The 72,089-nt window shown below is 35.7% G+C and overlaps 2 protein-coding genes across 2 annotated transcripts; both read left to right on the plus strand.

Annotated features, from left to right (window-relative positions):
- The first annotated feature begins 19,476 nt into the window (after positions 1-19,476).
- LOC127111333 (uncharacterized) lies at positions 19,477-20,625 on the plus strand. Its single transcript, XM_051046183.1, has one exon. The coding sequence runs from the start codon at positions 19,477-19,479 to the stop codon at positions 20,623-20,625; it is 1,149 nt and encodes a 382-aa protein (XP_050902140.1).
- A 7,208-nt stretch (positions 20,626-27,833) lies between these two features.
- Positions 27,834-33,131, plus strand: LOC127075446 (homeobox-leucine zipper protein HOX32). The gene is made up of 18 exons (XM_051016909.1): positions 27,834-28,325; positions 28,946-29,105; positions 29,251-29,363; positions 29,458-29,548; positions 29,636-29,731; positions 29,843-29,956; positions 30,051-30,134; positions 30,232-30,387; positions 30,478-30,552; positions 30,635-30,741; positions 30,859-31,048; positions 31,174-31,362; positions 31,446-31,526; positions 31,636-31,770; positions 31,887-32,209; positions 32,295-32,406; positions 32,543-32,692; positions 32,790-33,131. Exons 1-18 carry the CDS (start codon positions 28,114-28,116, stop codon positions 32,934-32,936), a joined length of 2,535 nt encoding a protein of 844 aa, XP_050872866.1. The 5' UTR covers positions 27,834-28,113; the 3' UTR covers positions 32,937-33,131.
- Positions 33,132-72,089: the final 38,958 nt, after the last annotated feature.

Raw genomic sequence — 72,089 nt, forward strand, 5'->3', positions numbered from 1 at the left:
CATCTGAATCGGCCCGGGGAATCCTGAAATAAACGGATCCCCACTGATAAATAACTCGGACAGCACTCCGGCGTCTCGACAATAAATGGCCATAAATCCGACTTATAAATATGACTCTGATCCATGGAACAAAAAAGTCACCATCTGATTATGCATCTGAAAGAATCACCCTCCCCTCACAGGTAAATTCTAAACAGGTCATCCTAAGACGGATAATAGTCTCGACAATCGGGCAGAGATACTCAATGGGTTTGCCCTTTCGGGTGTGCCACTGTAGCTCCCTTAAGATCGTCTAAACCAAAGATCCGGGAAATGATCGGTTACCAGAGTCAACAGCTCAAATGAAGTAACTCAACCAAAGTGGAATATTCCACAATGGAAAGCACTATCAGATGAACCTCGTCCGGCTTGTGGTATGTCACATCGCAACATCATGCCCAACCGACATGTGAGCGACGCGAGACCATGCTAATCCTAGGTGTATACTCGGGCCTGGGTTTTAGCCCCGCTCAGAACACCCACCCCAAACAGAGGGAACCACCTGCACAGAGGACGGCAACAACATGATAGTATGATGCATGCAGACATTAATGCAAATATATACACAGTGGTTAGAATAATAAATGCAATAAATAATACAAAACAAGCAACCTAAACTATCCTAGAACGCTAGGAAGGACTCGCTTAGGGAAGATGGACCAGCACAGGTCTACATCCGTTTTCCCCAGCAGAGTCGCCAGCTGTCGCATCCGCGAAAATCAACCGGCGAAGCTCAAATAAAAACACAACACAGAGTCGCCACTGCGCGTTATTTATCCCAAGATAGGGAAAGGAAACGCTCAGAGAAACCTGGAAAGGAAATGGTCTTGCGACCAAAGAGAAAGGGTAAGGGAGTCGGTTACGCAAGGGGAAGGTATTAGCACCCCTCACGTCCGTCGTACTCGACGGGATCCACGTTCTAAAATAAAGAAAAGGTTGCTAAACATCACACACACACACACAGGGAACGCAGGTGGGGTTAAGAGAAGGGAGCTCGATAGGACATCGCATCCTATGCCTACATATCTCATTTGGACATGAGAATCAGAGCCACTGTAGTTCGGCTTACGCACGCCAAACAACACAAAACACACAAACAGATGGCAAACATGGAGCCTGACAACCACTCGATGGAATTACGTCAGCATCCGAACCAAAACACAAACAAAACGGCAAACGTGGAGCCCGACAGCCAATCACTGGACTTACGTCGGCATCCGAACCAAAACACAAACAAAACGGCAAACGTGGAGCCCGACTGCCAATCACTGGACTTACGTCAGCATCCGAGCCAAACACACAATCAGATAACAAGCAAACACACACAAAAAAGAAAAAAAAAGGTTGCCCGGAGTGGTCTCGCACGACCACCTGCCTACATACCTCGTCTGGAACAAGGATCAGGGCGATGTAGTTCCCCTGAAAGGGACTGAATTACTAGCCAGAAACCAGGGGAAGACACACTACCAGGGAGCTGGACTCGAGCCTAGTGTTGTCATGCATCGTTACCCTAAGTTCAGTTTTCTATCCTACTTGCATAAGCAAGCCTATCCTAACCAGGAAAGAAGCAAGCATACAAGCATACAAAATAATTCAAGCATACATCAAATGAGAACAAGCATCTCAAACAGATATCCACATAGCACGCACTATAACCAAACAAGTGGGCTCACACAATAGGTTTGACTGCCTCAGCAAGTCATCTGTACGGGCTGTGTTTGCTCTTAACCTTGCCATTACGAGGCTAAGGTGAAGCAGATGAAAGGTGAAGTGAGGATCAGACCTCACAGCTCTTATCCCTGACCAGGGAGAGCTTCTGACAAATGAGCATGGGTCCAGAATGGGGGAACCCTTCTATACTCAGAGACTCTGACACAATGTGCACTGCACAAGATCTTGGGCTTGTGATCTCAATGCTACAACCATGTAATGGGAGCAAGGAGAAGACTCAACTGAATAGTGGGGGATAGATTGCATATCCCTACCTTCCACCAATTGCCTTGATTAAGGACTTTACCTGCTTAGGCACAATATTAAACAATCACAAACATTGCCTCTTAAGGAGGACTTCAGACAGTTTGCCCGGTCAAATAACAGACCGGGTCTCCAGACTACATGAAGTTAGGAAGTTATACCTCAATGCAAGTTACTTAAGCAAAGCAAAGCAAAAGTTCACAAGGAACTGAGCAACTAAAAGTACCTGGAAACAGTCAAACACAGTTAGTACTCAGACAGACAAAAATAAACAGCAAATATTAATCAGTCAGACTATACAAACTAATGCACAACAAAGGCAAGCTATGAGCTCAAGCCCAAACTTCACAACCTACAAAACAAAGTTATGTTAGTGTACAAACATCAAACAACATCAATTGAATTGACTTGGATCATTCTCCATAAGCATTGCACCTTTTCATCCTGAAAAATCAATCAAATGTTAGAAACTAGACCACTAGGCCAAGCCTAGGGTCCAAAGGCAAGAAAAATTCCTAAACAGCAAGCAATCTCTAACCAAAGTCAAATTAATGTCAAACAAAAGCCAACACAATTAATCCCATCTCCATATCATTCATCATGTTCATTTTATGCACAAAACAAATCAAACTAGTTCAAATGGAACACCAAACATCCAAACAGAACTATTGCATTCAAATCCATATCAAAACAATTCCAAAAATCCTCAAATAATTTACACCTAAACAGGACATAATCAAGGTCCAGCATATCAAATTTTAGCTTAATTGGACAAAGGAAACCATGTCAATGAAAATCAACAAAAACAGACACAATTACATGCTCCAAATCACAACATCAACACATGCATTCACTTCAAAAATTCATAAGTCCATGAAAACAGTAAAGAAATGAGTGGGACCAAAACAGGGATGTCATACCATGTGTCTACAACAACCATACCAAATTTCATGATTATCCAATACCATATGAGCATTTCACATCCAAATTACAAACATGTACCACATGGACTTGCATATTTGACCAACAGAGATGAAAAATAGCAATCAAATTGAAAATGCCACATAAAATTCCACAAAAATTCACATAGCTTCTTAACATGTTAATGAACATCCATGCAAAATTTCATATCAATTCAACAAGCCTAGGTCATTCAAATAAATCCAGCAAGTTGACATAATGAGGTGTGACACAAATTGTCACACCTAGGTTCCAAAATTCATAACTCAAACACCAGGAATCCAAAATTCATGAAATTTACATGTAAATCACCATTAGCCAGTCCACAATCATCACAAAAATTTTCAAGCATTTCTTTGTAAACATGAGGATTTCACAATCAAAATGGCACAATGTATCAAAATTGCACACATGTTAATCAACCCTAGGTCAAACCTAAATTCCTCCAAGCACAACTTCCAAAAATAGGTCAACAAAATTCTAGAGAGAATCAGGAAGTCAACAAAAAAATCCACATATTTTTTGGATCAGCCAATTATTTTTTATGAATTTTTTTAAACTTGAAATGATTTTTAACAATTTTTTTTGAATTAATATTAATTAAATGAATTCACTAATGGCATATCCGTAAATAAGGGAACAGTACCGCGGGAAACTCCTAGTTTAAATTTTCAAACAGAATTATGGATCAAACAGCTTAAATGTCCAGAAACTTCATCTTCCAAGTCCAGAAACGTAAGAACACGATGAACATCGAATCATCACCAAAATGAGCAAATGCATACTCGTTGGAACCGTCTTAACATGTAGAATCCAAATATCAACCTAATTTAACCTACAAGTTCATGTATCTTCTAAATCGATGGAGTTAGGGTTTGGTATCGTAACTTCCAATCCAGATTTCTTAACCTACGTTGCATCATAATCAAAGCTACGCATATCACTGGTTTCTACATGGCACGAGCTTTCAGACGCACATAATAATTAAGCAATTAGTGAAACTCGAAATTCACACACCTGGAGATGACAGCGCTGGAATTGGTGTTCTTGAGCTTCGATTTCCACAAACAGATGTAGCAATATCCTCAAGAAGGTGAATGATGTGATCAGGTTCGAGTGAATCAACTTCTAATGCAATGAATCTTGATTTGCCATGAATGATGCCATCTTGTACAGTCACGATTCAGAGCTCTTCTTGATTCAAACTTCAAAAACAGTTGATGATGACGATGAGAGGAATTGGCAGCAAAAGGAATTTCGAAGATTGATCAAGAAATGAGAGAGTTCTTGTCAATTGAAGTTCTATGTGTTCTTGAGAATTTGAGAGAATGTGATGAATTTGAGATCTGATTTTGGGAATGGTGCCATTCTGTTATGATTAGATGATGATTAGGATTATATATGCTTGCTTAATCACCACTTAACCACACTAATTAACCAATTGGAATGTGTTAGTGGAATGTGTTAATTTCAAGCAAGGGCAAAATTGTAACTTCATATGCCAGCTCATTGCCACCTCATGGACAGCTCACACACTCTCAAAATGACATGTGTGAGCTGTTGCAACTTGGCTTATGCTCATTGGATGAGTATTTTGGAAATTCCACTATGTGATGGCTTATGTGTTCCTTTTCAAGTCCATTTCAAAAGCCATTTTCCAAACCATGAAGCCTTGGCATGTTATGAATATTCCAACAAGTTTCAAATGCCATTTGTGAGGTGTTGCAAAAATCCCCACTCAAAAATTCCAATTATTTCACAAGTTGGACAATTTTGCCCCTGGTCCATTTAACTGTCCAGTTGAAATTTGACTTTTTGCATTGACCAATTTTGAGAAAATCCAATTATGCACCATGAAAGTACATGTCAAATGGAGTTTGTGCATATAAAGAACTTCCAATTTGGACACTCCATGTGGAAGTTATGGCCTCCTGATTATGGGTCATTTTTGAAATTCACTGGACCATAACTTGACAACCATACATGGGATTTTTAAGTTCTTGGACTTTTTGGAAAGGTGAGAACAAGATCTACAACTTTCATGTTTAACAAATTTCCATTTGAAGCTTCCTTGGACATGTAATTTTGAGGTCAAAAAGTTTCCATTTTTGGAAACTTCCATTACAAGTCACTTTCTATTTTTGGCAGTTTTTGTCCTGACTTGATTTTCTCCATTCTTAAGCTTTGAGATGTCAAATAACACTTGTTCCAACATGAATGAAGTATATCCAACTCATTTCCACCTCCAAATCCATCAGATCACGTACGGTTGACCACAGTTGACTTTTTCAACTGATAGATGAAATTGGCAATGCATTGATCCAACTGAGCACCAATCTTCAACTGATGTCATAGCCCAAGGATGAAACCCTATCCTCAATAATCTCAAAATAACCATATTATGAACCCCATAACCATCATAGACCCCATCTCCTGATTATGCCCTGACTGGCCCAATGCAACCGATTAGGGTTGATCAGTGGTCAAAACCCTAATCTCAAGGAATCAGCTTCAACACTTGATGATGACAAACCATGATGATGATGATGTATCACTTCAATCAAGATGAAGACCAATATCCTTTGAGAACCATGAAACCCTAATTTGGACCTCCACATCCTCAGATGATTACTGACCAGTTAATAAAACCCTAGGCTGCACTTTGACTTCCTCATCTTCTGACCAAGACTTGAGATAATGGCTTGCACAATGTAACCACATGATATGCAATATGAAATGCCTAATGACCTAAAATGATATGTACAATGATAATGCTAGTCCCAAGAGAGGAGGGCAAATTTTGAGGTGTTACAATAAGGAACATAAGAGAATTGTTAACCCATATCAGTGCACCATCACATACATCTAAGGGGCGTCCAACCGAAGAAAGGAAATTCACTTTTAATTATATAAGTAAAATTAGTCTTAGATGAACAAACCATGTCCAATGCTTACTTTCTAATACTACTCGTGTCTTTCTATTTAGGGCTCCCCCTAAATATGAGACCCCTCTCACTTTCTCTTAATTAATACCTTAATGATTTATGCTTTCAATAGATTAAAGATATTGAATTACAACTCAACTAATAATTGAATATTCAATTTAGGTTTCTTTAGAGGTTTACAATGAATAACAAGAATACAAAGACTCAAAGAATAAATCCCATCACACTAGATCTTCAACACTAGCGTGCCAATTTTCAATAAGAATGAGTCTACTTATATAGAAAACAATGTGTTGGGCCTGAGTAATTCCATTAAATGAAAATAAATTTAATTTGGTGTAGATTTGATTTAGCTTATTCATTATTGTCCACCGATATATTTGATCTTATTAAATTTGATTTGATCTCTTTGGCTTCACTACATGTGTTGATCAATCTAAATATGTTTTTGTATACACCATTGAAAGTAACATTTAGAGTTTTGGAGTTTCCAATAGCTTCTTCATCTTCAAAATTAGACCACTTAGCTTCTAGCTTTAAGATAGATGTTCCATCTTGAGAGGTAGTCACAGGGTACTTCCAACCTTTTATTATAGTCTTCCATGTTTTGTTATCCATGGACTTAAGAAAAGTAATCATTCTAGCTTTCCAATAATCATAGTTGGTACCATCCAAGACAATTGGTCTATTGACCGACCCATCTTCCTTAGTATTGTCCATTTGAACATAAAACAATTTCTCTAGATCTCACCCAAATAGAATAGGGTTTTTGCTCTAATGCCAATTGAAATTCTGTTCTTCGCAGGATAAATGTTGGACACAATGCCAATTGAAATTCTGTTCTTCAAAGGGCATGGTAGTTACATGGTGTTTCTGACTTTTTATTATAGCCTTCCATGTTTTGTTGTTCGTGGACTTAAGAAAATTAATCAGCAGAATTTAAAAAGCAGCGGAATTTAGTCGCAAGTTCAAATCAGTCGCAAGTTCCTTTCCGAGGGGAAAACCCAACCTCTTAAGGTTCCCCACATACCCAATCATCTTGAGCACGTGGGGACCTACAGGGGCTCCATCAGCTAACTTGCCTTGAAAAAAGGCTTTTGAAACTTCAAACCTTTCATGCCTTGCCTGCTCTTGATAGAGCAACTTCAGGTGTTCGATCATATCGAACGCTGCCATGTTCTCATGTTGCTTTTGCAACTATGAGTTCATGGTAGCTAGCATGAGGAAAGAAGTTTCATTTGCATCATCAACATGCTTCTTATAAGCATCTCTTTCTGCCTTAGGTTCAGAACTAGGAGGTTCCTCTTCAGGCACAGGTTTCTCCAAGACATACAGCTTCCTATCATGTTTGAGGATAATCCTCAGATTTCGATGTCAATCCAGAAAATTTGTCCCAGACAATTTTTCCTTATCAAGGATTGATCGTAAAATATTATTAGAGGTGTTTGCTGTCATGGTAATCTACATGAAAATAATAAAAATATAAGTATCAATAACATATTTAATTAAGCCTTTAATTAAATATGCTCCCACTATTTTACTCAAAACAAATGACCCTCACCATTTGATTCGAAAAATCCCATTGGAAGATTTTCTAGTGGATCGAGATCCACATTTCACTTTGTTTTAAGTCCGCATAGGCGGATTACCAAAACTAGGTTATTTAGGTAGGAACTCCTTCCAATTGTATCTAATATAACTCTCGAATATTTTAGTTGGGTGAATAACTCCTTATTCCAATCCATCATATGGATCATTTCCAACTCTTGCTTCTAAACGTATATAATCTTATTATAATTTGTTTAGTTAAGTTTGACCCATTGTTTTAGCAGTTGGATATTACAATTACCCCATCACACCTTACTAATATAGAATATGCACCTCGTATAGACGAAACCTACATTATTCGATACTAATCTTGATGAGTGCTAAAACTTGGAAAGCATAAACCTAATATTTAATTTGAGGGAATTTGTAATTATTCTAATCTCACTGGCTTATTTATCATATAAATCGTCTCTCACATGCATCAACATACATTCGCAATCAAACAGTTATGACCCCTAGCGCAATTGTTCTCCCAAGCCAATGAGAGAACCTAAGCTAACCTAATAACGATCTAAGCTTCTCCAAGCAAGATCTTCAAGGTTATCCTCATTTGATATTGTATTATTCTCTTTCTTCATAATATTACATTACATAAAAGAAACTCGTTTTACATACGAGGGAGTGAGATGAGAAAAGAAGTTACATTAAGAGATTAAAAGAGAAGCACAACACGCAGGTCGTATTTTAAAATCCCAAAACAAAATAAAGGAAAACTAAGGCCATAACCAATCACCACAAGACAATAACAATAAACACATTATTATTATTAATTTGAATTCTGTTAATTAAATAAACCGAATTAAATTTCGGCGACCGATCACACTATGCAAAGTTAGCCGGGGGTTTCGCTAACTCTTACGCAATCACAACCCTAATCTCATAAATCTTTGACAGCACAACCCTTGTACCGTCATGAACCCTAATGCACCAATTTCAGACCGTCAAACACACCTCGATTGTTAATTTAGTATGATTGATTAACACATCATTGCTTCGCCATACTAATGTCGGATCAAGAAGCAAATGACCATTGATCACTTAAAGGAAAACAACCATTACGTGTTTGAATGAACGAAACAGAAACAGTATATCATATATACCATATTTCGCATAAGGATTACTTATATCATATATATAACTTGATCGATCTCAATTGCGTAACCTATGGACGATCGATGTATCGCTGCTTCACCATACTAACATCGGATTCCAAAGCATAGTCAACACCAATCATCCAAATCGTACACACATGATGCCAAATTTAATTACCCGTTTATTCTTTGATTCATTCTGTCTTTTAATCGTATTAATACAGAAAATACAGAAAATAAACAGCTATTAGATGCATGGTTTCGTAAGTGGCTCTGATACCACTGAAGGAGAATAGCGATCCAAAACGCAGCGGAATTTAAAAATTTCTCCTTTAGTGATTCTTACGAATGAGCATGATCAATGATAGAATCGTTACCTCTTGTGGCGATTGAAACCTTTGATGAAGATCTACGGAGCGATCACAAACGTTGAATGGTGACAACGCCTCTACTCAGTCCACACGAACAGATTCCATAAACCTCAGTGTTAACTGCTACGAAGAAATGCTTTGAGTTAGAGAGAGAGAGAGAGAGAGAGAGAGAGAGAGAGAGAGAGAGAGAGAGAGAGAGAGAGAGAGAGAGAGGGAGAGAGAGACGAAATTACAACTGCACAAATTCTTATGCACAAGGGTTATATTTATAGAACCACTTATGTGGGTTGCAAGCTAAAAAGCCCACTTAAGTGTATGCGGCCCATATCTTATGATATGCCAAAATCACTTAAGCGCATGGTACCTTACCATATTTCATATTCTACTTAAGTACACCGTACCTTACGATGTTCTACAATTCACTTAAGTGCACTGTACCTTATGACGTTCCTTATTTACTCTATCTTTCATCATTCAGTCCTTTTGTGTGTGACCGTGTAGGTTTTCGCGACATTAGCAATTATATTAAATCACATATTTAACATAATAAATAGTGAGCGGTATCTAGCAACACATCACTGCTACCCAAGACACGAAAATGTCATGTGATCTGACAAATCCTTTTGTGATAATACTTATGTGTATAATTACCCTTTTGCCCTTATGTCTATATTGAGCACAAGGCATAGACCGTGTCATCCTTGTCCACTTCAATATTGGGCCCGTATGGTCATCCAGTTACGGACAACGTTTGATCAACAATAAGGCACTCGACTCTACATCTAGGGTCCATAGTAGTTTCAGGTCGAAGAGTGGTATACACCACTATCACCATGAGAATAACTTATGACACTTTGCATAATATTCAATATAGTATTCTCATAGCGGGTCAATCCAGTATAAATATTACTCTTAATATTCATATCTATGTTTAAGACTTGATAACTTCTTATCCGTGATCCATGAGATGTGATCATCAGTTTATATACATAATAGTCTTAATGCTTTAATGTTATCCCACTTTACAATAAAGCTCGACTACGAATACTTTAAAAATAGTGTCCTTATGTTTAATGGGGTCTCATGATTAAGTCACACTTGATACATTAAACGGACTAGCTATTCTAGGGGCTTTATTAAATAAACATAATAAAGAAAAAGCATTTTATTATTAATAAATAATTCGATACAAGTACCAAAAGTATTGGCCTCTAGGGCTTACACCAACATTTATTATAGCCTTCCATGTTTTGTTGTCCGTGGACTTGAGAAAATAAATCATTTTGTCTTTCCAATAATCATAGTTGGTACCATCCAAGACATGTGTCTTATTAACTTCCTTCCTTCCTTAGTATTACCCATTTGAACATAAAACACTTTCCCTGGAGCTCACCCAAACAAAACAGGGTGTTTGCTCTGATGCTAATTGAAGTTTTCTTCTTCGCTATATAGATGATGGACACAATGTCTTAGGCAATGTGTACCACATAAAATAGTTTATAATAAACTAAGGAATTTAAATCAGAAAGTAACAAACAACACAAGAGAATTGCCAACCAAGTTCAATGCAACATCATCTAAGTCTAGGGGGCTTCCAACCCAAGAAAGGAAATTAACTCTCAATAGTATTAGTACAATTAGTCTTAGATGAATAAACCTTATTTAATGCTTACTTCCTAATATTATTTGTGTCTTTCTATTTAGATCTACCCCTAAATCTGAGACCACTTTCAGTTTCTCTTAATCATCATCCCAATGATCAATGCTTTCAACATATTAAAGATTTTGAATTACAATTCAACTGACAATCATCCCACATGCCTTGAATATTCAATTTAGGCTTCTTTAGAGGTTTACAGTAAACAACAAGAATATAAAGAATCAAATAACAAACCCTAGCATACTAGATATTCAATACTTGCATGTCATTTTTCATTAAGAATGAGTCTTCTTATATAGCAAACAATGTGTTTGGCCTTAACAATTGAAGTAAATGCAAACATATTTGATTTGATGCAGATTTGATCTGCTTATTAATTAATGTCCACTTGATCTCATCAATTTGATTTGGTCTTGTATAATATTTTTAGCCAATCTTCTTTAATAACACATTGCTAAATTATAGAAAACATAATTGACAAATCTTCTTGGAATCAATAAAAAACACACTCAGATTTACTCACTGAATCTGTATACCAGGCTGAGAACAAATGATACACACATGCTAGAACATCATGTCCCACATATTGCCGCTTCACAAGATCATCTTGTTTTGTCCATGTTGTTTTACCTAAAGCAGTCAACCAAAGAAATAACAACTTGTTTTAAAAAGCATGAAAAGACACACATTCGTTATTAAGATGTTTTCCTAATTGTTTAGGCCATATTTTTGAACTATCCCAATCAATTGGAAGAAGTTACAATCGATTGGAAGGAACAAAAAAGTGCTCATAACTTTTTTGATAGTTTCCAAATCATCAGGTAGAACTTCAAGACATTTTTAGAAATATTTTATTGAGAAAATAGGTTTAACATGTTGTTTTCCCTTATGTGTGCGATTAGCCATATAATATTATGACAAAGCCATTATGCTTTTACAATGTTATTCACTCAAACGTGTCAGGGTGAGCTTTCATACACTTCATGTCTTACCAGATACTTCATTCTTGTATACACTTGCTTGAGCTTTACTTTGATATGAGGCTTGAGTTGTATTCCATTTAGGTGCGATCATTAGAGAGTCAAGTTTATCAAACCTTAATGACCTAGTTGCATATTTAACCACTTTATACTTGAATTTAGTTGTTGTCATTAAGAACTAGTTGTCATCATCAAAATCATATTCATCTTCAACAGATCTTCCTAAATCCATAACCTGCAAAGCAAGGTTCCATATTCTCCTTTTTTTTTATGATGACAACGCATCTCTCAGGGGTGTGGTAAAAGAAATTGATAAATGTATTTGGAGTAATCAACCCCCCTTAAATTATGTAGAGAGTATACTTCTCCCTATTTTTCAAAATAAAAAAAGGTGGGTAAAGATGCATTGAAGTAATTTAAATATGCAAACATGTTGGAAAATAAACATTTAGCAAAAGAAAACCATCACTCTTTTTATAATTTAAAATTGCTAGAAATTTAAATTACAAACGGGAAATTACGGAATTGAAATATTATGGATAACAGGAAATAAAACAAAAGATTAAATATTATAAAACACATATATAAGATCATTCTTTGCCATAAGCGTCATTATCCGTTGTGGTATTTTTCTTGATCCTCTCCATATCCTTTGCTAAATTTTGACATATTTTCAACATTTTGTTGATCTTGGTGTCTCTACCTCTTTTGGCTATTCTTTTTTTATTGAGTCATCCTGTATTTCTCTATGTTTGAAGAGAAATTTTATTTCTCTAAGAGTGATATAGGTGATCCCATGGTTGGTTGAGTCTTCATCTTCATCCATGGTATCAATATTTAAGGTTGCTAAGAGCCTGGTGATTATTGGTCTATAAGGGAATCATGTTTACTAGTTTTTTTTGGAGCGAATCATGTGGTTAAAGATTCCTTTTACCCAATTTCTTGGAATCTCATGGGTTAACAACCACAAGGGTACAACTTATTCTCTAATGACATAGTTATGGTTAACATTCCTTGGAAAGAGAATCCTAGTTATAAGGTAATGAAGGACCCTAACCTTTGATTTTAAATGGATGAATTTGAAAGGGGATTTACTTTTCTCCATGGGATTGATAACAAGGTTATTTAGGGTTGTGGAGTGTTTGAAATTTCTAAGTCCTATGGTTTTATCATGGGTGTAGGATTTTCCTACAAAAGGCAACTCAAAGATTCTTCCAAAATTATCCTTGTGGAGATCTATTTCTACTCCTCTTACCGATGTTCTTAGTGAGATTCCTACAAGTGTTAGGTTTAGATAGAATTATCTTACAATATTTGGGAAGGATCTATATGATATGTGTGTGAAAAAATCTTCTAGGGAAGCTTAACAAATTTGATGATATGGTTTGTAACTTTTTAAGATGCTTAGCTTTATGTACCAAGGCTAAATCACTTTTTTCCCTAGGATCATCATCTTCTCTTCTTGCTTTCTATTTATCAACCCAGTGGTGAACACATACCTTCTTGGTGCTTCTCTAGGTTTATTTCTTGTGGAGGTCATGATGATGCTTACGACAAGAGAACTCACACAAGAAATATGCTAGAAGAGATGAATTTTGAGATGCAAGAAATAGTGAGAGAGCATACCTATTTTTAGTGCGTCTTATGATATTTTGATCGTGTATTTCTAGAAATCAATCAATGGATATTGTGTTGATTGAAAATCAAGACGGAATGATTCCAGATTGGGTGCGCCAATCGACGGACCAATGGGCCTAATCAATTGGTTACTCAAATCTTTATGAATTTTGAGCGCTCATCATCAATGGTGGGATTTGTTTGTCTTAGAGTACACAATTAGCTTGGATTTGATCTTAAAATATACATGCTAAGCTTCACTAATTGATTGTCTCATGTGCCAATTGATTGGGTTTTCGTTGATCAGCCTCCTTGGTGCATTTTGGGCTCTGTGTTGGATTTTATTGCTTTTCTGCACCCTTGTTCAATCTTATTGCACCTCTTTTCTCTAAAAACACTTAGAAACTCGTCTTTTTGGTTAGTAAACATAATTTATCGAGATGAGTAAAATTAAATCCACTATTTTAAATGATTAATCGGAGTTTTTTTACCATTTCAATCTTAAAATTATGTACTACCTCTTCTATAGAGTGGCCTTGATAAAACTTCCCTTTAAAGGGAACACCAATCATATTTTGGCATGTCCTTCTCTATGTATCGTTGTATAAGAGAATTGGTATAAAAAACGAGATGGATAAGTCTATCATAGACATATCCACTCAACCTACTATGAGGTTAGCTAACCACTAAAGATCACAAAAAAACATTGAGATATTCTTAAAAACTACTGCTTTGATCATTGTCGTTGATGTTCACCGTCATCATATATTCTTGGATCAGAGACTTCATAAATACTGTATACTCGGAAGTATACTCCTTGCTTTATACAACTCCGTTAATAATCATTAAAATTTCGAGCTACAAAGCATACCTGCAAAACACTAAGGTTTCCCCTTTGGTACCCAAATTTCTTGGGTCTAGGTGCATTAGTTTTTCCATAAGGTTTAAGGCTATTTCCTTTAGACCTTGTCAATTTGTCAAAACAAAAGGGCTCTAAATGACCAATTTTTTTGCAATGTGTGATTTATGAATTGGACGATTCTTTATTTATTTATTTATATTTTGAACCTTTACTAGGTGTTCTACCCTTATTAAATGCTAGTCCATTCTTATTCAAGGAAGGTCTTTGACTTGATAGGATCGAGTCAAGTTTTTATTTCCCTTGGGTAAACTTACCTAGGGTTTCATGCAAATTAATTACCTAGAGTAAACTTACAAGTCTCACAAGTTTCTCTTGAGATTTTAGTTTTAGTTATTTATAACTTAAACAATTTATTGCTTTCTTTAAGAGATCCTAAATACTCCTTAAGGTATAAGTTGTATTTTTTAAGTTTATCATTCTCTTCAACTAACTTAACACTATTTCTAAACAACTATTTATAGGATGGTTTAGTTACCTAAACATCATCTTCCTCATCAAATGCCTTTAAGCAAACTTTATCTTCTTTGTCAGAAGAAGGTTCTTCTATGTTTCTCCGCAAGGTTGATGCCTTTTCTCATTTTATTATTTCGAAGATTCCAATGGAAGATAATTTTTATTCACAATTTCTTACACACGAGGTTCGTTCATTTGATATTGATTCTTCTGAAGACCGTTCAACTATTGAGTATGTTCTTTTGAATGAAACTATTGAAGTTGTTTGATAGGAGTTTGATGAAGTTTATGATTCTTCAGTTTCTGGGATTTCTCCTTCATTTTTATGTAATTGAACTAGTTCGTCCAATTTCTTTATGATTTCCTTCTTTATTGATTTTTCTCGAAATTTATGAAGGCTCCCATCTTTTGATTTAAGGATTGGATTAAGCTTTAAATTATTAATTCTTAGACATTTGTTAGCGACAAACATTCCAATATAATTTATAATTTTTCCAAACTTTGAAAAACATTTAAAGGTGATATCTTCATATTCTTCGCCTCATGTGTTCATCTTCTCTTGCTTAATGCTTGGAGAAACTCAATATATCATTTCAAAAGTATCCCACATTTCCTTGGTGGTTTTTCAATTGTGAACATAATATAATTTACTATAATCTAAAGACATTACTATAAATATTTTAGTTTCGAAATCTATTTCGAACTTTCTTTTTTCTTCATTGGTCCGAAGGGAATCAAGTTTATCTAATACTATCCCATTTACTTGGTAAGTAGGCATAAACAAACCATTGATTATAGTTTCCCATGATTCATAATTAATACTTTGAATAAAGATTCTCAAACTAGCTTTCCATAGTTCAAAGTACCAAGGATGAATCACCTTTTCCCCATAATTAATACTTGAGATAGCTAGCCAAAGTTTGGTTTCAAGAAAACTTGATTCTGAAAAACTTCTAGGATTAATTTTAGAGTTAAAAAACATTTTAGATTTTTTTTTGAAAGTATGCAATGGAAAGTAAAATTCAGAAAGTAAAGTGCGGAAAGTAAAATTTAAGGGAAAAGAGAAAACACCAGAAACTATAGAGGTTCAGTTAAAAGAAAAAGACCTAATCCTCTTCCCAAGAGGGATCCTTATCAACCTCAGGCGATCAAAATGTTGGATCCTTAAGAGGGATCCTTGTCACCCTTAGAGGCGATCAAAACACTAGATCCTTAAGAGGGATCCTTGTCTCCCTCATAGGAGATCAAAATGATAAATACCTAAGAGGTATCCTTGCCACCCTTATAAGTGATCAAAATGTTGGATCCTTAAGAGGGATCCTTGTCTCCCTTAGAGCTTAAAATGATGGATCCACAAGAGGGATCCTTGTCGCCTTTAAAGGCAATCAAAATTTTGGATCCTCGAGAGGGATTCTTTTCGCCCTCAAAGACGATCAAAATGCTCGATCCTCAAGAGGGATCCTTTTCGCCCTCAAAGGAGATCAAGTTGCTGGATCCTTAAGAGGGATCCTTGCCACCGGTAGAGGTGATCAAACCACAGAAAACCTATGAAGAATCTTTACCGCCTTTGGAGGAGATATGGTGTACCATGCCCTTGGAAATGATCTATGTCTCCCCCTTTTGAGACAAAGGCCTTAAATTCTCACAGAGAAACCATAACCAGTCTTTTATGGTCATTGGTGCTACACATTCATACAAGAGGACTACAACCTCAAGGGGTGATACTGACAAGTATCCCAGAAGAGACTCAGACATACCTATGTGAAAACAACCAAATAAACAAACAAGGCAGTTTATATAAAAGTTTCCAAATGGAAGAACTATCTAAGTTTAAAAAAAATGTAAATGCAAGAACATAACAAAAGCCACGAAGGGACGAAGAAATAGAAAACAAGAAACTCAATCAAGGGTTGTCTTCCTAAGGTGTCTCATCCACAAGTACTTCCTCATGGAGGGAAATAACAACATCACCACCTCCTATTGCTACTTAATCATTAGAGTCCTCCTGAGCTCTAACATCCTGAGGAAATCTCTTTTGCGTCTCCTCCTCATCCACCAACATACCATCATAGACGATTTGAAAAATGTCTAGTATGCCTAGGTCCAATTCGGAATAAAAGAGGGACACCCACTCCTTCGCAAATCAAAATTAGTTCTAGAAGTCAATACCAAGTCATCCTTGAGACCTGACACCTCAGCCTCTAACACCTTCTTGGGTCGAAAGGCATTTTCCAAGGATGTCCTCATAAACTCTTCTTTAGATGTGATTTTCTTGACTTTGGTCTCCATGATGGCCAATTTCCAATCCTAGAAGTTCTTGTCCTTTTTTAGGGCCTCAAAAAAATTAGGGCTTTGAGAGTATCAATCCTCATACTTTTTGCTTTGAGAGTATCCGTGTAATACCCCCGTATTTCCTTAAATACTCAGATTCCCATTAATTGAGACCAATTGAGTTCCTATGTGCCTTATAAGTTATCAGTTGGGGTAAATAGGGTAAATAGTGAATTCAGATTGACTTAATTAATATTAATTAGGACTGACCTTTTATTTATTGGGACATTTTGGCAACACTAATAATGAGTCAATAGCTCTAGTAGAACGAATATTACAAATTTAATGCCACTTGAGATATTTGTTACTACTAGTAACCTTTTTCTAACCACACATTTCTTGTGGCAAATGGTGACCACATGTCTTTACTATTTTCTAATCTCCTACCAACCACCTTGTGCCATGTTCATTCTCCAACTTATCAATAAAAGGGAAAGGTAGAAGAAGAGGGAACAAGCTAGTAAAGAAGAAGAAGGAAAACTTGGGGAAATCAAGAGCTTGGAATCAACATCATCATCTCATCCTCAACAACTTCTCCTTTTCTATTTCTTGAGGTGGGTTATAGTTATAAACCCTAGGATTTCTAGATATTAGGGTTGTAGAATCATAGATGAATCATAAGAATCCATGCTATATGATGAATGTTTTCTCTTGATTATGTTGATTTCTATGAACAAGTGTTTTGATATACTCTTCATGATTGTTGTGACTAAATGATTGGTTATGGTTGTGGTTATGAACTTGAAACCCATGATATATATGTGTGTATAAGTATGTTGTATGATAGATTTTGTTGGAAGAAGAAGTGTGTTTGTCTGTTAGAAGAGAAACAAAGTTATGTAGGTGGGAATCCAAGTGATACAGAAAGCATTTTTGTGAACATGATAAGGACCAATAGATTGGTCTTGGGCTTTTCCTCTAAGCCAATCCATTGGATATACTCTCAAAGTTGGAAAATATGAGTTTTATAAGAACCAATCGATTGATACAATCCTCCAATCGATTGCACAAACTTTCTATTTTGCAGAAAAGGAAATTTTAGCAGGACCAGTCGATTGACAGGGGATTATAATCGATTGCACAAACTTTCTATTTTGGAAAACTGGAAATTTTTGTGGTGCCAATCGATTGACACTGAGGATCAATCGATTGATACTCTGTATACTTTGAAAAACAGGAATGTGAGAGGAACCAATTGGTTGGGCTTCCCCAACCAATCAATTGGCTTATGCCAAAAACTTCAAAATCCATTTCTTAAATGTTTCTAAGTGCATTCCTCTAACCATTAATCAATTGTGATGCTATGCTTGTACTGAATCCATGTTAAATGTGAAAATTACATGATGAATCTAGTGAGTTATACTAGGGATTAATATTAGGCCATAAGTTAGACTCATAACTTAGATAACATTAGAAAGCGACATTCGTTCATACGGCGCTTATGTGGAGGTCGTGAACGAATGATTGCCATAGTTGAGAGTGAGACGCTTTGTATGGAACATGCCATGTTATTGCTTGTGTATTTTGGTGAATGAAGTCACCTTTGATTGATGAATCTTGTTATGATTTGTGGAACCGATCATGTATTCAGAATGTTTTTCCCTTGGTGGTGCACATATCTATTTGATATGCATAGATGAGTAAACAATAAGATGTGAGACCGATGATTCGTCCCTCAATTGGGTTTGAGCCCCAACCACGGTGGACGTGGGGAAAGGTTGACACCTAAGTGGGTTAGAGTCCCATACGGGTGACGGTCACTTGAAATGAGTTTGGAAATCATAGAGTACCCGATATCCACCGCGAAAGTCGAATCATACGAGCATCAATGAACTGGGCTTGCCCTAGACGTAGGTCCCCTCAGGGATTGATGTTTCGTGAATCTGAATAATTATCTTGTTTTGAGTTGCGAGAGCTCAGGTGTATGTTGCCATACATTGCGAGTTAGTTCCCCATCACTTAAGTCTTCTTTCCCTTGTTGACTTAAGTTGGATATTGATTAGAAAACCTTGTAGAGCCGAGTGGACCCATAAGATAGGGAACCCACTGAGATTATTATCTCACCCCAAGTTGTTGATTATTTTTCAGATGGTTCTGAGCAGGCGAAGGGTAAAGACAAGATAAAGTGATGTCTTACTTACCTGATGTTTGGATGGCTAATCCGATGTGTATATATTTTTGAGATCATTGTATAATGATCTAGCTCCTAGTTTTATTTTGGGCACTTTTGTGTATGTTTTGTGCCATGTTATGTTTCTTTTGAGCATGTAAATATGTACATTGTTGCTGCTAGGCGCTTATGTATTTCAGTACCAGTATTACACTATGTATAATATGTATTCTAGACATATATTATATGTGGGTGTTACAATTGGTATCAGAGCAGGTCGTATCCTCGACTTAGCCATGAGATATTATAAGTATTTCTTTCTGCCTCATATGTGGGTTGTCATCATTGTCCTTGATGTTATATTCATAGTATTGATCCTGATCAACTTAATTCTATTTGTATGACATTCAGGATCATGGCGGACAGACACAGAGGTCGTGGTAGACCCAGAACTCAAAATTCTGACTCTGAACCGCCAAGTGGTAGTGAAGATTTTCAATGGCCTCAGTTTGTGCAACAGATGCAACATCAACAAAATCAATTTATGCAACAAATGATGCAACAGTGGAATGGTGGTCTTCATCCTCAAGGGGTTCCACAAGAAGCTGTAGGTGGTAGTTTCCGGGATTTCTTTCGCATGAATCCTCCTGAGTTCCATGGTAGATTAAATCCTGTGAAGGCTCGTGAGTGGATAACCATCATGGAAATGATTTTTCAAATAATGCGCTGTAGTGAAGAGAATAAGGTTGTGTTTACTTCTCACATGATGAAGGGTCCCGTTGTGAGATGGTGGGAGAATGCATCGACTCTTATGACCAATCAAGGGGTACCTAGAGATTGGGAGCATTTTAAGACTACTTTCTTGGATGAGTATTTTCCTAGCTCTTTGAGGACTCAAAAAGAATTTGAGTTTCAACAGCTTAGACAAGGTACTATGAAAGTAGCTGTGTATGCTGAGAAGTTTGAAGATATGACTGCTTATTCTAGACAGGCCGAGTACGCACCAGATGAGAAATGGAAGATCGATCAATTCCTTTTTGGTCTAAGAGGTGAAATTTCTCATAGTGTTTCTCAAAGGGAATTCACTACTTATGCTGAATTGCTAAGGCAATGCTATGTGGCTGAGAATAATTTGAAAAAAGTTCAAGAAGAAAGGGATCAGTATAGGAGTGGACAAAAGGACCAAGGGAGGCCAGGTAACCAGTTTAGACCTAGACCTCAAGCTTTAAAGGGAAAACAAGTGCAACATGCAAGGCCTAACCATCCTCCGCAATGTCGAGTATGTAAGAGGTCTCATTTTAGAAGATGTGCTGGAAGTGGAATTAAGTGTTTTACTTGTCAGAGGGAGGGACACACGGATATGGATTGTCCTCAGAATAAGAATCAGATGCAGGGGAGGAGCACTGGTCGAGTTTATACTTTGGATGCAAGGAAGGCTAAGAGCAACAATGCCTTAATTGCTAGTACATGTCTCGTCAATGATCATCCTTGTTTTGTATTGTTTGATTATGGGGCGACACACTCTTTTGTATCAATTCAGTGCATGAAGCGTATTGGCTTGTAAGAAATTCCCTTGTCTCCTCCTATGGTGGTTACTACCGCCATGGATGATGTGGTTGAGACACCATTGATTTGTGAAAATTGTTCGCTCTCGGTGAATGGTAGAATTTTCCAGATTGATCTTATTTGTTTACCACTTAAGAAGGTTGACGTGGTTTTGGGGATGGATTGGCTTTCCGCCAATTTGGTGTTTATTGGATGTGAAAAGAAGTTGATTATCATCCCATCTAGTGAAGCTACTCCAAAGGATGTATTAACTAATATCTTAGAAGGTACGATTGGCATGGTTAATTTCTTATTTGAGAAGGAAAAGTCAGTTCTCTTGGTTCTCACCAAGGAATCTAGCGACAATTTGAATGTTACACAAAAATCCAATTGTTTGTGAATTTTCGGAAGTTTTCCCTGAGGATGTCATTTCTCTTCCTCCTGAAAGGGAAGTGGAATTCTCTATTGATCTAATACCTGGGACGACTCCAATCTCCATTTCTCTGTATCGTATGGCGCCACTCGAGTTGAGAGAGTTGAAGGATCAATTGGAAGAGTTGTTAACCAAGAATTTCATCCGACCTAGTGCCTCACCATGGGGAGCTCCAATGTTACTAGTAAAGAAGAAGGATGGTAGTATGCGGTTGTGTATTGATTATCGTCAGTTGAATAAAGTCACCATTAAGAACAAGTACCCTCTACCAAGGATAGACAATTTGATAGATCAGTTGAAAGGAGCCTGTGTATTCTCGAAGATCGATTTACGATCGGGCTATCATCAAATAAGAGTTAAGAATTCGGATGTACCAAATACCGCATTTAGAACCGGATATGGCCATTATGAGTTTCTTGTAATGCCTTTTGGTGTGACGAATGCCCCTGCTGTTTTCATGGACTATATGAATCAAATATTCTAACCCTACTTGGACCAGTTCGTAGTGATCTTTATTGATGACATTCTTATTTATTCTCATACTCCCCAAGAGCACGAAGAACACCTAAGGATTATTCTATCAGTACTGCAAGAGAAGCAATTTTTTGCCAAGTTAAGTAAGTGTGAATTTTGGATGGACGAAATGAAGTTTCTTGGTCATGTCATATCGCAAGGAGGAGTATCGGTAGATCCATCTAAAGTCGAAGCAGTTATTAATTGGGAAAGACCAAAGAATGCTTCTGAAGTCAGAAGTTTCTTGGGCTTGGCAGGTTACTATCAAAGATTTATAAAGGGATTTTCACAGATAGCCTTACCAATGACTAGACTTACCCAAAAGGAAAATTCTTTTAAATGGGATTCAAAGTGTGAGCAGAGTTTCATGAGTTTGAAGAAGAAACTAACAACTGCTCATGTTTTAAGCATCCCTGATCCTAGTAAGTCTTATGAAGTATTTTGTGATGCCTCTAAGAAGGGATTAAGAAGGGTGTTGATGCAAATTGGTCAGGTTGTAGCATACGCCTCTCGTTAGTTGAAGGCTCATGAAGAGAACTATCCAACTCATGATCTTGAACTAGCTGTTGTTATCTTTACATTGAAGGTGTGGCGACATTACTTGTATGGAGGGCATTTTGAGATGTTTAGTGACCATAAGAGTTTGAAATACTTATTTGACCAGAAAGAGTTAAACATGAGACAGAGGAGACAAATTGAGTATTTGAAGGACTTTGATTTTGAGCTTAAGTATCACCCGAGGAAAGCGAATAAGGTTGCAGATGCCTTAAGTCAGAAAGAGATGCATAAAGCCGAGTTAATGATGTTAGAATACACATTGTTAGAAAAGTTCTAAGACCATAATCATCAGTTTAGTTGGAGGCATGATGGTGTGATAATAGGAAACTTGAATGTTACTTCTAACCTAAGGGAAGAAATCCGACAAGGACAAATGATAGATGAGAAGTTGCAAGAAATGTCGACTCAACCAGGTTTCGCTCGGTCACTGGATGGAGTTATTCTATTTAATCAGAGGATTTGTGTTCCGAATGATGCCGAGTTGAAAAGAAAAGTTTTGGAGGAAGGCCACAAGGGGGAGTTTACCATACATCCAGGTTCATCAAAAATGTATCAAGACTTGAAGAAGGACTATTGGTGGCCTGGAATGAAAAGGGACATTGCAGAGTATGTGTCAGAATGCATAGTATGCCAACAAGTAAAGATCGAACATCATAAGCAAGGTGGTTTATTGCGACCTTTAGAGATTCCAGTTTGCAAATGGGATAGTATTTAAATGGATTTTGCAGTAGGGTTACCTCGTACCCAAGGTGGTTATGATTCAATTTGGGTGATTGTGGATCGGTTAACTAAGTCCGCACACTTCTTGGCCGTGAAGACTACTTACAAGGCAAGCCATCTTGCACGGTTGTTCATTTCAGAAATCGTAAGACTACATGGTGCTCTAACCAGCATTGTGTCTGACCGAGATCCAAAGTTTACTTCAAGATTTTGGAAGGCATTCCAACAAGCTATGAGATCAAAGTTGTGTTTGAGTACGTCTAATCATCCTTAAACAGATGGTCAGACTGAGAGGACGATACAGACACTGAAGGATATGTTAAGAGCTTATGTACTTGAAAATGGAGGAAATTGGAAGGAGCTCTTACCCTTGATTGAATTCACATATAACAATAATTATCATGCAAGTATCGGGATGTCCCCCTATGAAGCTTTGTATGGACGGAAATGTCGAACGCCTTTGTGTTGGATGGAAGTTGGCGAAGAAAGAATCTTAGGACCAGAGATTATTCAAGAGACTATAGAAAAGATATGGATGGTTCGTGATAAAATAAATAAAGCACAAGATCGCCAAAAGAGCTATGCAGATCATAGGAGAAGACCATTGGAGTTTGATGAAGGTGATCATGTATTTTTGAAGGTGACTCCAAGATTTAGACTGAAAAGTCCGTTTAAGTCACAGAAGCTAAGTCCGAGATACGTAGGGTCATACCAGATTATAGAGAGAATTAGAGAAATAGCCTACAGATTAGCCTTACCACCTTCACTATCAGAAATGCATGACGTTTTTTACGTACCTCAACTTCGAAAGTTCATTCCAGATTCTCTTCAGCATATCCTTCCAGATTCAATAGAAGTATAAGCATACCTAACTTTTGAACATCTACCAAGTCGTATTGTAGGATGGGAAGTTAAGGTATTAAGGAATAAGGAGATCCCTTTTGTTAAGGTTCAGTGGGATGAATCACATCGGGGCGATGCTACCTTGGAACTGGAGTCGGAAATGCGAGAAGCTTACCCTCATCTCTTCCAGGTAATATTTAAATTCGAGGACGAATTTTTATTTAAAGGGGGGAGAATGTAATATCCCGTATTTCCTTAAATACTCAGATTCCCATTAATTGAGATCAATTGAGTTCCTATGTGTCCTATAAGTTATCAGTTGGGATAAACAGGGTAAATAGTGAATTTAGATTGACTTAATTAATATTAATTGGGACTGACCTTTTATTAATTGGAACATTTTGGTAACACTAGTAATGGGTCAATAGCTCTAGTATAACGAATATTACAAGTTTAGTGCCACTTGAGATATTTGTTACTATTAGTAACCTTTTTCTAACCACACATTTCTTGTGGAAAATGGTGACCACATGTCTTTACTATCTTCTAATCTCCTACCAGCCACCTTGTGCCATGATCATTCTCCAACTTATCAGTAAAAGGGAAAGATAGAAGAAGAGGGAGCAAGCTAGTGAAGAAGAAGAAGGAAAGCTTGGGGAAATCAAGAGCTTGGAATCAACATCATCATCTCATCCTCAACAACTTCTCCTCTTCTATTTCTTGAGGTGGGTTCTAGTTAGAAACCCTAGGATTTCTAGAGATTAGGGTTATAGAATCATAAATGAATCATAAGAATCCATGCTATATGGTGAATGTTTTCTCTTGATTATGTTGATTTCCATGAACAAGTGTTTTGACATACTCTTCATGATTGTTGTGACTAAATGATTGGTTATGGTTGTGGTTATGAACTTGAAACCCATGATATATATGTGTGTATAAGTATGTTGTATGATGGATTTTGTTGGAAGAAGAAGTGTGTTTGTCTGTTAGAAGAGAAACAAAGTTATGTAGGTGGGAATCCAAGTGATACAGAAAGCATTTTTGTGAACATGATAAGGACCAATCGACTGGTCTTGAGCTTTTCCTCCAAGCCAATCGATTGGACACACTCTCAAAGATGGAAAATATGAGTTTTATGAGAACCAATCGATTGATACAATCCTCCAATCGATTGCACAAACTTTTTGTTTTGCAGAAAAGGAAATTATAGCAGGACCAATTGATTGATAGTGGATTACAATCGATTGCACAAATTTTCTGTTTTGGAAATTTGGAAATTTTTGTGGTGCCAATTGATTGACACTGAGGATCAATCGATTGATTCTCTGTATACTTTGAAAAATAGGAATGTGAGAGGAACCAATCGATTGGGCTTCCCCAACCAATCGATTGACTTATGCCCAAAACTTCAAAATCCATTTCTTAAATGTTTCTAAGTGCATTCCTCCAACCATTAATCAATTGTGATGCTATACTTGTATTGAATTCATGTTAAATGTGAAAATTACATGATGAATCTAGTGAGTTAGCCCAGGGATTAGTATTAAGCCATAAGTTAGACTCGTAACTTAGATAACATTAGAAGGCGACATTCGTCCGTACGACGCTTATGTGGAGGTCGTGAACGAATGGTTGCCATAGTTGAGAGTGAGACGTTTTGTATGGAACATGCCATGTTATTGCTTGTGTATTTTGGTGAATAAAGTCACATTTGATTGATGAATCTTGTTATGATTTGTGGAACCGATCATGTATTCAGAATGTTTTGCCCTTGGTGGTGCACATCTCTATTTGATATGCTTAAATGAGTAAGCAATAGGATGTGAGACCGATAATTCGTGCCTCAATTGGGTATGAGCCCCAACCACGGCGGACGTGCGGGAAAGGTGGACACCTAAGTGGGTTCGAGTCTCATACGGGTGACGGTCGCTTGAAATGAGTTTGGAACTCATAGAGGACCCGATATCCACCGCGAAGGTCGAATCATACGAGCATGCATGAACTGAGCTTGCCCTAGACGTAGGTCCACTCAAGGATTGATGTTTCGTGAATCTGAATAATGATCTTGTTTTGAGTTGCGAGAACTCAAGTGCATGTTTCCATACATTGCGAGTTAGTTCCCCGTCACTTAAGTCTTCTTTCCCTTGTTTACTTAAGTTGGATATTGATTAGAAAATCCTGTAGAGCCGAGTGGACCCATAAGATAGGGAACCCACTGAGATTATTATCTCACCCCATGTTGTTGATTATTTTTCAGGTGGTTCTGAGTAGGCGAAGGGTAAGAATAAGATAAAGTGATGTCTTGCTTACCTGATGTTTGGATGGCTACTCCGCCGTATATATACTTTTGAGATCATTGTATAATGATCTAGCTCCTAGTTTTATTTTGGGCACTTTTGTGTATGTTTTGTGCCATGTTATGTTTCTTTTGGGCATATAATATATGTACACTGTTGTCGCTAGGCGCTTATGTATTTCAGTACCAATATTACACTATGTATAATATTTATTCTAGACATATATTATAAGTGGGTATTACAATCCGCCCTCAAATGCATATGAAAGGCATTATTCCTGTCTTAGAACCTTAAATATGAGTGAGTCATGAGGCTTCCCTTCAGCTTGCCTTTTCTTGCTTTTAATAGTAAAACCCTTAGGATGACTCTGAGGGCTACCCGTTTCTCCTCACGCAACTTGGATCTTGCCCCATCTATTTTTCTGCTCCTCAAGGTTAATCCTTGTCGTTTAATATACAAGGCAACACATAAATGTCACATGCTATCTAAGGGATACACATGAAAAACACAAAGTTATAAAAAACTTACTCAAATATTCATAAGGGTATTACTGCCCTCGAGCCACATAATCGCTCACCTCACGTGAGCTGATATCTCTCACAACCATAAACACCATCGAACATGGCGTCTCGCCGCCGCAGATGAATAATAATAATAATAATAATAATAATAATAATAATGATAACAATAATAATTATTATACTTACATGCAAATAGAGTTGTTTGTGGTACAATTTCTTGAGAAAACTGAACCGATTCAAACCAATCATTGTAAAAGTTCACTCGAACCAAATCAAATCATTGCAAAATTCACTCAAACCGAACTGAACCAAACTATAGTAAAAGTTTACTTGAATCGAATCGAACTGATTTAATTTACTTAGAACCAAATTGAACGAACTCTTTCAATTTACTCAGAATCAAACAGATACAAAATTATTGGTTTGTATATCGTTTCAAAATTTCAAACTGTACCGAACACAATATTTTTAAAACCAAACAATTTGCTAAAGAACTTTATTTAAACTATTTATTATTATTTTTTAATTTAAAATTTTATTTTTAGTATTTTCATTTTCAATTTCGATTTGATCCAATTTTAAATTTGATTCGATTTATTTATGATATATTACTTCGATTCTAGAAAAAACTATTAATACAATATGTTTTGATAATCAAATATAATTGAATTATTTTACCCAATTTTGTTTGAACAACACTACATGCAAACATGATGGAGTATTTAAACTTTCAAAAATCAAAATCATATAATATCATCCGAGTAGAAAAAATCACAAGGCACAATTATTATCAACACATAGAAAACAAATAATTTAAAAATATTACAACTATTATACTAGTACAATTTTGAAACACATAGTACCATCTCCCCCTGTAGAAAAAGGTGAAACCAAACAACCTAATGGAGCTAACCAAATATTTGTCCTTCTCTCTCATCCTTAGTACTACAAATTAAGTCATCATACTATATTATAAACAATGATCCATGCATGTACTTACCATACACCATCCATCCATGCATACATGATCACACATCCTTTGAAATCAAAGTTGAAATTCAAAAAGCATGATTTCATGAAGAGAGAGAGAGAGAGAGTCTGCACTCTGCACAGTACTGTTAGTATTCCTAGCTGACCCTTTTCCTGCACACACAACACAAGAGAGAGAAACACAAAAACTTTGTTTACCAAATAAACACCAAATTAACCATTCGTTAAAAACTCTATCTCTTATTATCTTCTCTTGTCCTTTCACATCTTTTTTTCTTTTCCTATATTTTATTTTATTTTCTTACCAATAATTAAATCTTTTTTTATTTATATACAGACACAACACTTTCAACTTTCTTTCACTGTTATTGTTTCATCTTTTTCTGCTAAAACCTTCTCTCTCTTTCTCTCTCTTTCTTCTCTCAAGTTTTCTAGCATTTTTCACCACTTCATCTTCCACCCACAAAACCTCTCTATCTCATCTATGAACGATACTGGAGGCTCTCTTGACGAAGAGAGCCAACACAGTGAAGAACAAGAACAGGAACCATTTCAACAGCTTTCTTAGTTTTTTTTTTCATTCTACCAACTTTGTTTTTTTTTTGTTCTTTTCTCCCTTTGTGTGAGTGATGATGGCACTTTCTATGCATAAAGACGCTAATAACCAAATGGATGCTGGTAAGTATGTGAGGTACACTCCTGAACAAGTTGAAGCTTTGGAGAGAGTTTACACAGAATGTCCAAAGCCTAGCTCTTTGAGAAGACAGCAGCTCATTAGGGAGTGTCCTATTCTTTCCAACATTGAACCTAAACAGATCAAAGTTTGGTTTCAGAATAGAAGGTAAAACTTTCAGAAATGTTAAAAGTTTTTTTTTTCTTTTGTTTTGGTGAAGCTTTGTTAGAAAATGTTTTCACTTTTAGGTGCATTTTTGTTTGTCATTATGAAAGAAAGGAACTTTGAAAGAAAATAACTTGTGGGGTTTGGTTTAGTCTTTTTTGTTCATTCTTTCTATTTTTTTGTATAACATTTATAGATTTTTATTTGTCATTATGAAAGAAAGGAACTTGAATGAATATAACTTGTGGGGTGTTTATTTTGTGTTTTTTTTTTATTTTTTTTTGTTTGTTTTAATCCCTCAACATTTTGTAACATTTAAAGGTAACAAGAAAGAGTTTGAAGAGAATATCTTGTAGGGTTTTTATTTTTTTTGTTTGTTTTAGTCTTCTTTTGGGTTAGTTATTTTTAGGCTTAAAATGTGTTTTCAAATCATTGTTTTGTTTGTTTCTTGTGGAAGTTGTTGACCGCTTTTGCATTTTGTTTTTGCTATCATGATCTATAACTTTGAATGTAGTTTTATGCATTAACTGGTAAATGCAGTTTCTTAAATAAGGTTTTTAATTGTTTATAATTTTGTTGGTGTCAGTTTTGCTTACAATGTGCTTGCTTAATTGCTTGTGTAGGTGTCGGGAGAAGCAAAGAAAGGAAGCTTCTCGTTTGCAGACAGTGAATAGAAAACTGTCTGCTATGAACAAATTGTTAATGGAAGAGAATGACCGTCTGCAGAAGCAAGTTTCTCACCTGGTTTATGAGAATGGATACATGAAGCAACAGATTCACACTGTGAGTGTAAGAAACTATTCCTTTCTGTTTAAATAATTTTAAGTTTCCTTTCTTGTTATAGATATTTTCATTGGATGCATAAGTTAATGTTTAGAATCTTATTGCAACTTATCATTGATTAATGACATGCTTTGTTGTTAAACAGGCTTCTGCTGCAACTACCACAGACAATAGCTGTGATTCTGTGGTAATGAGTGGTCAAAACCAACAGCAAAACCCACATCAGCGTCCTCAAAGGGATGCCAACAACCCAGCTGGGTTAGTAACACATTTTTTTATTGCATTGTCTACTGATGTTAAGTTATGTTATTCATTTCTTTATTAACAAGATTTATTGTTTATGTTCAATTAGTCTCCTTGCCGTGGCTCAGGAGACCCTGGCAGAGTTCCTTTCTAAGGCTACTGGAACTGCTGTCGACTGGGTCCAGATGATTGGGATGAAGGTATAATAAGTGACCAATTCAACCATTTACTTCATTATTAAATTTGAATGTTAGTATTGATTTATTTTGTGATGTATGCATATGTAGCCTGGTCCGGATTCTATTGGTATTGTTGCTGTTTCCCGCAATTGTAGTGGGATAGCGGCACGTGCCTGCGGCCTTGTGAGTCTAGAACCCACTAAGGTAATTTTCTGTTATTTTTTATGGTGATTTGTCTCATCCTTGCTATTTAGTAATGAATATGTGTTGCTTGACATTTTTATTGACTAACTTGTCTGTGATATTTTGTTATAGGTTGCCGAGATTCTTAAAGATCGACTGTCATGGTATCGTGACTGCCGATGTGTTGATGTTTTGAATATTGTCCCCACCGGAGGTGGTGGTACAATAGAGCTTTTGTATATGCAGGTAATATATTCTAACAGAAATTTTAATGCAGTTTCTTTTTATTTATATTTAATTTAGTGCTTTTGTTACTGATTATTTTGTTGATGCACATCAGACATATGCGCCAACAACATTGGCTGCAGCTCGAGACTTTTGGACTCTAAGATACACTACTAGTTTGGAAGATGGAAGTCTTGTGGTACAGTTTAGAATCTACCATGTTATTGTCAAATAATTATTTACTTCAGATTTTATAACATTTAATTTTTAACCGACTATAATTAATATACTGGCAGATATGTGAGAGGTCGTTGAATGTTTCGACTGGTGGTCCTACAGGGCCTGCTTCGACAAATTTTGTGAGGGCTGAAATGCTTCCAAGTGGTTTTCTAATTAGACCATGCGAGGGTGGTGGATCTATTATTCATATTGTTGATCATGTTGACTTAGATGTAAGGAACATACAAAATTCAACTTGGTTTTGAAACTTGCATGTTTTTGAACCTTTAGTTCTCAGTTTGTAACATTGTTTTTGATTTTAGGTTTGGAGTGTTCCTGAAGTACTAAGGCCCCTCTATGAATCTTCAAAAATTTTGGCTCAAAAACTGACTATTGCAGTAAGTCTAATTAAATGTATAGATTTTACCCAACTCATCATGTCACTCTTTGTTACTTATTCAATTAAAATCTTCTTAACAGGCTTTGCAACATGTAAGACAAATAGCACAGGAGTCCAGTGGTGAAATTCAGTATGGTGGCGGGCGCCAGCCTGCTGTTTTGAGAACATTTAGTCAGAGACTTTGCAGGTTAGCCCCTAATATGATGCTTTTAGAATCTATATGAAGTTTGGCACATGAATTACTCGCCTGTTTTCTCACACTTGATGTGATTTACTAAGTGTAATGTTTGTCTTAAATTTTCAGAGGGTTTAATGATGCTGTGAATGGATTTGTCGATGACGGTTGGTCTTTGCTGGGAAATGATGGCGTTGAAGATGTGACAATTTCTGTGAACTCTTCTCCAAATAAGTTTTTGGGGTCTAATTACAATTCATCAATGTTCCCTGCATTTGGGGGTGGTGTCTTGTGTGCCAAGGCATCAATGCTGCTGCAGGTAACTTAGTCAAACAATTTCATAAACAATATAAATTTAGATGCTCCTCCTTATGGTTACCTATTTCGGAAATGTGAAGAACCTGATGATCATTGTACCTGTCTCTTTTTAATGGTGTTCTACAGAATGTTCCTCCTGCTTTGCTTGTTCGTTTTTTGCGGGAACATAGATCGGAATGGGCTGATTATGGTGTTGATGCGTACTCTGCTGCTTGTCTCAAGTCTAGCCCCTATGCTGTTCCATGTGCAAGACCTGGTGGCTTCCCCAGCAGCCAGGTCATTTTACCTCTTGCTCCTACAGTTGAGCACGAAGAGGTATTTATCTTACTATTTGTTCGTCTTTATCATTTTCTATTCACTTAATATATGCTCATTTGTGATCCGTTACACTGGTGCAGTTCCTTGAAGTAGTTCGTATAGAGGGTCATGCATTTACACCAGAAGATGTTGCATTGGCCCGTGATATGTATCTGTTACAGGTAAAGTTGTTTGAATGTCTGGTTCACTTTCATGTCTTCTGTAACCGATAAGGTATTTAGTTCTGCAACTATTGTTTTACTTACCTTATGTGGATTAAACTTGTTGCAGCTGTGTAGTGGAATTGATGAAAATTCAATTGGAGCATGTGCTCAACTTGTGTTTGCACCAATAGACGAATCCTTTGCCGATGATGCACTTTTGCTTCCTTCCGGTTTTCGCGTTATTCCCTTGGATCCTAAATCAGTAAGTTTCATCATTCAACCACTGCTTGTATGAATTTAACATTGTGTTAATTGAAAGATAGTTTCAATATTTCTCCTGTTTGATATGTTAATGTGTTAAAGTGTTGTGCATCTCAGGATGTTCCGGCTACGTCAAGGACTTTGGATTTGGCATCAACACTTGAAGTGGGATCTAGTAATGCCCGAGCAGCTGGTGAAGGTGGTGATGCATACAACCTTAGATCTGTCCTTACTATCGCATTTCAGTTTACCTTTGAGAATCATCTGCGTGACAATGTTGCTGCCATGGCTCGTCAATATGTACGAAGTGTTGTTGGATCCGTTCAGAGGGTTGCCATGGCTATTGCTCCATCTCGCCAAGGTCCCCAGCTTGGTCCAAAATCACTTCCTGGTTCTCCAGAAGCTCATGCTTTAGCACGATGGGTCTGTAGAAGCTACAGGTTTGTTTCCATACAGCTTATTTTCAAATTTTAGTATTCTCAACTGTATTTTGAGGTCTTATTGTTTATGATGTGTCTTTCTCAGGATGCACACTGGTGCTGAGCTTTTCCGTGTCGAGTCTACAGCTAGTGATGCAATCTTGAAGCAACTTTGGCACCATTCTGATGCAATCATGTGCTGTTCTGTGAAAACAACTGTAATCACTATTCTCTTCTAACTTTTTATTCTTTAAACTCTACATTGAAAATATGCAATGTAATTTTTCAGAGTGTCTTATAGCCAAATAATCTCTCCATCGAGTATTCTACTGATTTTTATGAATATTATTGCAGGCATCTCCAATATTCACCTTTGCAAACCAAGCTGGACTAGACATGCTTGAAACAACTCTAGTTGCACTTCAGGACATAATGCTGGATAAAGTACTTGATGAAGCTGGCAGAAAGATTCTTTGCTCTGAATTCTCCAAGATAATGCAACAGGTAACAAAAGTGCTTATTTTTATTAGATTAATGCATCATTCTTCTTTGCAATTTTTTATATTATTAAATCTAAATTATTTTAATTTTCCTATTTCAGGGTTATGCTTATCTGCCAGCAGGGATATGTGTATCAAGCATGAACAGGCCAGTTTCTTATGAGCAGGCCATTGCATGGAAAGTTCTTAATGATGATGATGCCAATCACTGTCTAGCATTCATGTTCATCAACTGGTCTTTTGTCTGATGGGAAAATCATAATCAAGATACTGAACTTTATATTAATGTTTTAAGTTATATATTATATATTAAGTTAATGTCAGTACTTTAAAGTACCAGAGATACTGTCTCAGACGATTTCACTAATTTTCAGCTTTGTGTAATGTGTCTTTGTAAACTATGCTAATGTTTCTCTATGACTATATAAATATTTGAACTACAACTGTTTTTGTTTTATTTATGTGTGGCAATTTGATAATGTGATCATATATCTAGGATGTTTACTTTTTAGAACTCCACAAACCAGGAATATCATCATGGTGTTCTGCTTGCTTCTAAAGCAAAAGGTATAAGAAAATTGTATGGTTTCAACTTTTGATTACAGCCAATAAGGAGCTAGTTGTGAAGCTTGCCAAGTGTTGTGAAATTTGATCTATGATGGTGTCTTTTTAAATTCCAATCTTTCAAGACTAGTAACTTTTGCTAGCTGGAAACCAAGTTTAAGGAGCTTGGTAGCTACGAGTAAACGTCTATAATTTAGAGATCTTGGTCTAATAAATTTAAGAATACTTTACCTAGCAAAAACCCTATTGATGGAAGAAATAGGTATAAAGGTTGATGAAGAGTAATAGTATATAATCTATTTGCATGAGAATTAAATACTATTTAGATGATGACGTGTGAGATGGGGGTTGTGCTGAGAAAGATTATGTTGTCTCAAGAAATCAACAACCTTAGAGAATTGTCAAAAACCACAACAACACATGCCTCCACGCGTCTATGTAACCTCCATGCGTGGGGCCCACACGCCACCACCTACACCATGCGTGACATCGCATCCGACGACCGATTCCGATAAATTTTGTATCGCCCAACTCGTCTCTCTTTTCCGGTTACAGAGCCGATATCGGTTTTCAGTTTCAACTCGCGGAAAATCGTGCTCCATCCAAGTCCGAAACCTCCTATTCTCACCCCCATCCAAGTCTCCACACCCCTGCGCCATTATTTAATGCTTAATCCATTTCATTTCTAAATTTCGATGACTAATTAATTGTTATTAATTAATTTTGATTAATTTTTTATCTTTGATTTTTGTACTTTATTGTATAACATATTTTGATAATTTTAGAATCAGGTTAATTAAATTTAGCTTAATTTTTCATCATGTAATACCATGTTAATTTTAATTAGGATTAGTTAGTTTTAATTAATTTTAATTAATCTTGACTGTTAATTCTATATTTGTCAATTTTTTTGTACAATGACCATTTTACCCATAGGATTCAGGACATTCCTGACTTGCATGCTCCTTTAGCTTAAGATTTGTATAGATGCAACTGGTTTAATCTGGTTGATTCACTCGTTAGGTTTATTGCGTACGTAGTTCAACTGATATTTTTCAATTCCACTGATTGTGTCAAAGTGTACTTTGATAAACCAAATCCTTTGCATTGTGCTCAATTTCTCAAGCCTATTCAAGTGATGAAAAGACCTTTGATCATTTGATAGGGAAAGTTCCTTGTGTTTAGGCTGTACTGGACCTTAGGAGCTCAAGATGAATCTTGAGGTCTTGAGCTCCTAAGGTCCAATACAACCTAAACACAATGGACTTTCCCTATCAAGTGATCATAGGTCTTTTGATCACTTGAATAGGTTTGGGGAATTGAGCACAATGCAAAGGTATAAAATGTGAAACTTCAAAGGTATACAATTCTGATTTCGATATCACGTATTATTATATTGATTTGTCAAAAGGGTTCAATGATATGTATGATGATTCCATAAATGATTTTAAGAAGATTTCTCTCCAAAAATAAATGATTTTAAAACTTGAAGAGGAGATAAATAATATTAATCACGCTTTGGAAACTCTTAAGGAATATCATATTTATCTAGTTGATGAGTGTTATAATGCTTCAAATAATTTAGTTGAAAATATGGAAATAATGGAATGTGTTGAGTGTCCAATTTTAAAACTTAAAATTGAAACTCTTAAAGGACAACTAACACACGCTAGTTCACTATCTTATATTTGGAGGTGTGAAAAACACAATAAATGGGGGGTTTAAATTGGGTTTTAAAAAATAAAAGTTTTTTACCAACTCAAAAACTCCACACAATCAAAAGAGCAATGAGAGAAAGACACAAGGGTTTTTATCCTGGTTCGCTTGAAATCAAAGTTACTCCAGTCCATCCACCAAGATGATTTCTCCTTATACACAAGGACTTAATCCATTATAATCAAATGAATTACAAAAATCACAAAGAATAACTTTCTTTGTCTTCTTAAGGATCCGACTACAACTTAGTCTCCTTAAGGAAATCACAAAGAATAACTTTATTTGTCTTCTCAAGGATCCGACTATAACTTAGTCTCCTTAATGAAATCAAACAAACAAGTTTGTAATATATATTTTGTGTTACAAGTTGCTTTTTTAAAAGCCGATTTTACACAAATGAAATACAATCACTTAAAGAAAAGTATGCACAAATGTAAGAGCTTTTTCATGTAGAAACATCTTCTAAAATGTTGTACCAGCATTAGCATTTTCTTCAAGTCTCCAAGTCTTCCTTATATAGCATAATAGGAATATCGTTAGAGGGAAATCAGGGATACCAAAAGAGAAGTTGTCCACTAATGGATTAGTGACAGGTGTGATGAATAGTACTATCCTTCGCCCAAGTTTTTAGGAGTGGAAAGAATATTTTTGATTTCTACTATGTACTATTTGACCACGTATCCACTTTGATATTATCTTCAAATTCACTGGCTTCTGATTAAAAGTTGATGAAACATGAAGAGAAGAAACACAAAGCTCAAATCAGAATCTTCAGTTAGAACCTTGACCATGTCAGTGTCTGGCTTGAGATCTTCAGAGTCTTCAGCTAAGTAACAAAACTTCAGAATCTTCAGAATCTTCAGTCAGAATGTTGACAATGTTAGTGTCTGGCTTTAGATCTTCAGAGTTTTCAACTAAGTAGCAAAACTTCAGAAGCTTTCCATTCTTCAGAAGCTTGATAATTAGAGTCACATCCAGGAGAAGAAGCGGGGAGATCATTTCAGCAACAACATAACGTCTTTCCAGAACTTCTCAGGAGTGATCAACGCAGAAGCAGAAAGAACATTGCAACAACAACATAACGTCTTTTAGAACTTCTTAAGAGTGAATAAGCATAAAAGCATAAATAACATTGCAGCGACACCATAATGTCTTTCAGAACTTCTCAAGAGTGGTTCTACGCAGAAGCGAATTTCAGAATAAATGTTCAGAAACTGATGATGTTGCACGTCATAAATTCAAAATCAGAACTGATTGTTAAAGCTACACAATAACAAACCATTATAGTATCAAAATTGGTCTCACACAAATACTACATTGTTATCATTAAAACTCAAAGGTATAGATGCAAAACCAAATCTTGTCCTAAGAATGCCCCCCTTTTTGATGATGACAAAACCATATATTTTGATGAACAATTTTATATAGGGTAACCACAGAAGGATACATCACAGAAAAGCGTAAAGCTCCCCCTGATATGTACAATCCAAAAAAGATAAAATAAGAATGAAAGAACACTTTCTTGATTAACCTTTTTGCAGAACCAGAATGATCTTCTAACAAAATCTTGTTTGTCTTCAGAAGTTGCTTGACCTTATCCAGAACACTGGTTGTAAAAGTCAACACTCTAATGAACTTTACTTTAGAAGTTTGGTTATTTTTGAAAGAGCTTCAAAGCCTGGTTAAAAAAACTTTTTAAAAGAGCTTCAAGAGCTTCTGTTGCTCTTGACTTTCTCTGAAAAACAAACTAACAAAATATGCTTCGAAGTTGTTGTTAGAAGAAACATTAAAAATGTTTGGGTTTTGATTCACGAGCATAGGCATATCAAAATCAAATACATTCCCCCCCCCCCCCCCCCCCCTTGTCATCGATCAAAAAGACATTTTCAGAAACATCAGTATCAGAAACAAAAAGATTTATGACCATAGGAGACTTACTAGAAGTGGGTGCATCAAATCTCTAGGATGACTGTTTGGAAACATGAGAAACATCCTTCAAAGTCGTTGCTTTCTGGAGATCACTAAGAGGCACGTCATCCAAAACCATTTCCACTTTCTTCTTATTCTTCTTTGGTGATTCATAAGTTCCTTCTCCCTAAGCCACTTTCTTTTTGCTGCTTTTCTTCCTCTTCCCATAAGCATCTGGGTAGGTTTCTGGAAGGTTGAAAGGATCAACCAATGGATCAACTCCTCCCTGAATGCAACTAGCAAGGTAGTATGCCAGAAAATATGGAGGATCAATTTGAGTGAAGATTGGGAAGTTTGTAATAGGAATTCTTATTCCAAAAATATCTTCCTTGGTAGGAAGGTAATTTGGTTTGACAACTTGGGAAATAAGACCCTTGCTCTTCATATTCTTTCCCTAGAAGAATTTTCCAGAATCTATGACTATCTTAACAGTTAGTCCATTAACCAGAAGGTCTTAAACAAGACCATTCTCCACCATAATGTCTAAGATCAGTCTTCCATTGGAGATAAACTTCCCTTTTTTGGAAGAACTTCCAGTTTTGGTTTCTCTTATTGAATCCCTCAGAAATCTAAACCAAATAGCTGGAAGCACCAGCTTGATCCCTTTCTCCAGAAAGAATAACATTAACTTCTAAGTTGTGTTAATGTAGTCAGAAGAATGGGTGTTGGATCTATGATGAATGCAACCCAGGATGATTTTAAACCATACTCTCAAAGTATCAGTTACATATTTGGCACTAGGATTCTTTCCATCATCAAACTTCGTTCATTCTTTGAAAATTGTTGATGCTACCTTTGTGTCTTTCCGTGCATCAAATTTGACGTTATAAACCTTCTTCCCACAACCATTGTGAGAAATCAAATGTGTGATGGACTTTTCTGTAACCACAATCTTCCTGTTCATTACGTAGGAAATGATTATGTCTTTGTACGTAATAACATGAATCCATAATTGTTTAACAAGAACTGGATAGACTGGTTCTTTTCAGTCTTTCCAAGAACGCATTCCATCCTTGAAATGCCAAAGTTCCAGTAAGATTAAAACCATTATTCTTCAGGTTATGAAAATCCACAATAGTTTTACAAAGAACCATCAATTAATTCACCGGTGTGTTAAGGGTGAGTTCAGAAATCCATTCCATTTGGATTGTTCCATTGCAGGATTATTCTCGTCGGTGATGGAGTGAGGAGGAGATTGACGATTTCGTTGTTTATTTTCAGCCATTGTAGAAGATGAACAGTTGCAGGGATAAAGGTTGGCGGTTTGAAAGAGAAAAAAGTGTGGGAATATTGTGAGCATAGTGTGAAATATGAGTGAAGTGGATTTATATAAATATTTGAGTAATGATGAAAACAAGAGATACGCCATCATATGGGGAAATTTAAAAGTTTTAACCTAGTTCAAAGAAGGAGAAACCCAATGTGTCACGCCATCATCACGCATGCTCAGAAAGTGGGACAACTGTCACCACTAAGAACAACAAGATATCAAACTAAGTGACAACCATTAAATGGAATAACTGTTCAGAATCAAGAAGACAAATCAATAAGATTGCTTTTGATCAGAACATTTCTGATTCATGAAACTTCCTCTCTTCAGAAAGCTCATGTCTCAGAATTAAACAACACTAAATTCTCAGAACCTAATCAAGAGTTCTGGAAGCTTAACATTCTGATAACATCTTTTCATTATGGACAAGAGTCCACATATAAAATTTTCAGAATGAAGACAAATCTATCCTCAACAAGGTGTTTTGTAAAGATATTAGCCCATTGATGGTCTGTATCAACAAATTTTAAATGGAAAATACCCTTATGAACATAGTCACGTATAAAATGATATTTAATCTCAATATGTTTAGCCCTATAATGGAAGATAGATTCTTCGATAAACAAATAACAAAAGTATTATCACAGAGAAGAAGAATGGTACTATAAAAAATCAGATAATCTTCCAGTTGACTCTTCATCCATAGTATCTGAGTGCAGCACCCAGAAGCTGCAATATACTTAACTTCGGTTGTTGAAAGCGCAATTGTTGACTGCCTCTTGCTAAACCACGAGATCAGATTGTCTCCCAGAAATTGAGATCTTCCAAAAATACTTTTCCTCTCTATTCTATCGCCAACATAGTCAGCTTCATAATAACCTACTAACTTGTATTCACTTGATTTTCTATAAACTAAACCAAGATTAGTAGTACCTTTCAGATACCTAAAGATTCTCTTAACACCAGTTAAGTGAGTCTCCCTAGGGTCTGATTGGAAGCTAGCACACAAACAAACATTGAGTAAAATATCAGGTCTAGAAGTAGTTAGATTAAGGATAAAGCCTATCATACCTCTAAATAACTTCTGATTTACCTTACTACTCATCTATTCCTTCTCCAGAATACATGTAGGCTGTATTTGAGTTTTTGCTTGCTTGCATTCTGACCAGTTAAACTTCTTTAGAAGTTCTCTTGTATACTTGCTTTGGTGGATGTATGTTCCTTCTGAATGTTGATCATTTTGAATTCCCAGAAAAAACCTAAGTTCTCCCATCAGACTCATTTCAAATTCAGCCTGCATTAACTTAGCAAAATCCTTGTACAATGAAACATTAGCGGAACCAAATATAATATCATCAACAGAAATTTGTACAACCAGAATATCATTCTTAAAGGTTTTACAAAAGAGTGTCGTGTCTATTTTCCCTCTAGTAAAATCATTTTCCAAAAGGAAGTTACTTAGTCTTTCATACCAAGCTCTAGGAGCTTGTTTTAGACCATATAACGACTTTTTAAGTTTGAAAACAAAACCTGGGTTTTGAGAACTTTCAAAACCAGGGGGTTGGTGTACATACATTTCTTCAGAAATTTACCCATTCAAGAATGCACTCTTAACATCCATCTGATACAAAATAATGTTATGCTCTACTGCAAACAAAACTAAAAGTCGAATAGACTCTAACCTGGCAACTGGCACAAAGGTTTCTATATAGTCTATACCTTTTTTATGACTATAACCTTGTTCTACCAGTCGAGCCTTGTTTCTGACGACTTTACCTTTCTCATTGATCTTGTTTCTGAACACCCATCTGGTTCCAATGACATGGACACCCTTTGGTTTCTAAGTAAGATCCCAAATGTCATTTCTGGTGAATTGATTCAGTTCCTCTTGAATTGCTAAAATCCATTAATTATCCATAAGACCTTCATTAATAGATGTGGGCTCTATCAAAGATACCAAACCCAAAAGAGTTTCTTCAGAAGGTTTGAACGAAGGTCGAGTTTTGACCAATACATCTTTATCTTCTAGAATCAATTCTTCATAATGAGAAGTTCTTGATCTACTCTTCTTCTGATGAGTTGGACCAACAAAAACTTCTAGTTGAGTCGCTTATGAATCTTTTGCTTCAGCTTTCTTAGCTTTGCCTTATGAGTCTTTATCTCCAGAATCTTTATCCTTGGATTCTGAAAAATTGATCTTCATATCTGCAAATTTCTCAACTAGCTTTTACTTTTCAGGGTCAAGCTTATCATTGAATCTAACACGAATTGATTCCTCGACAATTCATGTCTCAGTGTTAAAGACTCTATAGCCTTTTGAGCATTCAAAATATCGTAACAATAAGCACTTATATGCCTTAGAATCAAACTTACCAAGATTTTATTTAGTGTTCAACATAAAGCAATCACAACCAAAAGGATATAAAAAGAAATGTTGGGTTGTCTATTCTTCCACAACTCATAATGAGTCTTACCCATAATAGGTATAAAAGAAATCCTATTATGAATATAACATGGCATGTTAGCTGCCTCTATCCAGAAATGCTTAGCCATATCAATTTCTTGGATCATAGTGCGAGCCATTTCTTGCAAAGTCCTATTATTCCTTTCTACAACCCCAATTTTTTATGGAGTTCTAGGACAGGAGAAATCATGGGAAATTCCATTTGTATCAAAAAGATTTTCAAAGTTCTTATTTTCAAATTCTCCACCACGATCACTTCTAACTCTGACTATTTTGCAATCCATTTCTGTTTGCACTTGTGAGCAGAAGGTAGAGAACACATAATGTGACTCATCCTTATATTTCAAGAACCTTGCCCATTTCCAACGACTATAGTCATCAATGATGACCAATCCATACTTCTTACCACTGATAGAGGCAGATTTTACTGGCCCAAACAAATCAATGTGTAGAAGCTCTAACGGTCTAGAGGTAGAAACAACAACTTTTGCTTTGAAAGAAGTTTTAGAAGACTTTCCTTTCTAACATGATTCACAAAGAGAATCTGAAGCATACTTCAGGTTGGGTAATCCTTTGACTAATCCAAGCTTATTTAGCTGAGAAATCCTTCTCACACTAACATGGCCCAAACATATGTGACATACCCATTGCTCTTCATTAACAGACTTTAAGCATTTTACGTTTTGATCCTTAAGATCATATGTCGCTTCTCGAAAAATACAATTCCTCGCGATGGTCGCGGAAAAAATTATGTTCGAACAGAATCGTCACCGGATTTTATTCATCCCAGTGAAGGAATAGGAAGATATCGATAAAACCTTTAGAAAATAGAATAATGGTCGTCGCAACCATATTCGGGTTCGAGAGTCGATTACGCAAGGGGAAGGTATTAGCACCCCTCACGTCCGTTGTACTCAACGGGAACCTTTTAGTTTAATTCGTGGTTTGAATGTTAGTTAAATATTGTTTTTTTTCTTCAAGTGATAATAATATTGAAAAGGGATGGATGAGAACCTCAAAAGGGGGAAAAAGGAGGTTTTTTATTAGTGTGCTCGCCAAGATCTCGCAATCTCGTGCCTACGTATCCTTATGGTGCAATAAGGAAATCAGAGCATTCATAGTTCGGGGAACTACGGTTGGTTGGTGTCTTTTAGTGAACAACTGCTTAGATCGCGCTCTAAAGGCTAAACATTGGCTTGTTTACTCTCGGCAGAGGATTGAGCACTAGTTTGTTATGCGCGCTAGAAGGGATTAAATAGTGTTCTTTCTGAAAAGAGTTTTGATCACACGGGGGTGACAAGTTGGATTAATATGTTTAGATGTTTTGTTGGATTGGTTTCGGTCTCACATGGGCGAGAAAGAGGTTTAATGTGTTGAGATATTTTGTTGGTCGACGATTACTCGGATAGTCGAGTAAGGCAAATCGTATCCTAATAGTCGAGGAGAGGAATCGAAGACTCTAGACCATATCCCTTTTCATCCTTAATTGTAAAAAGATTTTGATAATAGTTAATGTATTTTGAATGGATGACGACTACTCGGATAATCGAGTAAGACAACTCGTATTTTAACAGTTGGGAAAGGGAATAGAAGACTCTAGACCACTTTCTTTTTCATCTGAGTGATTTGAAAATAGGTTTATGTATGGTCGTGGGGTTTTTATAATATACGATAAGTACCTAAATGGCTGAGTAAAACAACTCCTATCCAAGCATTATAGGAGAAGAATCAAAGGCTCAAGACCATCTCCTTTTCGTATATTTTATTGTGAAAATGATTTGATTAAGTTATAAGTTGGTGGAAAAATGACAATTGTTTGACTAACCGAGTAAGAGAACTCGTATTCAAACAACTGAGGAGAGAAGTTGAAGGCTCAAAATCATCTCCCTTTTCATTTAGTTTATTATGAGAATGTTTTAATTTAATCGAGTTTAAGAGTTTATGGAGAAACGACAATTGTCTAACTGACCGAGTAAGAAAACTCGTATTCAAACAATCGAGGAGAGGAGTTAAAGGCTTAAAACCATCCCTCTTTTCATTTCATTATTATGAAAATAGTTTGATTAGGTTAAGTTTGGGCAAGTTGGAAATGACAATTATTTGACTAACCGAGTAAGAGAACTCATATTCAAACAATCGAGGAAAGGAGTTGAAGGCTCAAAACCATCCCTCTTTTCATTTCATTATTATGAGAATGAATTGATTTGATTAAGCTTAAACGGATAGGAACGACAACTATTTGACTAACCGAGTAAGAGAACTCATATTCAAATAATCGAGGGGAGGAGTTGAAAACTCAAAACCACCCCCTTTTTCATCTCCAAATGAAATAGTATTTAATTGTGATTAGGCATTTCAATTTATTTTTAATAAAAATACTCGATGTTGGATCGAGGGTTGAATTTGTGTTTGTGGATAAGTTGTATTCTAGTGAATCAATCATCTAATCGATTATTTAATAACCGAATAGGTCTCATTGTAAGGAAGCCCAAGAGTAAGCTATGTGAGATTGATGGCGATGCGTGAAAGCAATCGACTTACAAGGTTATGGAAGGATGATCTCAACATTGAATTGATAAGTATGAAATTTTTAAATAATTTAATATAAAAATTAGAGTGATTAAGGGATGAAGGTCATTATGAAAATATAACTTAAATCATGGTTCAAATGAACTTAAGAATTGCACAAGTGAGTTTAATCAAGCACATTCAAGATGATATCTCAAACAAATTCTACAAATTGAAACAATGATTAATTTTAAATTAACAAGTAAAGCATTAAAATAAAAGTTGAGTAAATAAAATAAAAATATTATTATTTTATAGCAATAATACTATAATATATATTTTACATGTATATATAAAAAAAGAAAAAAAGAAAAAAAATGAACAAGCAAAATATAAAAAGAAAATGAGCTTAAAGTGAGAGAAGCCCAAATTTGGGCGCATTACAAAACAACAAGGGGGGTTCAATTAGCCAAAAGTGTCTTTGAGCCCAATCCGGAGGCCCAAAATCACAAGGAGGAGGTGCTGAGTCCGGTTAACTTTGTTGACCTCCAATGAACGCTATTGACCACCAAATCCATAGGTCTGACTTGCTCAAACGAAATGGACAGATCTGATGGGGGATCATGATAAGGGATTGTGGGGGAGTCCACACGGATTTCCTGGTTGACCAAGGTCAAGCACAGACACGGCCCACCATAGGGAAGACACATGGCGTGCATGCGTCGGGCCAAGCGTGGGTACTTAAACCCAGCTTCTAAGAACACGAGTTCATTTGGTGAACTCTATTCTCTCTCTCTTCACTTAAGATCCCAATCGCTCTGCAAGTGACGACTCCCATCGCTGACCATGTTCCATCGGAGAAGACGGTGGTTACCGGCCACCAGCGGCGGCACCACCTTCTTCTCCGGCAAACCCAAGTCAAAATTCAAAACAACAAACACCAACCCCATCTCTTCTTGGCCAGAGGATCCAAATCCGGCCTTACCTTTCCCTAAATCTCACTCAAACACCCAGATCAAAACTCAAAATGAAACGAACAAATTCAAACCTCAACCAAAACGAAACTCAACGCAACCAAACAAACCTAAAACTCCTCTTAACAACCAAATCGAAACAAAAACAACAGCAACAACCAGTTCAAACATAAACCCTAATTTTAAAATTAAACCCTCAACAGTAGCGATTCAATGCAATTAACAAGGGGTTTTTAATCAGTTCGAAAAGGTGAATGCAATGGTATGAAGATTTTAGGCAAAGAAGGAGAAAAACACTACTTGATCAGAGCTGGTCCGGCGGCGATGTCTTCTCTGGCGTGATTCAGATAAGTCTCCTTCTTCTCTTTAAATACTCTCCTTCTTCACCTTCTTCTTGCTCTTTCTTGATGGTGTTTGTCGTGTCGTTTGGTGGTTTGAGCTCTCTTAGGTCAGAGTTTCAGTGTGAAACTCTAACTTAAGTTTTAGAAATTATTGAGCTTTAGGTAATGGTTCTGGTGAGTTTTTGGCAGAGTAACAGTGTATGCCTATTTTTTCATCTGGCGTAATGATTTCATTTATAGGGCAAGAGTGAGGGCTACATGTGTAATAGCTTAAATATATAACTTCTTAGTTAGTTAGTTTACACCATTGCCCTATCTCTATCATCTTAGTTAGTTTACTCACACCATTGCAACGTGAATACTTGATCCAACGTCAAGTATTCTTCATCCATTCCATGATCCATTATTCACATCTCTTCTCCACTCTCTTCTCAACCTTATTCTATCTCTATCCTCCATTCTTCACTCACTATTTTCATAATAAATTCAAACACTTGATTCAACATCAAGTTCCTTTTTCAAAACCATTTTCATAACAAATTGGAATGCAAATGGAGTGTACGTGTTTGTACACAACATTCAAGTAATTGGGTTGTCGGCCGTACCTAGCCTGAGGACCCGACACTTGACTTTCCCCCTTAAAACATATAATAATTCAAACAAGTTAGATCTATGTGCTATGAGGAAGAAAAAGAATAGTTAGAACTTCATTGTTCTCTCAATTCCCAAGTACTTTAATCGTTGACTGTACTTAGTCAAGGGTTAGATACTTGTCGCCCTCTAAGTTCCAACGATTAAACTTGCCAAACTCCTTTCATAATCAAATATCTTTTTTGGATGAAAAAGAGTGGTTAGGACAACATTGTCCTCTGAACTCCCGAGTTATTGGACCGTTGACTGTATCTAGCCAAGGGTCTAATGCTTGTCTCCATGCATAAAATCGACCCTAACAAATCAAACCATCTTTTGCCTTAGTGCACTCTATTCAAAATCTTTCGAAAAGGACGTGTTACTTCCGTTCTGCCGTAAACGAAGCCTAAGCCTCCATGTGTGAGCAAGTAATGTTTAACTGCTAGAGTGCGAACCAAGCGTATCCACTTTACCGCAAACAAGCAAATATTTTCCGCTCCCATGACGGAGTATACAAGCAAGTGAACAGTAGCGCGCGAACGTCAATACTATTCAGTAAAAACAACCAAACAAATACGACATTTTTGAGCCGAACTACGAAGCTCTGACTTCCCTATTGCACATATGGGGATACGTAGGCACAAGGGCCCAAATCCTTGGCGAGCACACTAACTTAAAACTTATTTTCTCTCCCATCTTATTCTCTTATCTCACTCCCGATAGCAAGCAACTTACAGATAAATAAACATCCATACACATTTGATACGAGCAAGTGGTTCCCATGGAGTACCATGGATGTGAGGGGTGCTAATACCTCCCCCTTGCATAACCGACTTCCGAATCCGCTCTTGGTTGCGAGACCGTTTCTCTCATTTGAGGTTTTATCGCTATGTTCCCTTTCCTTTGGAATAAATAAAATCCGGTGGCGACTCTGTATTTTTCGCGGCGCTTCAACAAGTATACATTAGACATCCTCAATTAAACTAGTATGCTTGATTGTCGTCCTATTGATACTCCTATGAATCATAATTTCAAGCTTCTTATGGGTCAGGGGAAGCCATTGAAAGGCCTGGGAAGATATCGATAACTTGTGGCTGGACTTAACTGTCTTACAATTTCCATACTGGATATTACATTTGAGGTGAGCATTGTGATCCAGTTTCTTAATTCTCCTTGTGATATTCATTGGGATGTAGTCATTTGAATTATTAGATACATAAAGAATTCACCAGAAATATGAATATTATATGAAGAGAAGGGTGATGCTAAAATCATTTGTTATTCAGATGCAGACTAGGATGAATCACTGTCGGATAAGAGATCCACATATGCATATTTTTTCTTATTAGAGGTAATATTGTCTCTTGGAGAATCAAGAAACAAAAATACAATTGCACTATCTAGTGTTGAAGTTGAATACCATGTTATGGCAACAACCTCAAAGGAACTTGCATGGTTTTAAGATTTACTCTCAGAGCTTAGGTTGGGAGATCTTCAGGCCACAAAACTCATATGCGACAATCAAACGACACTCCACATTACATCTAATCCAGTTTTCCATGAACCTTCTAAGCACATAGAAATAGACTCCCATTATGCAAGGGGCAAGATACTTTAGAAAGAAATCAACATAAATTTCATCAAATCTGAACATCAATCGGCTAATATGTTTATTAAATCTCTTAGGAGTTCTCGAGGGGATTACATTTGTAACAATCTCAACTTATATGACGTATATGATCCAGCTTAATGGGGAGTGTTAAGAATCAATATTTATATATAGAATATTCCTTAACCAATCTAGAAAAGTATAGAATATACCGTAGCATATTCCTTATGTAATCAATGCAATAAGCTGTAAATCTCACTATATAATACAACCCCATAGTGTTACTCATACACACAGTTTTAATCAAATGTCTCTCACTATCACTCTTTTAAACAAATTTGAACGACACTGTTATTATGAAAATATATAGGAGTGGGAGACCAAGTTAATCACACTATCTCTGAAGTGGTAGTTGCCATAGCATGACACTCTGCTTATGTTGAAGAACAAGATATCATGTCCTACATTTTTCTCTTCAAAGAAATTAGAGAATCTCTTAGAAAAATACAAAGGCTTGTAGTAGACTTGCGATCAGCGGAACACCAACACAATCCGCATTAGAGTAACCATGTAATTCTAAAGAAGAAGATAGAGGAAAAAAGAAAACTCCAAAATTTAGTGCCTTGAAGATACCGAAGTATGTGAAGAACAGTTGCCCAATGCATTGTAGTAGGAGAAATAACAAACTGACTGACAACATACATTGCATAAGCAATAACATGTCTAGTAATAGTAAGGTACACAAAGTTTCCAACCAAGTACGATACAAAGTGAGATCCGATAGAGGAACATCATTAGAGGGAGAATAGTTTACATTGAGTTCAAGATGGCTATTTGCCGACCTAGTATCTGAAGTGCAAGCCTATTCAAGAATGTTGACAATATATTTAGATTGAGAAAAAAGATAACCTCTCGGGGAGTATCCAACCTCAACCCCAAAAATAGCAAAAAAGACATAAATCTTTCATCTCAAGTTGTTTAGTTAAATGTAATTTCAACTCAGCAATCCCATCAACATCATCGCCTTTAATAATCATATAATCAACATATAGAGATTGTAGAATATGACCATGAGAATTGGTCTTGATAAATAAATCTGAATCATGATCACTAGAGCGGAAAACAAGAGATGTAATCATAGTGGAGAACTTCTCAAGCCAAACTTGTGGAGCTTGTTTCAAACCATAAAGGGATTTCTTTAACTTACACACTTCTTCCCGATAATGATAAATACCTGGTGGAAGTCTCATATAAACTTCCTCTTGAAGATAACCATTTAGAAATGAATTTTTAACATCCATTTAACATTTCAAGTAAGGATTTTTAGATTACTAACATCCCATGTATCTAACTCTTTTACATATTTTTCTTCATCTTTTTCATCTATGGGCTAAATAGAGGTTTCATTAACATAATTCCACATTCTTTTTCCTTTCAATATTTTTTTCATTACATAAATCCAATAAGAATATTATTTTCATTCAATTGGACACTAATAGATTGAAAAGAATCATCTTTATCACTAACCATTGCAACAAATCAAACACAATCCAATATAGAAAACACGAAACACGCCTTATTCACAAAAATATTCCAGTATAACAAATTGGATTCAAGAATTAAGAAGAACCAATCCAAAAATTGAGAAGAAAAAATTGGACACTAAAGTTGGTGAAGGGTTATTTTCAGGATATTCTATTTCTAGTAAATCTTTTAGGATTGTCCATAAAAGAATCCTATCTATAGAATAATTAACTCACGTTACCTTTAATGAGTTTGACTCTAGGTTTTTAGGGGTATACGTGGTTGATTGTGCATCTATCTTGGAGAAAAATATCTCTAGAAGACAAGGATCAAGATAAATATCAAGAGAAAGATAAAGAAAAATACCTAGGTCAAACAGAAGGTCATCTAAATGAAGAATCAAACATTAATCATCGAGATCTTCCAAAAGAATGAAGGACCATAAAATATCATTTAGTCTAAAGGGATCACAACTTGACACTCACTTAACCAGTTACGTAACTTTATGGAATTTGTTTCCAAAAGGACGTCAATGAAACTCTCATTGATGAACATTTGTCTCTTTTTATACAAGAAGAGTTAAATCAATTTGAAAGAAACAATTTTTGGGAACTTTTTCCAAAACTTCATCTAAGATAGTGATTGGAGTCAAATTGGTCTTTTGCAACAAGCTTGACGAAGATGGAAATGTTTTAAGAAATAAATCAAGACTAAATGTGAAAGAGTGCAATAAACATGAAGGCTAAATTTTGATGAAACATATGATCTTGTAGCTAAATTAGAGGCCATAAGTATGTTTTTGTCCTTCTCATGCATTTTAAATTTTAATATCCTCCAAATGGATGTAAAAAGCATATTCTTGAACGATTGTATTCAAGAGAAAATGTAGGTTGATCAATCTCTCGAGGTTGTAAATTCTTCTATTCTTGATCATGTCTTCGAGGTCAAAAATGCTCTCTACGGTTTGAAGCAAAACCCTATTGATTGATACAAATGTTTGAGAATATTTCTTCTTGAAAACAATTTTCAAAGATGGAAGGTTGATACAAATATTTTTATTAAGAAAATCAAACATGAGTTTATGTCGATATATTATTTTGGATGCTACTAACGAGTCCATGTGAAAGGAATTTTTTGATATGATGCATAATGCGTTTTAATTGTCTATGATTGGGTAGTTGCAATACTTTCTTGGATTTTAAATCCATCAATCAAAGGAAGTCACCATCATTGATCAAGCAAAATAGTGCAAAGAGCTACCGAAGAGATTCAACATAAATATTTCAAGAAAAAGAGGATTGCATAGTTAATTTTGTGTCATCGTCTAATCAACAGGTATATATTTTTGCAAAACCTTTTCCGAAATAAAATTTATTTTTTATAAGAACCAATCCAAAAAATCTTAAATCAATCATGCATGAATTAATATGCTAAGGATTTTTTCTCCCTTATTCTTCTTCCATTTCTTTAAGTGATATATGTTTTGTTTTTTTATCTGCCTTTTTGATAATATCAATGGGGGAGAAATATACTCCTAGAATGATTAGATTATATTCTCTTTATTTGTGAGAAGAATTTTAATCACTCTAATATTTTTAATCTATCTTTTTCTATTTTACCACCATCATTGAAAAATGTGTTATCATCATCAAAAAGGGGGAGAATGTAGACATATGTGTTGTGCATGTATAGTCAATTTATTTTGATGTTGACAATTGTTAAGTGATTTAAAATATGACAACTCCATAAATCAAATGACTTTTAGTTTTAATAGCTCTTTCAAGAGATCTTGGTGACAACTATCAATAGTGGAGTTTATTGCAACAGTCCAATAGTTTATAATGATGGCTTTTAATTAAGAATTAGATATATCAAGTCTTACTAGTTAGATTATTCTAGTTCCAATTAAAGTGCTAATCAATCATTGAATCAATAAAAGAAAATTGAAGCCTTAAAAGTTGTGAAAGTAAGAAAGATTAGAAGCTCCCATGGTCTTGCGGTTAGCATTTTAGAGAGATCAATTTATTGTGAAAGGGACAAAAGTAAATCTTGAGGTTATGAGGTAATCAGACACACATAATAATTTTCTAACCTCTTCTGTTTTATCAAACTTCTTAAAATAAATCCAGGCAAGTATGGAGTTGATTAAGAATTATTTCTAATAAATTTGAAAAGCTAACTCCCTGCCTAATCAATTAAGACCCTAGTCAAATCGTTTAAAGCAAAGAGAAACACCTTTCAAATAATTAAAAAATCTATTGATCAACTAAAACATATAAAAGTTTCAAGATTTTTTTTGGATTAGGTTTGTCGTTCATAAGGCTGTTTTAATTGATTAAAATATCATTTTAATCGATTAACTCATTTATTTGACTTATGGATAATTTTCTTTCTTGAGCCAAATCTTTTATTATATAAATAAGGTTTTTTCTCATTTTATTTCACATTAAATTTAAGAATAGAAAGCTGTCTATTATATTATATACTCTCTTTTTGTAGAAGTTATTTTTTTCACTAAAGCTAATAGTGAAGGAAATCTTTTATTGTTTTATTTAGGGGATGAACCATTAAAAATCACGGTGTCATCTCTCTTTTATCTCTCAATATAATTTCAGTTTAATTTAATATTTGATATTTTTTTTTACTATATTATATTATGTTAAAAGTTTAGATTTGGTTATAATATTGTTCGGTATCCAATTTTTTTAGCTTATTTGTTTAATCGTGTTATTAGGACTAAGCCCTAACTTGAGTTGAATTAACTAATCCAAATTTAAAATGGTGTCTACTAATGTTTTTTTAAAATTGGTGTCTAAATTAATGTTTTGCCTTATTTTGTATTGTTATAGCTCAAAACTAATTTATTAAACATGCATAATAGTTAAATGTTTTTGAAAACCTACTTCTACTTTGAATCTAGTTTTACAATCTATCCGACCCCTTTGTAGATTTCCTAGTCATACATGACCTACAACTCTTTAAAAAAGATGTTAAAATTTTAGGCAATTTTTACTAATATTGAAAATATGTTTTCTAATTCTTGAATTTTGTGATTTTTAATTTGGATACCTGTAAGGTGGACCAGATTTTAAATCATCCTAAGTGTGATTTAAACCATATTTTATTTCCACTAGGCTACAAAGTAGCTTTATCCTTCTAAAGGAAACATTATTTTTTATTCATTTATTTCTTGTCAAGATTTAATTTTTCGATACGTCTGGTGCTAACTGCCAATTGAGACATGTCTATAAGTTGTTGGCCACAAAATTTGTTTCAAAATATTGTAGTTCAGACCTGCCGCAACTATTTGCATTAATTCATATTCTGGAATCCGAGTCATGAATATAACTTTCATTTGTATAAAGCTACTATTACAATCACCAATTAACTCATTACATTTCCTTTGAATTTTGGCCAATTTTATAATATTAATCGTTCTGGCCAATCATATTCCCTTTTGCTCGACCATCATAAGACGCAACGTCTCACGTTCATTAAACTTCTCGAATGTCATTTTGGCAAATGGGCTCCCAAAAACTTGCAAACAAGAGATTTGCACCCTCAATGCATCCAAAAGTCCTCCACATTCTACACCGAGAAGATAGTGAGGTAGTTATTCTGCTTCTATATATATATATATATATATATATATATATATATATATATATATATATATATATATATGCGGATTGCACCATTTTAAATAACAAGTTTTAAATATAATTTGATACCCTCTCATCATTCACATACTGAATTGAGTGTGAGAGTGTTAACCTTGCAGGTACACCCTCTGCTCCTTCACATTGGAAGCTCTCCTCCACCGCAGCATATGTGACTGTACACATTTTTGCTTCAGGAGCGGAACAATGACGCCGTCTAGGGTAATTCTACGTCTGCTTCTCGCGTATCCGTCGAGAATGCTTCGTTCTCCACCAAAAGAAGGTTTTATATCGAAAGCGAGTGAGCATAAGTGGTAACATTTACAAAGATGTTCAAGAAGACAGATCCAGACCCAATTCCTCGTATCTCATCGCTGATCGACACCTTCCATAGTGTCATGGTGTCCTGCACGGCGTTACCTATCGATTGCTTCTCGCTGAGTATCGGTTCGAAGTTTAAGCAAAACAACTGATTAGAATTAGGGTTCTTATATGTGGAAAAGATATACAGTCTCAAACTCTGATTTACTTTTGGTCACCGCGGTCGTTATCACTCATCTGACCGTATGATGATTCCTAATAGACGGGGAAAGTTCTTGTAACATCCTTTACGAAAAAGCATTGGAATCGTTAGGCCTTCATCAAACGGACTTGACTCCACTTGAGGGAGAAGATCTACTAGCTTTTAACGATTCAGTTACCCATCCTTGTGGAGCAATAGATCTGACACTATCAGTCAGAAAAGGAATGAGAAAGAGAACGATAACTCTTACATTCCTCGTGATACACTACAAGAGCGCCTTCAAAGGCATTCTAGGAAGGTCCTTCCTAGATAAGTTAGACATGGTGGTCTCTATGGTCCATCTAAAGATAGCATATCACGAAGAAAAAGGAGTGTTATCCACTATAACTACAGATTTACAAGAAGTGGAAAGGATTTTGATCCTTGGGGATATTCTGACCTCGGTGACGAAGAACTGTGACATGCTTAATCTCGATGTGTGAAAGGGCGAAATCAAACCTACCCGAATAACGAATTCGAATTCGTGAAACTAGGAGATAATTCGGCTAGGCCAGTCAAGATAGGGTCTGAGGTTCCCTAGAGGTAAGGTACAAGCTATTCAATTGCCTCAAATTCAAGACGAATTCAAACTTGGTCGTATCCCAAATCGAGGGGGGTGTAGAACGCATGCTAAAGACCCCTTGTTACAAAGATAACTCAAGTTGGCTAAGGATGAGTTAATGAGCTTCCAAGAATTTGAAATATTCCATGTTCCCCGTAAGGAAAACACCTGAGCTGGAGTGCTATCCTGGCTAGCTAGCACTCTGAGCCCCGGGGTGACTCACTATTTTGTCCAGGAGACCAAGAAAATGCCCAAAATTGAGCGAAAAGAGGAAGTCGTGATGACCATCGACGCACTTGCCTCCACTTATTGGATCCCCCCAATCAAATACTACATTGAACACGTGAATATGCCTTTAGACCGAACAAAAGCGGCACTCGTAAAGAAGAGGGCTAGTGGATATACAGTGGTCGGGGGAATCCTATACAAAAGGGGCCTTTACATCCCCTTTTAAGATGCTTAGAAAAGGGAGAAGTCGTTACGCCCTCTTAGAGGTACATGAGAGAATAGTCAAGAAACACCTGGGAGATGCTAGTTAACCAAAAAGGTTCTTAGAGCATGATATTTCTAGCCAACCATGGCCTAAGAGACCCATAAATACGTCAAGAAATTTGATCAATGTCAGCAACAAAAGACGTCTTTAACGCCCCATCCACCAAACTACACATTTTTACCTCGCCCTGGCCTTTCATGCAATAGGGGATGGACATCCTCAGTCCCTTTACCCTATCCCCCTGCCAACTCAGGTGCTTAATCATAGTCATTGACTACTTCACAAAATGAATTGAGGCCGAAGCATTGGGAAAAATCACAATGGCGAACATTTTGAATTTTTTCAAGAAAAACATATTTGCACGATTTAAAGTTCCTCAATCTGTCATGATTGATAGTAGGATACAATTAATAGACGAGGAATTTCAGAGACCGATGGAAGAACTGAGGATCAACAGCCAAGCAAAAGTCGCCAACCGGGTATTGTTTATAGGATTGAAAAAGAGGCTAGAGGAAGTCAAGGGAAATTGGGCAGATGAACTTCCACATGTGTTATGGGTATATCGCATGACCCCCTAATCTACAATAGGGAAAATCCATATTGAATCACATACGAGGTAGATGCAGTTACCCGATAAAAATAATTTTTTTGACATGGAGAACAACTAACCCCCTTTCCGGGGTGCAGAATAATGTCGCCATAAGATAATAGGTAGATATTTGGGTAGAAAAAAGACTGAAGGCCACTCTCACGAGCGTAATCGCCTAGTTAACCATGACTTCCAAATACAACTGCCACATACGACACTGGGAGTTCCAGTCGGGGGATCTAGTTCTACGGAGAGTTGACATCTGGGGCAAGAATGACCGAGATGGTAAGTTAGCATCAAATCAGGAAGGTCCTTATAGAGTAAGAGAAAACACCATGCGAATATCATATCACTTAGAATTGTTGGAAGGAGAACAAATACAAAGAACATGGAACACTATCAAATTTAAACGGTATTATATTTGAAAAAAGCTTTGAATTTATAAACCCGCTGATATGGAACTAAAAAATGCTTTAACTAAAATCATTCTCTATTATGCCTCGCCTGCCTTATTTGTTTGTCCATTTTCCCCTTCAGGGTAGTAAAGCTCCAACATCCATGGGTGTTGTCGAAGAAGTTTTGCATGTCTGACTACAACAATCAACACCCACAACGCCTAACTTGCCTATAAAACATCATGGGAGCTGTTGGAGACTCTTTGCACGTATGGCTACAGAACCCGCTTCCCCCAGGGGTGATTTCGGAGACGCTTTGCACGTCCGGATACAACATTCAAATACCCCTTGTCAAAGAATTACATGTTTGTACGCGTAGTTGGCACACCTCTTCCTTCGGATCTAGCTATTCAAAAGACGAGTATGGTGAAGCCTAGAGACGCCCACCTCGATCCGAGTCATACCTCAAGGGAAGGGACGTGGATCCTCTTTCTTTGACTGGGAATGATCCTTTATGAAGTAGAGCATTATACAAATGCAGAGGCATGACAACATTTCACCAGAAGATGGCAAAGCGTGAACAAACCGAAATGCTATATACAACAGGGTATTCAAAAAATACAACACAACCATATATAACATTATGTGTACAGGTATGCAGCGGAATAATACATGATAAAGTAATCAAAGAAGGTGGAAGGGAGCACGGAAACACAAGAAGTGGCAGGGTTGCAAGTGCATGGCTTTGTCGGTTTTAGTATAAAATGTATCGAATCCCACAAAGACTAATTGATAAGTATTGGTATCTACTACTTTGTTGTTTATCTAAGGAGATGCAAAAGTGTTTGTTTTGCAGAAGCGGGAAATAAGTTGGTTTTAACTTAATTATAAGGATGAGAGGTCAAAATGAGATTGTCGTTGACCGTTGGTACTCACAAATTCATATTTTATAATTATAACGAGAATATTTTCTTAATGACAATGATTAAATTTAAGGTACTGTCCATTTTCGCATGCACGATACTGAATTTCTACTGCGTAATCAAATTGTCTATTTTTGCGTGTACGATGTTACAACTTTGAAATCCCATTTGAAAAGTAATCTATTTTGCTTACATATTTGCTTTTAGTAGAAAATTAATTTAAAGGTATCGTCCGCTTTCACCTGTCTGGTGCCAGATTTTAAACGTATATAATTAATTTAAAGGCATTGCCCGCTTTTGCTTATAAGTTTAAAATTGCCTTTTGAAAATTAAAATTTTCCAAAATAGTTAAAAAGCGTTTTCGCTATATTTAAAATTAATTTCTGAGTTTTTCTACAATCAGATACATATTTCACTCATTCAAGTTGAACCGAGTATCACCATGCTTTTGCTTTCGCAGTAAACTTTAATTAGTAAAAACTAAAATTTTCAGACATAAAAGTGATTCTCGTTATAAGTATTAATTTTATGACTTATTAGAGTTACGTCAGTACGACGATCCTCACATTCTGGACTCAGCTGATTTAAGTTGATATGTTATCTAGGATAAATAAAACATTCACTTTCATTGCATACATTTGAAGAACAATAATTAAATAAAGTAAGTAAATGGAACCTGAAAGTAGCATAAAGATGAAAACTTTAATAAAATAAATTGCTTAGTAAAAAAACTTTATCCGATACAAAATGGAAATAAATGCTCATAATAATGCCAATAGGATTGAATCTAAACAACATGAACAAGTTACAACTCCAAAATGCAGAAAATTAAAAAAAAAGTATTCCAAACTTAAAACTAAGGGTACAATGATCACTCAATTTGAGAAATTATTGCTTTTACAAAAGGAAATTTATGCTCAGGTAAAGCTTAGATGTCTAAAAATGACCTCTAAAGGCCTATTTATAGGCTAATCTTCGTAATGGAAGTTATTAGGACCATGCTATAATGATGGGAAAGTGGAGGAGGTGGAGAAACTGTATTATAAGTTGAGGGAGAAAAATATTGGACTGTAACGTCATTACGGGCGTCACGCTGATGACATTGCGACTGTCATAGTCATGACGACCATCTTTGTGCTGACAGGCCAACCATCACCCTTTTATGACGTGTGTTCCTACTTATTTTGACTTTAGCTGATGGGTTGACCTCCCTTGAGTGCATGATGGTTGTCATGACAGTTAATTGACTGCCATGACAACATAATTCTTGCTTTTTCTTCTAGTTTGCGTCGATTTTCATCCTTTTGTCGCGCACAAGCCTCCAACTGCTAAGTACCTGAAATAAGCACATACTACCAACATAATACTACAAAAATACATAAAATTGACATCAAAATGCATGCGAATCAAGTCGATATATACAATGCATTTTTGTGTTATCAAAAAGCTTTGGAGCTTAAGATTCCAAATGATACAAGACACTCTGGAGAACACCTTTTTTCAAGGAAGTGATATCAGGATATTAGGCTTCTAGCACAGTTAATTGAACTTAAAGAGCTTCCTCTCTTTTCAACACATTCTTCTCTAATCCGGCCAACTCTTCCACAACACCACTGATAACGAGGGATATAATTTCTACTTCAATTGCACCCCGAAAAATATAATTCTCCATATTCCTAAATTGATCCTCAAGGATCTCCACCTGCTCTACTAATTTATTTAAGGATCCATATAGACGTCATTCTTTAGACAACACATACCCTTGCTCTACGCGGCCTTGCAGTTTCAGACGATCCTTCTCAAGATTTTTTTTTCTTCTTCTTCATCTTAGCAAAGTCACATCGAGCCTTTAACGAATACACCTCCTAGGGAAGAATAGAGAAAGCTAAAAACTCTTTGGGGTCAAAAATTAACTGGTTAAGGAGAGGAATTGTCTTCGTTACACCGTTAGCTATCTCCTTTTCCAGTTCAAGTTAACCAACAAAAGTGTAATCTCTCATGGGGACAATGTTTTTTCATCTCCCAGGTTGTTGAAGAAAAGGACCAATCAAGAAAGAAGACAAAAAAGAGGGAACACCTTCTGACCCTTTGAAGGTATCACTCACAAGGTCGACCTTTACTTGTTTCTTCACCTTTACCCGATATTTGAAGTGGGCAATAACACTAATTCAGACACACTTCTTCTCACGTCAATCCTCAGAAAGGGATGAGGTAATTGAGATAGCCCCGAATTCCAACCGGATCAGATTTTTATTGTACTTATCTAAAAAGGAAGAAACCATAAAAACGGGGAATTAAACAGATCGGTATATTCACAAAGAAAAAGAAGCATGCAAATTATCAAACATTCTTTTTCGCTCTTCCACAAAATCGACCTTCACAACCTCCTTGCATGGTATCAGACCATCAAAAAATGAAACCATAGCCGCCTTCGTATCCTTATTGGTACCCTTGAGAGCATTATGAAGAACCTGGTAACTTTTGACACATTCCGAGAGATGTTCCAAGGACCAAAATTATTGTCGTCATTCCGTGGAACTTGGTCGCCCATCAGAAGTAGAAGAAAAGACACAAAACTCTTCGTGATCCAGAAGAGTGCTAGAAAGTAATTAGACTTAAAATAATATCAAATGTCAATGTATACCTTGAAAACTTGATTTTGGACCCGGCGAAGGGAAACAAGCATGTGGCCAACAACACCCTTCGAAGTAGGATACACTTAAAAAATATTGAAAAAAAGATGTTTGAAGCCAAACCCGCTTTCCTCTGGTATTCGTACCAGTATTGAAACACTCGCACAAATCTTGAATCACAAGGATGGAGTTGCAAAGGGGATACAAAGATGATTCAAAACTTCCTTCTCAAAATGGGTTAGTGGAAGACGAACCTCTAGATACTGAAAAATAAAAGCATACAAGGGGACATAACACGTCTCGAACCTGTGAAAAATCCTTTTTTCATCCAGAATCGACGAGATTTCCCAATCGAAAGAAACCTTTATTTCTAAATGATCAAACGAAATTTCCTTCCCCGATATAAAAACAAACTCATGGACTAAATACGACAGCTCAACCCAAGAGTAATCTTCTACGGCGGTCGCTTCCATCAGCACTAATTAGACAAGCGAGATTGGAAGATTCAGGGAGTAAGGTGAAGCGATATGGAGAAGATAGGGAAATACGAAAGAATTGAAAGTTAAGAAATAACGCTTAAACTATTGTAAGGAAATTACCACGAAGATTAATGATCCAGATCAAACCATCTGAGGGAATCACGCTTCATGTTGCATCAGTCCCCTCGATCAAAAAACACTTGAGAGACATAAGTAGGGCAATTGATTCCTAACCCAGGTATCTGAGGTGACATATTAACGACTTAGGGAGAAAGCAAACCAGAAACAAATAAACTTTAAATGGAATGATTAATCCTGTAAAGTACCCCAAATGTTTCCAATTCTTTATGCATTCAAGGAACATTTTTGATACGACCAACCGATACTGCTAAAAGACCTCCCACAAGACGCAACAAATATATCCCCAGGAAGTCTTAGGTGAATCTGCTCATGGTCGGTTATATCCCTTTTTCCCCACCCACCGCATGACGCAGCGTCCCAGATACAAGTCATACATTTATTAAACTTCTGGAATGTTCTCTTGACCACTTGCCCTAAGAAACTTGGAAGTAAAGGATCTGCACCTTCAATGTATCCTACGGTTGTATGCATTCCACACCGTGAAGATAACAAGGTAGTTATTCTTCTCCCCTATATATGCAGATGGCGCCATTTAAGATAATAAGTTTCAAAGACAATTTGAATAATCTATTATTATTCACATATTTACTTGAGTGTCAGAGTGTTAACCTTGCAGGTACACCCCATGTTCTATTGCATCAGAAGCTCTCCTCAGTCGCAACTTTCGTGACTTTACACATTTTTGGTTTCATAACAAAACATTAACCTTGGTTTCCTCCCTTGATAATTGTTCATGAAGATGCTCCAAATTCAAAACTGAATTTGGTGATATATTAGTAAACCATGCGAATAAATCTTCAGTCAAAAAGTTAGGAATATGTTTTTTTTAAGTATTCATCAGTATCCATCTATTCACGTTTAATTTAGTATATTTCTATGTATTCAATGATTAATTCTCATGCCTCACCGGCAAACTTGGTGAATTAACTTTGTTATTAACTTTGTAATATGGTTTTGGGAGATGTAGACTCAAACTAAGTACTATTTATGTATCTATTATTAAAACCATGTCTATTCAAATCTCTTTCTATAACATTCCCGACATGATGCCTCAAACATTATATGTCTCATTTGGCGACTAGATTATCAGTGTTTTGATATCTATTCATCACGACCACACATTAGGGATCAATATATGGTGCTCAAATATGTTGTTAGTTTGGCATTATTTGTGGAATGTCATTGTTTAGTGCTACATTTATGTTAACATAATCATTCAATGCCCCTAATGTTACCCAAGTGCCTTCAAACACAAGAACGGGTGAACTGTGATAATATTTTTTTTTTCAAAAAAATAAATAATTTAAAGATATTTTAAAGTTGTTTTTAAGAAATAAATTGTAGAAGAAGAATATAGCGTAAATATAAACACAATAAGATAAAAGATAAGAGAGAAAAGAGGGAGAACCAGATTTATCATAGTTCGGCCAAAAACCAAGTGGGTTACTTCCAATCCCCAAGGGTCGTACCTTGAAAATTTTCCATTATCACAGAGTTTTTAACACAAGATCAGTGGGACACCAACACAATCAGATACATAAAAGCTTTACCCAATATTTGAAGGGGGCAATAACACTAATTCAAACACACTTCTTCTCACGTCAATCCTCAGAAGGGGATGAGGTAATTGAGATAGCCCCGAATTCCAATCGGATCAGATTTTTATTGTACTTATCTAAAAAGGAAGAAACCATAAAAACGGGGAATTAAACAGATCGGTATATTCACAAAGAAAAAGAAGCATGCAAATTATCAAACATTCTTTTTCGCTCTTCCACAAAATCGACCTTCACAACCTCCTTGCATGGTATCAGACCATCAAAAAATGAAACCATAGCCGCCTTCGTATCCTTATTGGTACCCTTGAGAGCATTATGAAGAACCTGGTAACTTTTGACACATTCCGAGAGATGTTCCAAGGACCAAAATTATTGTCGCCATTCCGTGGAACTTGGTCGCCCATCAGAAGTAGAAGAAAAGACACAAAACTCTTCGTGATCCAGAAGAGTGCTAGAAAGTAATTAGACTTAAAATAATATCAAATGTCAATGTATACCTTGAAAACTTGATTTTGGACCCGGCGAAGGGAAACAAGCATGTGGCCAACAACACCCTTCGAAGTAGGATACACTTAAAAAATATTGAAAAAAAGATGTTTGAAGCCAAACCCGCTTTCCTCTGGTATTCGTACCAGTATTGAAACACTCGCACAAATCTTGAATCACAAGGATGGAGTTGCAAAGGGGATACAAAGATGATTCAAAACTTCCTTCTCAAAATGGGTTAGTGGAAGACGAACCTCTAGATACTGAAAAATAAAAGCATACAAGGGGACATAACACGTCTCGAACCTGTGAAAAATCCTTTTTTCATCCAGAATCGACGAGATTTCCCAATCGAAAGAAACCTTTATTTCTAAATGATCAAACGAAATTTCCTTCCCCGATATAAAAACAAACTCATGGACTAAATACGACAGCTCAACCCAAGAGTAATCTTCTACGGCGGTCGCTTCCATCAGCACTAATTAGACAAGCGAGATTGAAAGATTCAGGGAGTAAGGTGAAGCGATATGGAGAAGATAGGGAAATACGAAAGAATTGAAAGTTAAGAAATAACGCTTAAACTATTGTAAGGAAATTACCACGAAGATTAATGATCTAGATCAAACCATCTGAGGGAATCACGTTTCATGTCGCATCAGTCCCCTTGATCAAAAAACACTTGAGAGACATAAGTAGGGCAATTGATTCCTAACCCAGGTATCTGAGGTGACATATTAACGACTTAGGGAGAAAGCAAATCAGAAACAAAGAAACTTTAAATGGAATGATTAATCCTGTAAAGTACCCCAAATGTTTCCAATTCTTTATGCATTCAAGGAACATTTTTGATACGACCAACCGATACTGCTAAAAGACCTCCCACAAGACGCAACAAATATATCCCCAGGAAGTCTTAGGTGAATCTGTTCATGGTCGGTTATATCCCTTTTTCCCCACCCACCGCATGACGCAGCGTCCCAGATACAAGTCATACATTTATTAAACTTCTGGAATGTTCTCTTGACCACTTGCCCTAAGAAACTTGGAAGTAAAGGATCTGCACCTTCAATGTATCCTACGGTTGTATGCATTCCACACCGTGAAGATAACAAGGTAGTTATTCTTCTCCCCTATATATGCAGATGGCACCATTTAAGATAATAAGTTTCAAAGACAATTTGAATAATCTATTATTATTCACATATTTACTTGAGTGTCAGAGTGTTAACCTTGCAGGTACACCCCATGTTCTGTTGCATCAGAAGCTCTCCTCAGTCGCAACTTTCGTGACTTTACACATTTTTGGTTTCATAACAAAACATTAACCTTGGTTTCTTCCCTTGATAATTGTTCATGAAGATGCTCCAAATTCAAAACTGAATTTGGTGATATATTAGTAAACCATGCGAATAAATCTTCAGTCAAAAAGTTAGGAATATGTTTTTTTTAAGAATTCATCAGTATCCATCTATTCACATTTAATTTAGTATATTTCTATGTATTCAATGATTAATTCTCATGCCTCACCGGCAAACTTGGTGAATTAACTTTGTTATTAACTTTGTAATATGGTTTTGGGAGATGTAGACTCAAACTAAGTACTATTTATGTATCTATTATTATAACCATGTCTATTCAAATCTCTTTCTATAACATTCCCGACATGATGCCTCAAACATTATATGTCTCATTTGGCGACTAGATTATCAGTGTTTTGATATCTATTCATCACGACCACACATTGGGGATCAATATATGGTGCTCAAATATGTTGTTAGTTTGGCATTATTTGTGGAATTTCATTGTTTATTGCTACATTTATGTTAACATCATCATTCAATGCCCCTAATGTTACCCAAGTGCCTTCAAACACAAGAACGGGTGAACTGTGATAATATTTTTTTTTTTCAAAAAAATAAATAATTTAAAGATATTTTAAAGTTGTTTTTAAGAAATAAATTGTAGAAGAAGAATATAGCATAAAGATAAACGCAATAAGATAAAAGATAAGAGAGAACAGAGGGAGAACCAGATTTATCATAGTTCGGCCAAAAACCAAGTGGGTTACTTCCAATCCCCAAGGGTCGTACCTTGAAAATTTTCCATTATCACAGAGTTTTTAACACAAGATCAATACTCAACTTACTTACACCAAAATTTTATCTCATATTCAACTTGCAAACTTTATACTTTATCAAATTTCAAGAGAATAATTCCATATAGGTTTTACAATTATAGATTAGCAATATAGCAGCAGTTACACAAGATTTTCTACTGAGTAATTATTGTTTAAGCACTAAAAATATATATGAAGTGTATTAAAATAGTATGAGCCAGATGATATTAAAAGATAAGAATTTATTTAGAATTCTTGTGTGTTTTGAAATGAACACATGACTTCCTTTCATAGTAAAATATATAAACAAATTTGAAAACTTTGAAAACACCCAATCTAGTCCATAATTGATTATGCTTTGACCATAGTTTATTATGCCCTAGCATATAAGGACATTTTTGTTTGGAGATGAACCGTTATTGATTACTAGGTCTTCACAATTGGTTACTAAGCTAATTTTGTCTCATAATTGATTACACTACATCAATAACCGATTATTGACCAAATTTCACTTTCATCACAGATTAAAAATACTTTTTAATCTATTATATATGCTTTTTTTAAAAGGTTTTGGATAATTTCCAAAGTGTTTTTAGAAGAAACTTGAAAATATATGAAACTTTGAAAGTATTTTTGTGGGTGTGTGTACAATTTTAGTACTTGGAGAGTAACATACTCTAATTACATAATTGATCTTAGAAAGATATAAAACATATTAAAGCAATCTAAAGGTCAATTAGTTTCTTGATGTTGTTCATTTGCGTTTGATCTTTTTGGGTCAATCTAAAGGTTCAAGAAACATAGAAAGAGGGGGGGGGGGGGGGGGGGTGATTGGATTTCAAGTATTATAGTTTTTCGTAACCCAAAACAAAATCTTAAATCAATAAAACAATTTTAAAGTACACAAGGATTTTTATCCTGGTTCAATGTTGACAAGGTTACCTCCAATCCACCCACTTGATTGATTTTTCCTTAGACAAATTCTTACTCCAATAATCAAAACTGAATATAAATGTAATGACAACCTGTCACTAATTCCTTAAGAACTCTGACCCAACTGCTCTCCTAAGAAATTTTACGGTCACTTACTCCTTAAGATTCTGACCTACCCAGTCGCTTAAGAAGATTTAACCCTCAATAACTACCTGTTATCGATTTCTCAAGAGTCTAACCAACCTGGTCGCTTGAGGATTACAATAAAAGTTGTAATAACAAGTTTTGTGTTTACAAGATACTTCTGATAAGCATATACACAAGTTTAAATCAAGTACTACACTTAACAAGAGTATTCAATGAGTTTTTGTTCTAACTCTATAAGTGTAGAAACATTTTTTTATTTTTTTGTATATGTTCTTGAGTGTGAGTGTTGATGAATGTTTAGTGCGCATGTGTCACTTTTTCAATCTTCAAAGACCTCTTTATATAGTAGCAAATAGATATGTTGGAGGTGAAGATGAAATATCCTCTAAGTATCCGTTGTATCAAGATCAATCCGTATGCAACACTAGAGTGGTGTTGTAGGTAGTAGTTGGTGAAGATGATGGGACACAAAAGACTTCTTTGACACATAGTACAATACTTTGCACAAAAATTATATTTTCTTTGTACTTCTGTTGTCACAAAGAAGAGGAATGCATCCAAGATAGAGTCTGTAGTCACGAAGTTGTTTCTTAAGCCAAAGTATTTGAGTGTAACATCTACTTGCTGCTATGTATTTCGCTTCGGCAGTGCTTAGAGCAACACACGCTTGTTTCTTGCAAGCCCACGATACTAATGCATTTCCAAGGATGTGACATGTACCACTAGTACTTTTTTGATCAGTTTTACATCCTGCATAATCAGCGTCAGAATAACCAACTAATTTGCAAATACTACCTTTAGGATACCATAGGCCAACAATTGTTATTCCCTTGAGATAATTCATGATCCTTTTAACAGCGGTGATATGTGATTCTTTTGGATTTGCCTGAAAACGAGCACAAAGACACACACTGAACATAATATCAGGACGACTTGCCGTCAAATAAAGTAAGGAACCAGTCATACCTTGATACTTTGTTATATCAATTGAAACACCTGATTCATCTTGATTAACATAAGATCCGGATCCCATCGGAGTAGACATTGCCTTGCAACTATCCATGTCGAATCTTCTTAACAACTCTTTGCAGTACTTTGATTGGTTGATGAAGATGCCATCCTTCAGTTGCTTAATTTGAACTCCAAGAAAATAATTCATCTTACCCATCATGGACATCTCGAATTCTCCTTGCATCATTGATGAAAATGCTTCACACGTGTCCTTGTTTGTTGAGCCGAATATGATGTCGTCAACGTAGACTTGAACCAATAAAGTGTTACCTTTAATTTTCTTAATAAATAAGGTTTTGTCGATTTTACCTTTTTCAAATCCCTTTTCACAAAGAAAGTTGCTGAGACGATCATACCATGCTCTAGGTGCTTGCTTTAGGCCATAAAGAACTTTCCTCAACTTGAACACATGTGAAGGATATTTGAAGTCTTTAAAGCCCGGGGGTTGTTTGACATAGACTTCTTCATTGATGTAGCCATTCAAGAATGCGCTTTTGACATCTCCATTTGAAATAATTGAAAATTTAATGAACATGCATAAGCAAGTAATAAACGGATAGCTTCTAACCTTGCAACTGGAGCGGATGTTTATTCAAAACCAGTGCCTTCCTCTTGATTGTATCCTTGGGCCACCAATCTTGCTTTGTTTCGAACAATTATACCATTCTTATCAAGCTTGTTCTTAAACACCCATCTGGTACCTATGATGTGTTTATCACTTGGCCTAGGGACAAGTTCCCAAACTTTATTCCTTTCGAATTGGTTTAACTCTTCTTGCATATCAATTATCCATTGGTCGTCACCTAAAGCTTCATCAATCTTGGAAGGTTCAATTTGTGAAACAAAAGCCATATTTAAGCATGCATCTTTGAGATTTAATCTAGTTGCAACGCCTTGACCGATATCACCAATGACTTTATCAATTGGATGATCTCGATGAGTTCTCCATTCCTTAGGTAGATCATTATCATTTTTCTTTTGCTCATCTTGATGTTTTGGTTGATCACCATTGTTTCCACTTAAAGTATCTATTTGAGGAACTTCTACAATATCATCATCATCACACAAAATAATATCCTCCTTGGAGGGGTTAGATTCATCGAAAGTAACATGCATAGATTCTTCAATTTTTAAAGTTCTTTTATTATATATCCTATAGGCTTTACTAGTAAGAGAGTATCCAAGAAATATACCTTCTTCGTACTTCTCGTCGAACTTACCTAAATTGTCTTTGTCGTTGTTGAGGACAAAGCATTTGCATCCGAAAATGTGAAAGTAAGATATGTTGGATTTCCTTCCTTTGAAGAGTTCATAAGGAGTCTTTTTCAAGATAGGTCTAATAATAATTCTATTACTTACATAGCATGTCGTGCTTACCGCATCTGCCCAAAAGTACTTTGGAAGATTTGAGTCGCTTAGCATCATTCGTGCAAGTTCCACAAGTGACCTATTCTTTCTCTCCACCACTCCATTTTTTTTAGGAGTCCTTGGTGCCGAAAAATTATGAAAGATTCCATGTTCTTCGCAAAACTCTTCGAAGGAGGAATTTTGGAATTCTCCATCATGGTCGCTTCTTATGGAGGCAATAGTTAGCGATTTCTCATTTTGGATTTGCTTCGCATATTTCTTGAACGCCTTGAATGCATCATTTTTCTGCACTAAGAAGAAAGTCCAAGTGTATCTAGAGAAATCATCAACAATAACTAAAGCATATACATTACCTCCGAAGCTTCTTGTTCTTGATGGACCAAATAAGTCCATATGCAACAATCGTAGTGGCCTTGTAGTGGACACCACATTCTTTGATGTGAAACTTGATTTGGTTTGTTTCCCCTTTTGACATGCATCACACAACCTATCTTTGACGAATTTTATCTTGGGCAAAACAATAACAAGATCATGCTTTATAAGCTTATTCAAATGTTCCATATGAATATGTGCAAATCTTTTATGCCACAACCATGACTCATTATTGTTTACCATAAGACATTTTACCTTCAAAGAAACATCATCAAGGGAAATCATAAATATGTTATTAATTCTTGTACCTTTGAGTTTTACCTCATGAGAGACTTCATCTTCAATCAAGCATTCATCTTTGGTGAACTTGATTTTGAAGCCCTTGTCGCAAAGTTGGCAAATACTTAGAAGATTATGCTTTAGTCCTTCGACATAAAGGACATCTTCAATGGATGTGAAAGGTGGTGCTCCAACTTTGCCTATGCCAAGAATTCTTCCTTTGTTGTTATCACCATATGTGACATAACCCTTGGTCTTTAATGCTATATTTGAAATTTGTTAATGTCTCCCGTCATATGCTTAGAGCAACCACTGTCAAGATACCAGAGGTTTGAAGTGGTTTTCAAGCATACCTACAAAACAGAATTAAGTTTTGTTAGGTACCCAAATTGCTTTGGGTCTTTCGTAATTAGTGTCTTTCTTTACCCATACATAATGCCCACTTGCTACGCTAAAATTTCTAACATAGCACGCATTTGGTGTATGGTCAATTATTCCGCAATAAAAACAAGTAGGTTCAAAGTTGCTTCTATATCTAGGAACATAAGATTTCTATTTAGGAAATTTTTTCTCTTTAGGATAGTGATGAACAACTTTGGGACTGTTTACTTTCTCTTTAGATGGTTGATCCTTAGCCTTAACAAAAATGGTTTTACTGGTACTTGGTTTGGAAAATTTTGAGTAACCAAGACCACTTTTATCATTTGAATATCTTTGTTGGCTAAGGACTCCTTCCAATCCAATTTGTCCTTTTTCATATCTTTCAAGGACTCTTTTTAATTGGACAATTTGGAAAGAAAGTGACTCATAGTTTTTACATACAAAATTCTGTTTTCCACTAATCATCATCTGTTTTTCATCATTGACATCTTTTTCAATTGTCACGATTTTTCCTTCTAAAGATAGAATTGTTTTCGTTTGAGATGATATAGTTTTATACAGAATTTTGCATTCTTCAAGAAGTTCGTCTATAGCACCTTGTGCATCACTATCGAAAAGAGAAAAGTCACTACTAACCTTATCTTCTTCATTGTCGGAATGGTGTGAAGCCATTAATGCTAAGTTTGCACATTCGTCGCTCTCCGATTTGGATGAAGAACTTATCTCATTATCTTCCCATGCAACATACGCCTTTTTGTTCTTGAAATCCTTCTTGACTTTAAAGCCTCCTTTCTTTGAGAGTCTTGGAAAGTCTGGTTTTATATGACCTTGCTTTCCATATTCATAACATGTGACTTCTTGTGTGGAAGTGGAAGCCTCCCTTTTTCTGAAATGTTAATTTCTTTTAGCATGAAAAGGTTTGTCATCTTTACCAAAAAACTTACCAAGCCTTTTAACAAGGAGCATGAAATTTTCATCTTCCTCCAATGCGACCTCATCTTTTTCTTCCTTTGATTCAACTTTTAAAGCAATTCCTTTGGATTTCTTTTCCTGATTTTCATGCTTTTCAAGTCGTCCAAGTTCAAGTTCATGTTCTTGGAGTTTTCTGAATAACGATGCGGGCGACATTGTAGAAAGACTTTTCTTCTCCAATATGGCCGTAACTTTAGGTTGCCATTCTCTCGTCAAGGATCGTAGAACTTTAAGGTTGAGATCATCATTTGTGAAGGTCTTTCCAAGAGCGATTAAGTGATTCGTTAAGTGATCAAATCTTCTCTGTAAAGCAATGATGGATTCTCCGGGTAGCATTTTGAATATTTCCTATTCTTGACTCAATGTATTTAATGTGGATCTTTTGAATTCAGTGGTTCCTTCGTGAGTCTCCACCAAAGTATCCCATATTTCTTTCATAGATTTGCATTGAGATATATGGAAGAACTCGTCCATACTTAATGCACTTTGAAGAATATTGATGGTCTTCTTCTCATTAAGTATTTTCTTCTTATCGTCTTCATTATACGAGCTTTTAATCTTTGGGGTGCCAACACCATTGATCACACTTGTCGGATTATGCAGACCATTTTCTATGGTTTCTCAGATACCATCTCCTTGTGCTTCTAAATTTTCTTTCATACGAATTTTCCAGAAATCGAAATATTGGCCAGAAAATAGAGGTGGTTTGTTGCTACTACCTCCATCCTTAAACACCAGGTTTGCGCTTGCGGAAGCCATTGTCTGGATCTGTGGAGCAAGTTACCAGAACCTGCTCTGATGCCAAATGTAAGTTAAGAATGGGCCTAAGAGGGGGGGGGGGGGTGAATTAGGACTTTAGAAATTTATTCGGATTTGGTGGATAAAGGTTCTTTTCTTTTCTGGATTGGTATGATGTTGAAAGCGGTAAAGGTTCCCCTAACAACTTGAGAGTACTCCAGTCCCCTTACAATGTGTAAGAGATTTTATTATTGTTAGATATCCTAAAACAAGCCTCTAACTAAGTGATCAAGAACAATCCTCTTGAAAACTTAACTTACAAGAAAAGAAAACAATCATTCCTTTTCTTGACACTTATATCCAACAATCCTGCATAATAAGCAATACACCTAAAACCAAACAATCCTTGGTACTTAGGATTTTACAAAGTAATTGAATGAATATATGAATAATTGTATTGGATAAGACTTTAACCAATTGATTAGAATCTTCTTCTCTTTCAATATGAAAGTTCAAAACAAAATAATCTCTAAGTGCTCAAGAGTACTTTTGAAGAAAATGATATGAAAATTCTTTTTTAAAAGTATCTTAATATGAAAAATAAATGAAAATGAATGTATAGATATTTTGCAAATTGATTTGGAAAAGGTGAATTTTGTAATGAAAATATAAGGATTATTTATAGTATGAATGCATCCCTTCAATCATAACATGGCAATGGTTAGAATGGAAATCAGAGATTTGATGATGAAAAGATGCAAGCTTTTGCCATGAAGAGTTATGATGAATTGGTGCAAAGAATGGTGAAATAATTTTTCAGATTTTTCAAAAAAATTCTAGCATCAATCGATTGACACACATAACCAATCGATTGACATAGGCAAAAAATTGAAAAAATACACTAGGATCAATCGATTGACATACAACACCAATTGATTGGTCCAACTTTAAAAACAAAAAATTCTAAAACAGAAAGTTTGATCAATCAATTGTAGCAAGGCATCAATCGATTGACATAGTCAAAATATTGAAAAAATTTCTAAGTTAAAAAAACTTTTGAACATGTAATTTTTAAACATCATTTTAAAATAAATAATCATGATATAAAAAGTTTAGAGTGATCATTTTAATATATGATAAAACTTTTGAGCACTAGGAGTATATTGTCAAGAATTCCATATACCTTTACTAGATCCATGAAAAACTTGAGCAATATTGAAATGGTCTTCTTTTTCCATTCTTTTGTTATGGAGAGCTTGATATGTTGTCTTTATCAAAATCTTGTAGGAAGCTTGTCTTCACACCCTAGACTTTAAACCCTATCCCCTCCCCCCTGTCATCAATAAAAAATGACAAGAAAAGGAAGGGGGAAGGAATGAGATACATGGAAAAATGAAAAAGGAAAGGAGAAACTGGAGAAGACTTGTAAAAGCAGAAAGAGAAGTGGAAGATGGAGGGGGGACTGCACATGAACAATAACATATGCTCTAAAGAAGTGTTTAAACTAGAGAGTTTTACTCCCATTATGACACCAAAAAGAGTGAATCACTTGCATCGCACAACTGATTGACTATGACAATTGTTGCTACTAAACGCTTTAGCGACTTAGACTTTTCACTTTGGGCGTCTGTCTTCAAAACTTTTTCAAAAATGAGCTTCTAGTTTTGAGATACATTGGATATAAGGTTTTAAGATCTGAAGGAGAAGGATGAGGGGTTTGAAAAATGAAGAGTTAATAGGAAAGGAAAAAATGTAACGAAATATGATAGAATAATGGAGTTTAAATAGAGTAAAAAGAGATTAAACGCAGAAGATTGAAGGAATAAAAAAATATGATTGTGACAACCGAAAACTTATCTTGGGGACCCAAGAAATAACTTATACAACATAACACACTTTGTTAGGAGACGAAAATACAACACGGTATTCGAAAAATGAAATATTAAAGACATAGGGAGCAATAAAGTAGATCTTTTTTACCCAATGATGATTTCTCCATATGATTACCCAAGTAATTTGGCAGTTTAAAAAATAAAAGTACAAGTAAAAAATATTTTTAAAAGAGAATTGCTTAAACAAAACATTGATATGAATCAGAGTCCAGAAGACAGAAAAACTGGAAGGGATTCTCACTTGGACCTTCTGATCTAGAAAGTCGACTAACTATTAGAGGGTTGACTGAGTCAGAGTTAAAAACATACAAAGTCTCAGAGTCTCATTTTAATCTATTAGAGTTTGCACATATTTGAGATTTTAATCAGGACAAACTTCCATTTTCAAATATATCAGAATAAAAACAAATATGTCCTCTACAAGGGGTTTAGTAAAAATATCAGCCCATTGATGGCCTGTAAATAAATTTTACGTTTAGAATACCCTTCTGAACATAGTCTCTAATAAAATGATGTTTGATCTCAATATGCTTAGATTTAGAATGTCAAATGAGTCTATAAGACAAACAAATAGCAGAAGTATTATCATAAAAGATATGAATGTTACTCTCATTTAGTTGATAATCTTCTAGGTGACTTTTCATCCAGAGGATCTGATTGTTACATCCAGAGGCTGCAATATATTCAGCTTCTACTGTTGAAAATGCAATAGTTGATTGTCTTTTTCTAGACCATGAGATTAGATTTTCACCCCGAAACTGACATCTTCTATTGGTGCTTTTTCTTTTAAGTTTATCTCCAACATAATTAGTATCACAATAACCTACTAACTTGTAATCGTTTGATTTATTATAGAACAAACAAAGCTTAGTATTACCTCTCAAATATATAAAGATTCTCTTAACAACCGTTAAATGAGATTCTTTGGGTTCTGAATGGAATCTAACACATAAGCATACACTAAACAAAATATCAGGCCAAAAAGTATTTAAGTAAATGAAAGACCCAATCATACCTATGTATAACTTTTGTTCTACCTTTTTGCTTTCCTCATCTTTTCCAACAGTAAAAGTGGGATGCATTGGAGTTTTAATAATTTTACATCCAGCCATATCAAACTTCTTCATAAGTTCTTTTGTATAT

The sequence above is a fragment of the Lathyrus oleraceus genome, chromosome 1 (genome assembly GCF_024323335.1).
Source record: "Lathyrus oleraceus cultivar Zhongwan6 chromosome 1, CAAS_Psat_ZW6_1.0, whole genome shotgun sequence".
Taxonomy (NCBI): Eukaryota; Viridiplantae; Streptophyta; class Magnoliopsida; order Fabales; family Fabaceae; genus Lathyrus; species Lathyrus oleraceus.

What these genes read in the sequence shown, in the direction of transcription:
- LOC127111333 (XM_051046183.1), top strand. Translation starts at nt 19,477, where the DNA reads ATGGCGGACAGACACAGAGGTCGTGGTAGACCCAGAACTCAAAATTCT.
- LOC127075446 (XM_051016909.1), top strand. Translation starts at nt 28,114, where the DNA reads ATGATGGCACTTTCTATGCATAAAGACGCTAATAACCAAATGGATGCT. An exon ending in TCCAGATGATTGGGATGAAG is followed by an intron (nt 29,549 to 29,635) that starts GTATAATAAGTG and finishes ATGCATATGTAG; the next exon opens with CCTGGTCCGGATTCTATTGG. An exon ending in GTGATATGTATCTGTTACAG is followed by an intron (nt 31,527 to 31,635) that starts GTAAAGTTGTTT and finishes AACTTGTTGCAG; the next exon opens with CTGTGTAGTGGAATTGATGA.